The 66944-nt window shown below is 37.2% G+C and overlaps 2 protein-coding genes across 2 annotated transcripts; both read right to left on the bottom strand.

Annotated features, from left to right (window-relative positions):
• Window positions 1-19153: 19153 nt before the first annotated feature.
• Window positions 19154-23429, bottom strand: LOC111886503 (E4 SUMO-protein ligase PIAL2; the record flags this gene model as incomplete). The annotated part of the gene is made up of 16 exons (XM_023882757.2): window positions 19154-19519; window positions 19609-19912; window positions 20007-20582; window positions 20666-20782; window positions 20874-20925; window positions 21024-21075; window positions 21210-21311; window positions 21398-21482; window positions 21575-21623; window positions 21706-21773; window positions 21857-21928; window positions 22011-22163; window positions 22266-22331; window positions 22428-22493; window positions 22606-22678; window positions 23164-23429. Coding segments are annotated over 16 exons (2364 nt in total), but the record flags the coding sequence as incomplete, so codon positions are not given.
• A 15148-nt stretch (window positions 23430-38577) lies between these two features.
• LOC111886465 (serine/threonine-protein phosphatase PP1) lies at window positions 38578-40765 on the bottom strand. The gene is made up of 3 exons (XM_023882706.3): window positions 39904-40765; window positions 39244-39803; window positions 38578-39007 (listed from the first exon to the last, which is right to left on the bottom strand). Exons 1-3 carry the CDS (start codon window positions 40079-40081, stop codon window positions 38777-38779), a joined length of 969 nt encoding a protein of 322 aa, XP_023738474.1. The 5' UTR covers window positions 40082-40765; the 3' UTR covers window positions 38578-38776.
• Between the last annotated feature and the right edge of the window lie 26179 nt (window positions 40766-66944).

The following is a 66944-nucleotide window of genomic DNA, read 5'->3' on the forward strand; positions in this document are numbered from 1 at the left end:
ATACAAACATTCATACATAAATCATTCATATTTAACATAAATTTTATAATAATTCACATCTTAATACAGACAATTCACAGTTAAGTACATAAAATTCACAGCTTAATATATAAAATTCACAGTTTAATGCAAAAATTATACATTCACAACCATATTTTTTAACTTCAAATTACACGTATACCTTTAGATTTATATGTTAGTGCTTCTTTCAAAGTTTATTTAAGCAAATATTCACAATTTAAGTTTTACATACTTTATTCAAAATTAGATAAAATGATATATGTGTATAGTGTTTCTTCAAACTTATATTTCAGAGGCAAACAAAAAATTTATAAAAAATCACAGTATAATACCAGTCATTTCAAATGTTAATACAGTCAATTCACAACTTAATACAATAAATTCACAGGTTAATTTAGTCAACTCATGTTTTAAACAGAAAATTCATAGCTTAATACAGTCAAATCATAAATAACAACTTAATATAAGAAATTCACAACTTAATGCAATCGATCCATAGTTTAAACCATAAAATAAACAAGTTAATACAGAAAATTCACTGTTTAATACAAAAAAAAGTATGCATTCAAAATCATATGATCAACTTAAAAATTTTAATACAATCAATTCACAATGAAACACAATTAATTCATAGTTAAATATACAAAACTCACAGCTTAATATAGTCAATTTACAATTTAAACAACAAATTCACAGCTTAATGCATTCAATTCATAGCATTAAGCACAAATATCACAGCTAAATACACAAACTTCATAGTTTAATACACAAAAAATATGCATTCACAACTAAATTCACAGCTTAATAACTTACCAAATTTCATTGAGGCATTTCATCAAACACCTTGTGTGCATCTTTTTTTCAGAACTTCCTTTCGTAAACACCATCAATGTAAACACCATACACACACCAGATCTAACCTGAAAATGGTCAAACATATCAGATATGATGTCTATTTGGTGGTTTCTTGACCAAAGATAAGAGAGATAGAGACAGAAACGAGTTATAGATGAGAAGGAGGCAACACATAATATATCTGGTACAAATTCGACAAACATTTCGCTGGTGATGGAACATATCAGAGAAAAAGATAAGTTCCAGAGTTTTGGAACAAAATGAGATCAAGATTAGCACCTATAGGTTGAGATGATGACTGTAATTTGTGATTTTTGATGCTCCGACAACGACACCAACGGTAGGGGAACAGATCTGATGTAGATCCAATGATGGAATGATGAATAGAAAGAAAAACATTTGTATAACAACACCAAATTCTCATATCTACATTAGATCTGAATAGATATGGTGTAAATGAAGATAAAGGCAATCTCCATTTGTTGTATGAATAAAGAAGTAGATCTGGAGATGGTCGGACATCTGGAGGTGACAAAAAACTTCATACTCCATCACATCTGTTATTCCGGCGAAGTAGATCGAAGAATTTTTCTCATGCTTCATCAGATTTAAAACGTTGGAGATCTGGAGAAGAAACATATTCAGTGGTGATGGCAGATCTAAAGTCATGAATTCTAGATCTAAAGTCGAATACACCACATGTGAAGGTGAATGCTTCAGATCTGAAGGCGGCAGCTCCAGATTTGAGATCGTTGTATTTCGGCGACGGTGACGGTGCCAGTGGTGGTGTCGGCGATGGTGGTGGTGGTCGGCAACGGTAGGAGGTGCGAGAGAGAAAGAGCGAGAGAGAGAGAGAGAGAGATCAGAGAAAAGTTGTCTTGTGAGATAAGATTGATCAAATATGTATGATGATTTAAGTTATAAGGTAAAAAGAGTGGTTCTTATGGTTCTTAACTTTTTATGGTTCACATTTGAACCTTTACATATATATATATATATATATATATATATATATATATATATATATATATATATATATATATATATTTGTTCATAACAAAACATACATGTTAATCTATGAAAATATGTATATGCAGTTAATAACTTACAAAATGTTCAGAAATAAACATAGTAGTTTTTATGTGGCTCTATGAGTTTTACTTGGTTATATATATATATATATATATATATATATATATATATATATATATATATATATATATATATATATATATATATATATATAATATATATATATAATGATTGGTCCAGAATCAATCATACATGCATACAATAAATAGTACAAACATTTGAACCTAACTCTCTCTCTCTCTCTCTCTCTCTATATATATATATATATATATATATATATATATATATATATATATATATATAAAGAATCAATATAAAACCAAGTAAAACTCATAGAACCACATAAAATTATTATGTTTATTTCTGAACTTTTTGTATGTTAATAACTAGATATACATATCTTCGTAGATGAAGTTATGAACATTAGTTATTTTCTTGTGGTTCTATGATTCAATGAGTTATTTTGGATCTATGTTGAACTCATATATATATATATATATATATATATATATATATATATATATATATGAACTTATAAAGATTTTAAGCCAAATTCACAGTTATTCAACAGTGTATACTGACAACTGGACTGGAAATAGACACGATTGCATAACAATAAATCAATAAGATATTTTCACGGTTTAATAACTTCAATAATTTGGGGTAGGAGTTGAATTATGGACGCGAGCTTAATGGCCTACGCATGGCGTAGGTAATGTTACACATGGTGTAACCGTTGTTGACCAAAACCCCAACCCAAAGGTTTTGAGCCCTATTTAAGGGCTCTCACTTCTTGGAATCTTTCCCATTAGCAACCTCCATCACCTCATATCGTTCCTTTGAAACCGAAGCCGCCAATGATGAGTTTTTGAAGCTTTCAGAGAGTTTTGTGTACTCTTTTAAGGTAAATAGTGTTTGAAGAATCAAGTGGGAAGCTTCAAGGTATGTAGATCTGAGATTTGCAAGCTAACATCTATATTTGGAAGGTATAAAGCTTTCATCTTGATGCTTGTAGATGTTAGATCTTGTATGATTAAGAGTTTTATGTTTTTGTCCTTATAATCTTGGTCCTTGTGAGTATGGGTTACTCCAGACTACCTGAGTGCCCCTTCTGTTTTTTTTTTTTGACGTTATAGAGTCATAAAAATGAGAACTTAGGCACTCTTATCCATCCATGCATGAGCTCTTGGGCAAAAGGTATCAATATGGAATTAGAATGTGGTTTTGTGAATATCTTGGCTATTCAAGGGGATAAAGTCAAAAAATTTATCCATTAAGACATTCATTTAGATCAGATTTGGGAGTTTCAGAGTTTGGCTTGTTGTATTAAGAGTTTAATAGAACATTTTGGGATCAGGTGCTTAAGTTGGGCATAGCCTCTATACGTAGGTCGTAGCTCTACACTGGGTGTAGACTTTTGTACAATGGGCGTGGGTTATGCTATGATGATCGTACATCAACTGAGGGTTGACCGTTGACTTTTTTACTAGTTTGACTTTTGGTCAACCATGTTGGGACTTAGTATTGGAAGGACAAAATAGTATTTTTGCCAAAAGGAGGTTTAATTGTAAGGCTAGACCTTTTGTGAGATAGTCGATTCCTTAATTATTAATTAGGGTTTTATTATGGATATGTTTAGCAAGAGGAGACTTGATATCGTTGGCTCGAGTAGGTGGTTTATCATGTCTTCAGGGTTAAGATGATTCTTCTCACTATACTGTGTAGGATGTTAACTGTCTTTGTGACTTTTTCATTGTGTTTTGGGCGGGGCTCGTTTGTATGTTGGGTTGGGCCCATTATGTATGTTGGGAGGGGCCTATTTGTACGTTGGCCGGACCCCATTACGTATGTTAAGCGAGGCCCATTTGTATGTTCGGTGGGGCCCGTTTGTATGTTGGGAGGGGCCCGTTATGATGGTCGGGGCCCGATCTGTGGGTAGGGCCCGAGGTTATGTATGGTATGTGGTATTTTTAGGAACTCACTAGCTTCGTGCTTATGGTTTTTAGTTTAACATTTTTCAGGTTTTTCCGGTTCCAAAGGGAAAGGTCTGGCTTGACTGCATAACATCCCCTGACGGTTTTTCCGCATAATTTATATTTGTTTACTATCATGTTTGGAAAATGAAATTCACTTTGATTGGATTTGGAATAAATAGTAGTATGGAATTAATGGTTTGAAAATCAAAAAAAAATTATCGGTATTTTTGGGATGTTACAAGTTGGTATCAGAGCCTTAGTTTGAGAGATTCGGGCACACTATCAGGTGTGTGAGAACTCAAACTGAGGAATTGATATTTAAAATAAAATAAAATAATTTTTTTTCCAAAAAGGTCTTTACAAAAGGAAGGGATGCGATGCATGCAATTTGCCAAGCTCAAGTAAGTGATTTTCATAATACACATACATGTTGATATGACTATATGTTATGGAATGTTTGTATGCTAGGATAAGGCTAAGGATACCTTCAAGAATTTCATGATAGAATGGCCTCATTCATGTTACCTTGTAGCCTAAAAGGAATTGGATGATATGCCTTATTTTGGAATCTATGTTGGTGGGATTATTTTCTAAGTGTATGTTTAAAAATTTTATACGGCTAGGATCATATAGCCCTAGAATGATCGATTTAGCCTTATTTCCTGTTACTCGCCTAGTTGTGGGCTTAGGGTAGAATCATTTATTCGACAGTCTATTTGATCTACTATTATGTATAATTTTCATGCATAAGGCAACCGGTAGTGTTCGTAGAAGTTCCAAGCATTGCAAAATTTGGTGAGTTAGGGGATGCTTTGTTAGCTTTTGTGGCCTATTGAGTGTTACTAATCGAATGTTGCTTGCTTTGTGCTTTGTGGGACTCATAATGATACGAGTTAACTATTAAATCAATATATTAAGTTACATGCTGCAAAGGTTAAATAATTTTAGAATTATTGATTTGGCCCTATTTCACAGCTCTCGTTTGAGTCTAACCGTTGTAGGGTTGGGTCTTTTAGCCAAAAGATTATTTACATTTTATTGCATGTAAATATATTCATGATGAAGTTAGTTGATATCAGTAGGAATTCTTTAGCAGCTGATGGCGGAGTGAGGTGGGGATCCTAAGAGAACCTATGAAGTGCTTTAGTGTGTTTAGTGCGCCATTTAGCGGGTTTTAAGAGTATCAGTATGAGGAGGCGACTTAGAGGATTTGGGATGCTTCTTGAGGAAAATATGGATTGGTGTGGAAGGTAGTATTAGGCCCATACTACTGAAAGCACAAGATCCATACTCGAATCAAGGAAAGTCAGAAGGATTCTACGAAGCCTGTAGAATGAGGAATTCTATGGGTATGTTTTGATCATTTGTATAGTTGCTTTTCAATATGGTGATGAGCACTCGTGGAGGAGGTTCTGGTTCTGGTTTAGGTTCAGGCTCTAGTGCCGAGCCGATTGATGAGAGGATTTGTGAGTTCATTACATCTAAGATCACATGCGGTATTTTGGATGCGGCTCCTGTGATGTTTGGTACCATCAAGGAGGGGATCATGGAGTTGTTGGATGAGCGGTTTGCAGCCTTTCGTGGCGAGATTCAGGGTAGATTTTGCATCGGCCATTGAGATGCAGCAGTTGGCGAGGGAGTTTCAGGACCTTTTCCAGACGATAGAGACCATGGCAGTGATCACCGCCAATTTCAGGGAGAGGGCTTTGTTGGTCCAACAATACGCTGCGGATGAGGAGATGAAGACGTGGTACCATGATATGTTGCGGGATGATATTCGGGAGTTTGGGAGCATGTCGAGCTGCAATACCTTGGATGAAATTATTTCTAAAGCTCGGGAGCGGGAGATTGAGTTGCAGTTAAAAATGAAGTGCGGGCCAGAACTGGGTTCATGTCGCAATGGTCCAGGAAAAGAGAACCAAGTGTACAATGACTCACGAGGGGTGTTATTGTGAGAAAGGAAGGGATTGTTTCAGTTGCGACCAGGATAGTCATTTTAGTAGGGATTGTCCTTGGGGTTCGGGTCAGATTTGTTTTTTTTCACTGCAACTAGGTGGGCCACAAGAAGGTCGATTGTCTGGAGGTGGCAAGTGGAGTAGTGAGGGAGCCTGCTCCAGCAACTTTGAGGATTACTGATGGTCGCGAGGGCAGAGTACAGGCTCCATTAGTGAGGAGTCGAGCTCTTCAACTACAGGCTGAAGAGATTTGAGTTCCATCTGATTGTGAAATGAGTTGACGCTTATGCAAGGAATAATGTTCATTGGGAAGTTGTAATTAGGGAAGTAAATGTTGAGGATCCAAGTTATCTCATCCAAGGACGTGAAGAATCGGTAGTGGCGCATTATGGGTTCGTGACTAGGTTTGGGTTGTGGGTTGTGTTAGAACCTCTCTGCATGTTCTTGTCTGATGAAGGATTTGGGGTTTGAAGTATGACCCCGAACGCTTGATTGGGGTTTAGCAAGTTTGGTTTTCGGCTCTTGTTGATTTTGGCTCTGTAGTGTGGATATGTAACACTACCGAAAATCAAAACAATTTTAAACCTTTTAAAAACACGTTGTAGTTATAAAATGTTTACAAACCAATGATTCCACAATATTTGTCCAATATCAGAGTACCCTAAAATCATAAAAACCCATAACAAGAAGATGTGTACGGTCACGCCTTCTCATTTCCACGATGATCATAACTACCTAAAACAATAAATTGAAATCGTAAGCCAAAGCTTAGTAAGTTCCCCTAAGGTACCAACACACAAGCAAATAACATATATAATCAAACATGTCGGGTCCAATCAACCATCGGGTTGGAATACCCTAGGCCCAGTCAATCATAGCGTCTAGCCATCCTCGGGATGGAATACCCTAGATTGGAATGCCAATATATATATATATATATATATATATATATATATATATATATATATATATCGGGTCTAGTCAAACATCAAGTTGGAATACCCCAGGCCCAGTCAACCATAGGGTCCAGTCATCCTCGAGATGGAATACCCTAGGTTGGAATGCCAATGTCGGGTCCAGTCATCCATCGAGATGGAATGCCCTTGGTTTGTTGGCTCATAAAACAGAGCAATAAAGCCTCAACTACCAACCAAATATTTGCACATATAACAAATAAGATATAAGTTGTTAGAAAATCAAACAGATCAAACAGATCACTACAGTACAATAACCTACTATCACATAAGAAGATGTCTAAACCAATGGGCCGGTCTTGGTTCCTTCGACTTATAGGTACACTAAAGAAGACTCACCTCACAGTTTAAAAGGTAGCTGATGAAGTCTCAACTCCGAATCTCAGCTCTAACCGTCACCTATCCAATCAAAGGACAAATTCTAAACCTCCATCCAAAATACCCGCAATACCCTTGAGTCAAACTTGGTCAAAGTCAACGTCAAACTGGTCAAAATCCATAAGTCAACTGAGTCATCCAGCCGAGTCGACCCAGTGAGCATATGCGGGCGTACTCCTCCATTGACCAGATCGGGGTTTTCGACTGCGTATATTGGGCGTACACCCAAGTACACTCAACATAACCCCAGACTTCTTCTTTTTCCCATTAAGTGCTTAATATAACAACTTAATATGTCCAATTGTAGATCCAAGGTCAAAATATCATTAGGAGTCATAAAGTTTCCAACTTTATAACTTTGCATGCTCAATAAGTGCTTAATCATAAAAACCCAACATCTTAATGCCTTAAGACTCTTAAAAACATGCATGAGAGAAAACCAACCATTAAGACTCCATTTTTATGACTTAAGTCCTCTACTAAGGTCTGAAATACAACTTAATGAATTAAGAACATGCCATGCTCAAGATCTAACATTTAAGGACCAAAAGCATCATTAAAACATCAATTTCTAGATCTATATGATGGAGGGGTAAAGTTGCAAGCTTTATACCTTCAAAAGGTTGCAAATAAGGTAGAAATCCTAGACCCAAAGTGCTTCACCCCTCCAAGATGAGCTTTACTTCCTTCCCTCTTCTTCAAAGCACAAAACACACACCCTCCTAATCTTGGAATAGCTTCAGTAGGTGAATTAGGGTTGCAAAAACGTTCTAAGAGGATGGTGGTTGATGAAGTGAGGGGAAATGAGGCTATAATGGGGTTTAAATATGATTTAAACCCTAAAAATTTAGGGTTTCCATCTCTGGCAAGTACGCCTCGCGTACGATATGTATGCCCAACGTACTAGGGCGCACCCTAGTACGCTCAGTGTACACACGCATGCATGGCGTACTCCCCCAAGGCTAAATTACGAAAATGTCACTAGGGCCCCTTTGCACTCATTCTTGAACTTAGGAACCAAAATGCAACATAATTAAATTATAGGGTTAAAATTAAAAGTACCTCACCATCAGGATGTTATAGGATAATTGGCAAGACCATGGGTTGGGCCCATGGCTATTATGGAAGTATTGCAAAACTACAAGTTGGCATCTAGTGCTAGGATAAGTTTGGCCATTGCAGGAAAGGTTGTAAGATTGTGGTTAAACCAACCTACGTTTGGGTTGATTTGGACTCGATATTGTTATTTATCCGCTCTATGGCAGGATGGTTGTTAGAGTTGTAGCGGTGATTAGACTAGTATAGCTTTCGATTGAGGGTGAGGCATGTATGGTTATGCTAGTTTGGGTGGGACCTATGGGTGAATCCCATTTAGTTATGCTAGCTTGCATGGTACCCGTAGGTGAGACTCGTTTAGTTATGTTATCTTGGGGAACAGACCATTCTTATGTTTGAGGATATGCTTAGGACATGTGGTGTTGGTCGTAAGTCTCCTTGGCATCGATGAAATGATGGCAAGATCAGTGCGTTTAGTGACCTTATGGCTCTAGTGGTTTATTTGGTGTCACAGTGTATCTTGAACCGGTGAGTGTATGACTCATGTGGGTGGGACTTGGTGGTCATATTATTGAGGCTCTTTGGTGTCATATCGATAGTATTTGGCATGGTTGGGTGTTAGAACATTTCGGGGGCCAGGGGGCTCAATGACCAGCTGGTTTGGATTATGCGAATAGTAAAATTTTGTTTTGGGATGGAAGTCCTAGTTATGCATCGGAGGTCATTTGCGGAACGTTAGCATTTGTGAACCTCCTGGTTTTCTTGTGGGCTGTTTATTAGGAGTTCGGTTGCCAATGTAGGGTATTGATTCTAAACTGTGAGTCATGAAGTTTATGGTAAATGCATGTAAGGATTTTCCAGGTGGTTGTACACCTGTGCTAACGATGGAGGTGGATGCAATGCGAGATTCTTGGATTGATCATTATTACACTTGTGGGATTGGTGGGTTAGTGACGACTTTTCAAGAGGTTGGGTGCATATTTGAGGTCATTTGGCCATGAATTCCATTGTTGAGATGGGTTAAAAACTCGTAAACAAGATGTTTTGGGTATTCAATAAGCCTAGTTTGGTGGTGCTCATAGTCATGGACTAGGGGTAATTATGACGTAAGGATGATCATATGTCTTAGAGTCTAGTTTCTATAGTTTAGACTGATGGGTTCCTGGTTTTTGCCTTTCAGGGGTATATTGTTGGAATTGGGTTGTAGTTCCAGTTTTGAGAATTTTCTCAGTTTGACTGGTTTTTGTTGTGAGTAAGGTCCTATAGTTAGGGAAAGGGAGATAGATGTGCAGTTGGGTGTTTTCAAGTTATTGGGTTGTTGTTGTAGTTATGGGGTTCTAGGTGGTCTCTCGAGTTTCTTCATGGATGCCTTGATTTCAAATTAGTTGGAAGGAGCTTATGGAACTTGTTGTTGTTGTTGTTTCCAAATATTCTGACCGAGATAGATTTCGAGGACGAAATCCAATTTAAATGGGGGAGAGTTGTAAAACCATGTTCTAGGACATTTCTTAATTCGGGATTGTGGACTGTAATTCGATCATGTAAAGGCTTTGGGATTTGAGGAAATAAAGTTTAGACCTTACTGAATGTTGAAACTATTGGTTATAAGATCTAAGCCTTTTATTTGTGTGTTGGAACCGAAGTGTAATATGGGAAAAGTTATATGTAGGGCTTCTTGCATGGATTATGGTTTTAGATAGACATGTGTTAAGCTAAAGATACCTAGATAGGATTGTAGGATTGTCAATACCTTTCCGTGCATATAAACAACGCCGAAAACGAAGTTGTAACAAAGAAGTTATGGTTGTTTAAAGTTGAATTCGAATTAGAGAATATTTCCCTACAATAGACGCAGGAGCTAAATTATGGATGCAAGCTTAATGACCTATGCATGGCATTGGTTATGCTACACAGGGCATAGTCGATGCTGACCAAAACCCTCACCCTAAGGTTTTGAGCCCTGTTTAAGGGCTCTAACTTCTTTGAATCCTTCCCATTAACAACCTCCATCTCCTCATATCATTCCTTTGAAACCCTAACTGCTAATTATGAGTTTCTAAAGCTTTTAGAGAGTTTTGTGTGCTCTTTGAAGGAAGATAATGTCCGAAGAATCAAGTGGGAAGCTTCAAGGTGTGTAGATCTAGGATTTTCAAGCCAACATTCATATTTGGAAGGTATAAAGCTTTCATCTTGATGCTTGTACATGTTATATCTAGTATGGTTATGTAACATTCCAAAAATATGATCCAAAAATTTCTTTTTAAATCATTTAAAAAACCATAATTCATCAAGCATCATAATAATAAAATCAAAAGTCATGTATCTCAAATCATCGTATCAAAAATATTGTATCAATCACGTGTCAAAATATCAGAGTCTAAACATCCCAGACTAAAAGTTATGGTGTGTGTCATGCAGTCATCTGAGCTCTTCCCCTTGCTAGCGGAAGTAACTGAAACCAAAATTGAAAATTATAAGCACGAAGCTTAGTGAGCCTCCCCAAACTACCACATACCATACACATAATCACATAATACCATACATTGGGCCTTGCCCACTACATTAGGCCCCGCCCGACATCGGATGAATCTGGCATCGGGCCCCGCCCGGCATCTGACCGAAGTCCAGGATCAGGCCCCGCTCGGCATTTGACCGAAGTCCAGCATACATATTGCATATAACATACACATATAACATAAACATATAAGCTAAATCCTTCGTTGGGCTTTCCCCGGCATCGGACCGAAGTTCGGAACATATAACACATAGCATATAACTAAACATTCCTCGGGCTTGCCCCAACATCGGACAAAAGTCTGGAACATATAGACAAACACATGCAAGAATCATGAAGACATAAAGCATACAAACATTCCTCGGGCTTGCCCCAGCATCGGACCGAAGTCTAAAAACATATAATCTACATCGGGCTAGCCCCGACATCGGACCTAAGTCCGTCATATTCTAACATACATAAATGGGTCGGCATTGGTGCCTTCGACCCGTTCCTTCTTGAGGAAAACTCACCTCTCAAGCTGGCTGCTGAAATCTCGAGTGAGGAATCTCTCATGGCTGCTCCAACGACTCCCCGGCTATCATTATCACAATAATCAATTAGTCAAAAACTGAGAATCCTTCTAAGGGTAAAACGGCCATTTTACCCCTGGTCAAAGTCAACATTCTGGTCAAAGTCAACATTTTCGGGATGACCAAACTCGCCGAGTTGCTCCATCAACTCGTCGAGTCCTAGAACCCTGAAATTGCAATCTAACTCATCGAGTCACCCCCTGACTTGCCGAGTTCCATGGCTACTCATCGTCGCGATTTGGCGGATCAACTCGTCAAGTCCCTTCACAGACTCGTCGAGTTCTACCTTAAGCTGAAACGGGACAACACGAATCAACTCGTCGAGTTCCTCTATGGACTCAATGAGTTCCTCTGTCTGTTTGGGCCATCTTAACAAATTAAGCCTCTACTCTCCATATCCAAAGTCCATACTTCATCTACACACTGGGAATGCCCTTTTAAGGGTAAAGGTGGAAACTTTACCCGCTAATAATCCTTCTTAGTGGGTTTAGCTAAAACCCTAGTTCCTTAGGACATGGATCTTTGTCCAAAAGCCTTATTACTCCAACCTAAAGCATGAAAATCGATATCTAGGTTCTAGACACCAAATGAACACGTAAAGTTTCAGACTTTACTTCCATGCATGGCCTTTTGGGGATTAAAAGGCCATAATAACGTCTTTAAGCTTGATGGGGATTCCATGGTCATAAAGTTTGCACCTTTATGCTATAAAAACCCTTCTAGATCCTAGATCTGAAAGGTAAGCCACTTGGGACGTCCATGTCCCAAAGATCAAGATTCTTGAACCAAAACCCTCATAAAATGGAACTAAGGAGATCTAATGAACTAATATCCAAGTTAGATACTTGATTACCAGAAAATGATGAGGATGGAAGGAAGTCTCTGGATCTACTATCTTCTCCTTGAACCTTCTAGCTCCTTCTTCTTCTTTAAGCTTCAAGAACACACAAATATTACTCAATAATGGCTCACACGCTCACAAAATGTTCTAGGGTTGCATGGATTAGGGTTTTGGACTTGGAGGCTAGAAATGAGGCCATAAGGTGGGGATTAAGATGCTTAAATAGGGTGCAAAACCCCAAAATTAGGGTTTCACTATGGCATACCTACTCGCCGAGTTAAGGGCTCTCAACTCGTCAAGTAGATTGCTTAAAACCCGCATCCAATCTCGTTCCTACTCGATGAGTCTAGGGCTCCCAACTCATCGAGTAGCTCTTCAAAATGAATAAATTATAAATAAATGCATACCAAGAATCAGGCGTTAGAATTCTCCCCCACTTGACTTAGACTTTGTCCTCGAAGTCTACCACGTCTGGAAACAACTCTGGGTAGTGCTCCCTCATCTCCTCCTCGGAACTACATCGAGCGACCGGTATCCATCCTCGGCGGGAAGACAAAGGATCTGAGGAAAAAGAGGGTAGAGTTGGTGAAGGTGCAGTGGCAGCACCGCAAGGGCTCAGAATAGACATAGGAGCCGAAGGATGAGATGAGGGAGCACTACCCAGAGTTATTCCCAGACGCAACAGAGTTCAAGGACGAAGTCTAAAATAAGTGGGGGAGATTTGTAACCCCTGGTTCCTGGTATGTATTTAATTAAAAATTTATTCACTTTTGTATAGAAACTTGACGAGTTGGAGGCCCCAAACTCATCGAGTAGGAATGGAATTGGACGCGGGTTGTAAAGTCTACTCGACGAGTTGAGAGCCTCAACTCGGCGAGTAGGACTGGCAGAGTGAAACCCTAATTTTCAGGGTTTTGCACCCTATTTAAACACCTAAACCTCCATAGTCTGGCCTCATTTATAGCCTCCAAGTCCCAAACCCTAATGCCTTGTGTGAGCTTGTGAGTCATTTTTTAGAGAAAACTTGTGTATTTGAAGCTTGGGGAAGAAAAAGAAGCTTAAGGGCCCAAGAGAAAGCTTTTAGATCTAGAAACTTCACTCTATTTGCAACATTTTCTGGTAAGCAAGTCTCAAACTTGCTTAATGGTTACTTAGATCTCTTCATTTTCACTTTTATTGGGTTTTGGTCCAAGTAGCATGGTCCTTGAGAAATGGACGTCCCAAGTGAGTATACTTCTAGATCTAGGACCTTGAATGGCTTTCATGGCATAAAGGTGAAAACTTTATGGACATTGAATCCCCATGCAAGCTTTAGGATGTCATTTTGGCTTTTTAAGCTCCAAAAGGCCATGCATGGAGAGAAGGTCATAGACTTTACGTGTTCATGTAGTGTCTAGGGTCTAGATCTCAGTTTGTATGTCTTAGCTTGAAGTATTAATGGCTTTTGGATCAAGATCTAGGTCTTAAAGAGTTAGGGTTTGAGTTAAATCTATTAAGGAAGGGTATTAACGGGTAAAGTTGGAAACTTTACCCTTAAAAGGACATTCTTAGTATGTATATGAAGTATGGAGCTTAGATCTAAAGAATAGGAGCTTAATCTATTAAGAAAGCTAAATAGACTGAAGAACTCGACGAGTTCATAGAGGAGCTCGACGAGTTGGGTTGAAGTGTCCCGATTCTGCAAAAAGGAAGAACTCGACGAGTTCAAGGATGACTCGACAAGTTGACTAAAGAAGTCATGATTCTGTTGATAGGAGGAACTCGACGAGTTGTGAAAGAACTCGACATGTTGGATCGTGATTTTAGGGTTTTCTGATTTATGGAACTTGGCGAGTTGAGTCAACCCGGGATGTTGACTTTGACCAGAATGTTGACTTTGACCAGGGTGTTGACTTTGACTTTATCCTTGACCAAAGTTGACCCTTAAGGGGTTATGAGTATGAAAGGGGTAATTAAAGGAGATCTTTTATATGTAGGAGTTTGAGTGGAGTTGATTTCAGAGTCGAGGACAGTTCAGCTACTTCACAACATTTGAGGTGAGTTACCTTCCAGTAGAAGTGGGTCGAAGGCACCAATGTCGGCCCACTAGTAGTTGATTATAGTTAAGATGATTGTCTTCGTGATAATTGTCTGGTATGCCACTATTTGTTATGCTTTATGTGCTAGTATGTTATGTTATTATGCGATAGTGGTAGGAAGGGTTGGATAGACCCTGTTACCAGTCGAAAGAACCGAAGAGGTAGGCCAGTACCCAGATATGCTACGTAGTATGTGACTTATATGTTTATGTACTAGGATGATATGTGGTAGTGGTAGGGGTGAAATAGTCCCCGTTACTGGTTGAAAGATATTGAATGGGTAGGTTAGCACCCAGATATGCTAGACGGTTACCAGTTGAAAGAGACTAAAGGGGTAAACCAGCACCCAGATATGCTAGGCAGTATGTTATTGTATGGTATGTGGTATGATGGGGGAAATCAATAAGCTTTGTGCTTACGGTTTTCAGTTTTGGTTTTAGGTACTTCCTCTTCGAAGGGAAAGGATCTGACATGATCGCAGCGCATCACACTACATTTTTTGCACAGGAGATATTTGGGATTTATACTATGATATTGTTTTTATCATGACATATTTTGACTATAGATACATTGATTTTGATATGATTTGATTCTATGATGTTTTCAGACAAATGGTTTTGTAATTGTTCAATTTAAAATGAAAATTTTGGTCGTAAATTTTAGGATGTTACAAGTCGATATCCCTTGCAACCATAGCCTCTCTTGAGCCCTTGGAAGGTTGAGTATGAGTTTGTGAGTGCTCCATAAGAAGAAGAAGGTGGTGATAAAGCTTGGAAGCTTGAAGCAAGGCTTGGATCTGAAATTTTTGCTCCTTTCTCCATCATCTCAAGGTATAAAGTTCATACCTTGATGGTTTCTTTGCTAGATCTCATTTTAGATGTTTTATGTTACTTTTTGGTCCCAAAAGTCCCATCTTGAGCATAGCATGTTCTGGATGTTTTGAGTTGTCATTTCAGACCCTAGGAGGGTTCCTTGGTCATAAAAATGAAGTCCCTTTGTTTAGAATTGCTCCATGCATCTTATAGAAGGTCTTAATGGATTAAGACCTTACGTTAAGCACTTTGTGGGCTTGTAAAGTCATAAAGTTGGAAACTTTATGACCCTAGGGTGCATTTGGACTGTAGATATGAAGTATGGGCTTAAGTGCTTAAGCCATTAAGCACTAAATGGAGATTGAAGGGTGCGAAGGTACGCCTCGCGTAGGTGGGAGTACACCCCGCGTAATCGGTCGGCCACCCCTTAAGTTGGTCAATGCAAGGCTTTGTGTATGCTAAGCGTACCTCTGGGTTACACCCCGCGTACTCGCATGAGTCATCCCTTGTTGAGTTGACTCGGCTGGATTAACTCAGTTGGTTTAGTGGGTTTGACCAGTTGACTTCGACTTTGACTTTGACCAAGTTTGACTCAGAGGGCGTTTTGGGTATTTTGGGATTTTGACGGAATTGGTCACTTGGTGGATATAGGTATTATGTAGAGAGCTGAGATTCGGAGTTGGGCCTCATCAGTTCTGTTCAGTTGCGATGTGAGTTTTTCTTCACTATACTTACAGGTCGAAGGCACCAAGGTCGGCTCATTGGTTTGATAACCTGATATTCGTTGATATGTTGAATATGGAATAGATATGCATGCTAGTTTTGATATGCTAGTCTGGTAGATCTGTAGGACTACCTGTGATACTGTTTGATTATTTGTGTATGTTATTATTTGTTATATGTCGACATACTGTGTGGGTTGGGTTGAGGTTGTACTGCTCTGTGCGGTAGCCAACAAACCCCATAGCAATCTAGATATGAGCTGAGGGTCGGGGAGGGCATGTCAGACTCATACTGAGGGCTCACAGGCATTCTAGATACGAGATGAGGGCAGGGAAGGGCATGTCAGACTCGTATTGAGGGCTTAGTGGTATTCAGTCTGAGGACTGATCTGGTCGAGAGCAAGCCAGACATAAGTTGTGGGCCTAGGGCAAGCCATACTTATGCTGTGGGCTCAGGGGTAATCCAGTTTGTTAGCTGTGGACCTATTGCATGTTGTTATTGTATATGTGTTATTTGTTGTGTGTTGGTATTTCGGGGGAACTCACTAAGCATTGGGCTTATAGTTTTGGGTTATGTTTCAGGTACCTCAGATGATCTCAGGAAGGCGAAGGCGTGACCATGCACCTCCTTGTGTTTTGACTTATGATTTTGGGAATACTTTGATATTAAACAAGTTTTGGAATTTATATTGTAAACAATTATGTCTTTTTGTTGGTTTTAAAAAGTTTAAATTTTTCATGATTTTTATGGATTTTACAGTTTAATCATTCCATATAACTGATCCAATACTGTAATGAATCCCATTGATCCATAACTCCAAAAACATCCCCATAGTCCCTTTTTATCCATCTAATAGATCAATCTTATTAATCTGTCCAATCGACCCATCCAATCAATGCACCAAATTAGTGAAAATTTTGTTGAGACGTAGGTCTCTTTTCCCAAAACTAGTTCATCTTCTTTAATACATCTAATTGATCAACCCAATCCATCTATCCACTGGAAATATCCTTTTGATCTACTGATTTGATTTAGCCATACAATATGTTCTTTAAATCCAGTCGATCCATCTAATAGAAACATCCACTTAATACATCTATCTGATCTACTCGATCTATCCATATAACTAATCCATCCATCCATGGATCCAATAGAAACATCCACTTAATACATCTATCTGATCTACTCGATCTATCCATATAACTAATCCATCCATCCATCTGATTTATCCATTTTGTCCATTAAGGCAATCAATTCATGTTATTGACCAATCTATCTTATTCATTTACTCTATGGATCTATCTAATTAATACATACATCTGATTCATCCATCTATTGCACTGAATTCATCCATCTAATTCACCCATCAATCAATTTAATACATCCAATATATTAATCTAATACATCTAAATAAGTTAATCTATTAATTTGGTCTATTCACTTGATCCATCCACTTTATATATGTAATCTATCCACCAGATCCACATAATACATCCATTAATACATCTATTCTTCCATCTACCATATCCATCAATCTTCATACATCCAACTAAGTAGCCCATCTTATTGATTTGTCCATCGTATTCATATAGCATGTGCATATATTCAATCCATTTATTCTATCTATTTGAGCTGTCCATCCTATTCATTTGTCATATACATGTATATGATCCGCCCATACATCCATCCATTTGTTCAATCCTACATATCCAACCGTCAGATTGATAAACTGATTTGTCCATCTAATCAATCTTATCCATCAGACTTATTTATCGATTTTATTCATCCAAACGATTCATTTGTCTAATAAATACCTCTATTCACCATCCACCAATCTAATTGATCCATTTATCATTGATTTAATTTATGTATACGGCCCACCTAAGGAAGGAAGGAGTCATTCCCTCCCAACCCACTGAACCCACTGCCACATCAGTTTTTCTCTTTCATTTTTCTTCATCTTTCCCAACCCACAACACACGGAAACCCTATCTTTTTCAACTGATTCAATTATAAAAAAAAATACAAAACAATCAAGATAAAATCTTAATTAGCAATAGAGTTAGCGTCGGTACCACTCCCTCTTCAGCGGATTGTTTATTTGGTTTCCCTAACCCACTTCATCCTCTCTCTCTCTCTACTTTCTCTCTGTCATTTTCTCTTGTACCATGTGTTTTAAAACTTGTACCTTAGTTGTTTTGTATTTTTTTTTTAATTGAGTGAGCTGAGAAATATAGGATTTCTGTATGTTGTGGATTGGAAAAAATGAAGAAAAATAAGAGACAAAAATGGATGTGACAGTGGGTTCAGTGGGTTGGAAGGAATGACTCCCTCCCCCTAATGGATCCATCTAATAAAACTATTTGTCTAGTCCATTTGTATGATCCACTCAATATATATTTCATGTTGATCCATCCATACGATCATGTCTAATCTATTCATCTGATTCATCTAATCAAACTATCCATCTTATCTACATAATCTATCCATTTGATCTATCAAGTTTATCCCTTTATCCGTCCAACCAAACCATCCCATCCTATCCCCACCTATTTTTTTACCATTCCATTCATTACATTCCTCCGACTTATCTACCTAATTTATCTGCTCGATGGATGCATATCTCTGTCTAATTGATCGGTTAGTTGATATGTTTGTCTATCCATCTACACAAACAATCCATGTGCATGATACACACATATGATCAATTTGGTCGATCCATGCATCATATCCTTTCATTGTACAAATAAAATTGATGGAAAGACCTTCACTTCACAGTCAAATTATTGCTAATAGGAAACCTTGAATGTATATAGTTTTATGAATAGACTGGCTTGGTGCCAATCAGGTTGAATTATATTAGGGAAAAAGATAATTTAAGTTCATTCACTACAAGGTGATGACATTATATATGGGAAGGACGTAAAAGTAATTTTAAAATCATCAAAACCACCCGTAAATGTCATTGAAAGGTTATTTTCATTTCTAATATCAAGAAATAAAATGGAATTTTGTGATCGACATTGTATAATTACATGTACATAAATGAAATGATGTCATTTAACTTAGGAGTTGTTGACAAATGGTTTTATAATAATGCCTAGCTATTCACGAAAAGTATGATAGGTCTGATGTGAATGTGTATCGACTAGCCAGAAGTAAACAAGGTCATTTTGATCATTTCAAGATCTGACCCTTCGAACACACCTCTAAATCTCTAACTAATGCATGGGTATCAAAATCAATGCCACCTAAGTCACCAAATTAAAATTCCTGTCTACATCTAAAACCTAAAAACAAAGCAATTACAAGGTCATCAAACTTTTTTATGTTTCAAGGTCATCAAAGAACAAAAGCAATTACAACAAGCAACAATAATATCACCAAATCATTACATAAACACCTAAATCACTTATCTGGCAAAACCCCACCATCTGAATCAGGACCACCACCTTCTCCATTTTGAGATCTCAAGTTATTCGCCATTAGAGCTTGCAGATGTGGCGGTATGAATGGTCTTGGAGTGTTCAAAACCGGTGGTCTAGCAGCTTGAACCGGTTGATTCGGTTGAATTATGTACTGGTTCAAAGCTTCCGAGTATGCCCGCCCTGATAAACTCCCTCTCATCCGTCCTGTTGGCCTCCAGTTAGCATCCCCTGAACTCCCTGGATCTGTACCAAGGGGGAGTTTGGGATTATTATGTAAACTCCAAGGGGGTGAAATGAAAATTGAAAAAAACAAAACTCATAATCATGCATACCTCTTTGGTCTGCGGTTGATGTCACTGGCATAGATGGTGCGGGTGTCTGGATTGAAACGGGTGTAGACGGTGTCCTCAAAACATTGGTGGCCCGTTGAATATCAGCCAATGAATAATGGGATTGACTAGTCATGGGATTGGGGCCCACACCACCGCCGCCAGGTGGACGAGCCGCCGGAGGTGTTGGAGCCGATGGTCGCATCGGAACCGGAACCGGAGTCCTCTGGTTAATAGACTGCGGTGGGTGTGACCAGAAACGGTCTGGTGGAAGAGGTGACATATTCCTTCCCTTTTGTTGTGGGATCTGATGATGACAAAAAAATAATAATAAAAATAAAAAGGTTGGAATTTTTACATTTTAAAAAAAAAAAAAAAAAAAAAAAACATCGTATTTATACCTGAGAACTCATACGTGCGGATTGAAGGTTAGTTAGAATTTGGGAAAAGTTTTGTTGTTGTCTGTCCACATCAGCTGATCTTGAACTTGTCTGAGCTGGCAGTGCTTGAATAGTATTAGGTGCTCTTGTTACATTCAACATGTGTGTTGGATACCTAGAGTGCACATTACTACCATTATTCGAGTTGTCATTTTGACTTTGACTTTGACTTTGACTTTGACCGGGAATGGAGTTGAAAATGGGTCTTCCAGGAATCAAGTCAGCAGCATCTGGTCTTGTATTAGCAATCCTAGTTGGAAGTGAAGGTGAATAAAACTCTCTCCAAAACCCGTCTTCCATATGTGGTGGAATATTTTTATTGACATTATTGACACTGGGTTTTTTATCATCCACTTCATTATTATCACCTTCAGTAAGGTCCATAATGTCATCTATATTTTGTATACTGGTGTCTTGATGGACAGGTGGCGCGTCATTTTGTTTGTCACTGTTTTCGTTACTTTCAGTGACAGCTTCCCATGAACCATCACTAGAGATTTTGACATGAGAAACATCTTCTCCTACCTCTTTAAGAACCTAAATAATCATTAATGATTTTCTTTTAATAAAACAAAATAGGAAGAAATGAAGAACAAGAGGAATATGAAACTTTGACTTGCCTTGACCATTCTTTGGTCGATTCGGATGTCATGAAAGCAGACAGATTGACTACAGTGAGGACAGCGCCATTGTGGTCTTCTTGTGTTTATGCCCACATAATTATTAAAATCAAAGCACTGCCAGGGGTAAAAGAGTAAATTATAAAACAAAATTAAAAAAGATTTTTTTTTTTGACAAGTGATGCAGCATGAATATAAAAGAACTTACCTGAAGATGTTTACATGTATGTCCTTTAACAGGGATCTTGATACGGCTAAAGCTGTATAATAAAATAAAACAAAAAGAATTTTGTTTCAGTTATAGAAATCCTTTTTTTTTGTTAAGAATATATTAAATTTAAACTGTGATTAGTATTACCTTATTGGACACTTTAGTGATATTCTTGAAGGCCCTTCAATTATCTCATTATCTATCATCAGAACAAAAAGAAATGAACCCAAAAAAGAACTTGACATTTATACATAAAATGGAAAAAAAGAACCCTAAAAATAAGTTTCAATTCCTTTCATATTTTAATATTAATTGTTTATAACATGGGTATACCTGAATCAGGTGCAGCAGCAGCTAGTGGAACATAATCTAGAATGGGAGGACAGGTGGGATTTGAGACCACACTCATGAAGGCAATGACTATAATATATCTCCCTAAATAGAATTATATAAAAGTTTAGACTTTAGAATGTAAATTGTACTAGGATAAAAATAAAAAAAATTATGTTTGTGTATTTTACCATTAAATTGGCCCACAACTTGAAGAAGATTACTTCCATATTTAAGCATATGTGTCACAGGTGTTGGAGCTTGTGGGCCCGGATCCTGATTAGAAATTTTTCAAAAAAAAAACATAAATAATTTAGTGTTCGCTAAAACCACATTATATAAAAAAGTCATGGAACAAATGTACAAACCCTAAAAATACAGGTCCTCCTTTCAACTCCTTCACCATTCAATAAAAAACTACAAATTTAAGAAAATTAAAACATGGGTTAGCATACTTTAGTGGGAAAGAAGGATTGAGATATTGAAATTAAGTACATACTTGACTTGTTGGGGACTTATGAGGCATGATGATGTCTCTATATTATCTATTTGAGCAACAAATAAATACTGCAGAAAAGTTAAATATCAATCAATAAAAAAAAAAGTAAAACATAACTGAATAAACATGATAGGAATTAAGAAATGCTTACTATCTTGTCATTAGTAGAAGCTCTTGCACTCTTTGAAATATGAAGATCGGTCACATATGAATCATAACCAGTCTATGATTTACAGATAGAACAATAATTAGATAACAGATTTGCATGATTAAAAAAAATTGAACATTATGATTGTTATGATTACCATGGCTTCAACAAGACAAAGTATTTCTCCCATTTTCATTCCTGGAAAGTATCTTGACATAATGGTGGAGAGGGTGGGATGCAAGTTGCTCTCCTTGTTCTTCATATTGGAATTCATATCTTTAACATTCACACTACAGAAACTGCTTTGCATCTATAATTTACAGAAAGAATTATTCAATTCATTTATAAGAGAATGTTCTAGAAAGATGAAAGAGAACGGGTGCTTAAAAGCCTAAAACCATTCATCACAAACCTCTTCTGAGAGAAGGTGAAGTTCTTCCTTCTCTTTCTCATTGAACCACCCACTAGTACATGCACTCTATCAATATATAAATAAAAAAGAAAGAAACATGATTACTGAAATAACAAAAAGTGAAAATTTATGCACTTGATGGTATTTGTATAACATTAGTACCTTTACAGAGATCATTAGCACCATAATAGCTGCTTGCAATTGTGGTTCATTTTTCCGCTGACATACCTAATCACATAGTAGTGTCATCAGAATTTGCTTCTGGAAGCATATTGAATTATGAACACTTAAAGAGAAGTTATCAGTTATCAACAATAGTGGAAGAAAAAAAAAAGGTAACCTGTTTTATCAAATAGGGAAGATCTGGAGCTCTTCCAGGGATTTCATTGTTAGCAACAGCATAGTCAATACCTCTGTAATTGTCAATATGTATCATACATAGTCAGTAATTAAGAGGCATATATGAGTTTTGATAGTTCATGTTTGGGTCCTAGTTTTATAGGTTTTCGTGCACCCTTTGGTGTATGCTATACCATGCACATGTGTTCCTTGAGATTTTCAGTTCCCCTTTTCAGTAAATTTTGCCTAAACATTGGGACCTGAGAATTCAATAGCTGACAATCCTACATAAACAAAGTGTAGCTCTTTCTTGAACAATTGAGTATGTTCTTTTTTCCCAAAGCACATGAACTTTTCAAAATCAGATTGTGTATGTATGTGAGAAAGAAATCGGGCTGAACTCGTCAATTAGGGCTTGAAGCACTTATAATCAGAGCTATTTCGTCATAATCGTAGACAAACAAAATACGCACATCATGCGTAAGAATAATTCACAGCTAATCGACTACAAAAAAATAGTAGTAACTGAAAAAAAAATATCGAAATAACAAAGGAACACCTGGCAAGAGAGAGGCAGAGGTTGAAGAACTCTGTATTTTCGGTATGGATATCGCCGCCAAGGTGGACAAGTAATCGGCTAGTGACGGCGGAGATGCGGAAAGAGTTGACGTAGGACGGTGATAGTGCCTGTGCAGTGGACGTGTCCACCGTTCCGGTCATTCTCGCAGGCCGACTCGGCAAAATGAAGAACGCAAGAAAAAATAGAAAGTAAATTTTAAACTTTATTCGAAGTATTGTTCCGATCTCTTGCCGTTTCGGATGCAATTAAAAATAATTTATTTATATTGATTTTGAGAGAGAAAAAGAAAGAGAATTGATAAAAGGAAACCAAATTAAAAAGGCAACTATATCTAAACAACCACCTAACATGAGTTTCATACAAAGTTAAGTTACAAGAAAAAAAATAACTTAACTCATATAAACGATTAAAAGGCCACAAAATTTAAAAAGTTAATAATTCATCTTCAAATGTTCATGAGTAAAAAAAACCTAATAAAAATCCTTTCTTGTAACTTGGTTTTTGTACAATATAATAGAAAAGACTCAAACCTTTTAACTTATTTGGGGTTAGAATAGGGTGAATATTTGGACCTCCAGCGCGGACCAATAACCGGACCCGGATAGCTTCAATAGATCCGATCAAAGATTCATCAATTTCTGCAAAACATATCTAGTTCGATTTGATCCAAATATTCACGTTTATGTCCAAAAAATGAAAACTAGACCTAGACCTGGTAACCTAGTAAGGCTCAACAGATTCAGTCCAAAATTCATCAATTTTTATAAAACCAATATGGTCCAAGAGTCAGTCTGATCGGTTCCAATCCAAATATTCACCATTTACAATGGTCAAGATTTTTATGTCGAATCAGAAGAAAATATATATTCGTAAATAAATTTGTCTTTTAATTTTTTAATTTAATATTAATTAATAAATTTCTTATAAATAAAACCATATTATAATTAAATGGATTTACTAAATATAATTCTTTGGTTTCAAATCTTAAAAGTCTTTGACTTTTATTTCGTAGAAACATATATAACTAGTTTTAAATTATATATATATATATATATATATATATATATATATATATATATATATATATATATATATATATAGATAGGGTTAGGTTATTTTGTTTCTTACATTTATTGTGTGCAAGAATATACCAATAGAAATTTAGTAAAATAACTAATTATTTAATTAAATAAATATAGATATTAAATGATTTCCATAATTATATGTATATTAAATGATATTCATAATTATAATTTTCTTTTTATGGAAACTAATTAATTTCGTCATTAATCTCAGCAATAACATTCTTTCATAATGAATTCGCATCTAGGTGTTTATATATGAGTTCGTATTTTGTTTCAGGACTCACTCGCTTAAACTACAATAAAGTTGCATTGAATATGAAGAACAAGAGTGTTATCTACTAGAATATACTCACATTCTGCTACAATACACTCTCATTCTTCTAGATATGAATTCATTTTGAAAGAATATTATTGTTGACATTAATAACGAATTTAATTAGTTTCCATAAAAATGAGTTATAAGTATGGATAGCATTTAATATACATATAATTAATACTAAATTCCTATTGGTGCATTCTAGCACACAACAGATGTGAAAAACATTTGAACCTACCTCTCTCTCTCTTTATATATATATATATATATATATATATATATATATATATATATATATATATATATATATATATACTAGTAATTTTCCACATCATCTTTTATTTATTCATCTGGATTTTTTCTCTTTTTTTCATCAAGATCATTTGTTTTTCATCAACATCATATGTTCATCAATATCATATGTTCTTCATCAACGTCATATGTTTTACTGCTTGTTCTTCATTTTAAAAAAATACATCGATACTTCATAAAAACACCAATTCTTTATCAAAAATCTTCATTTATTCATCAAAATATTGTGATTCATTTTTAGATTAATAAAAACAACAACTCAAAAAATTGTTATAAAACCAAGATTATCAAATGTATCAATACACCGTCGATATTAGAGTAAGTCACAAAGATGCGGAAAAGAATGGTGTGTGCTTTGCAATCATCTGGAGCTCTTCCATTTGAAACTAGAAGTAACTGAATAAGCATAAAGTTTAGTAAGTTCCCCAAGATGTCACATATCATACATGATAAACACATAATGGGCCCCGCCCAACATCGAGCCCCGCTCGGTATACAGATCTGTCAGTCATCGGGCCCCGTCCAGTATACATATAAAACATATAAACATATAAACGCATAACACATGCAATAATCACAAAGATACATAGCATACAGAATGGTTATCAGGCCCCGTCCGGTAAGCATACGAGCACATAACACGTGCAAGAGTCACGCAGAAATCTAGCATCCTAACATAACAAAACCATAGGCCGGTATTGGTGCCTTCAACCCACTAAACACAGTGAGGAAACTCACCTCGCACCGCCAAATCTTACAGAAAGAATCTATGGCTGCTAAAATCCATGCGTTATCAATACAAAATAATCATTCAATCAATAATTGGATCCCAATTCACACAAAGAGTCTAAACTAGGGTAAAAGACCTTTTTACCCTTTACCTAACTTGGCCCAAAGACTAGGCCCATACCAATTGTCCAAAAGCCCAAAATTCCAAAATAATCATTCCAAGCCCAATTATGGCCAAATTTTCCAAATTGGTCCCAAATCTCTTTCATGGGCCTTTTCTAAGCGAACCCAAAACAAGCATCAGCCCAAAAACCTGATGGCCCAACAAGGCCCTAAACATCTAAGTCTAAACATGGCCCAAACCAAAAGCCCAAGAGTCTGAAGCCCAACTTGTTGAGTACACGAGGCGTACTCAACATGTACGCGTAGCGTAGTCGCTTTAGGGATTGTACGCTGATTGCAGGGCCAAAACCTTTAAGGGGCAAGAGGGGGCCATGACTCCCTAGGTTTTCAGACTTATAATAATGGTTCCTATTTTTTTCAGAAGGTGGCGATACACATGGTAGTAAGGTTAAGAGGACTAAGACAACAAAGGTAAATAAAAATTCTTATTTCTTATTAAGTATGTTTCATTTAAGTGTTTATTATGTGTGTATAATAGGGTGAAAATGTGAAGAAAAAGACCACAGGTTGCAAGTGGAAGTATGACAAGAATGGAAGGTGGGGATATACAAGGTACTAGGGAGAGTGGGACCACACAAGTAACAAGGGATAGGGGTAATGTTGTAATTCCCTAGGTTAAGAGGAGGAAAAAGAGTAAAAGGATCATCAAAAAAAATTGACAACTCAAGTTACAGGAAAGAATGGAGAGGGGAACACTTCAGAAAAACCTATCAACTTATGTTGTTTTTGCATGGGAACTGCATGGGATGTGTCCTTTATTATGTAGTAAAATATTATGTAATAAAAACATGTTAGGATGTTTGCTTTTAAAGATTCTATGTCAGAATTGTTATCTAATGTTTTGCACTTACTTTGGTTATTAATATATTCGCTTGTAGGATCCAGTGTCCTTTGTGTCCTTTTTATGCATTAGATGGTCCTTTATTTCTTGTCCCTCCTGTAATTGTTATATAGACCATGCTACTTAAAAAATTATTTGTGGACCATATAACAACTCATGCATGATATTATATAAGGGTAGTGGACCGTATAACTTGCATTCTTTGGGGACAATATAACAGTTCATGCAATATACTATCAAGGAACCATAAAAAAGTTAAAATATAACATAATCCATGCTTTATATTATATAATTAGTCCATACAAAAGGTGTTACATGACCATACATAATGGGGCTAAAGTACATTTCCCATACTAAACTGTCAAAAGGATCATCATTATGTATACCACCATTACACCATTAAGCAACCCTATACACCCTGCATCATTCCAAATACCTAATCAACCAAAAGACCGTCCAAAAAGACCATCCCCATATGCACCATGATCCAAAAACCACTTATACACAATGACCCAACATCCTACGTCACCTAGACCATCTTAAAGTACATGACCACATAAAACAAGCATACTAGAGCAATCAAAACAACCTTTTTTTAAATCTTATTCAGACTTTCAATCTCAATGAGTAGTTCTTGGATCCTATCTTCAACAAGTTCCTTCTCAGCTTTCCTAAGAAGCTTGTGCTTCTCCACCTTCTTCTGCAACTCAACAACTTGATCATTCCTAACCAAAAGGTCTTCGATCCTAAGTTTCATGTTCCATAATGTATCCTTGTGGTGTTTTGGTAATGTTGGGTCAAGCCACTGGAAGAAGTTGCAACTATCGTTGGATATCTACAAAAGAAAGTCACAAAAAAAGGGTTTTACTGTTCCAAATTTAGAGTTTTCTTGTTGTAAATGGGGTTTTTTGTCAATCAAAATAGGGGGTTTGCAGTACAAAAATCAAAACTTTAGGTTTAAAGGTTATCGATTGTAACGAAGGATACCATACCATTGATTTTGCGCAATTATAGAAGCGGCGAGCTGGGTTGTTAGGCTTCCAAGCTTCTCTAAGCTTCAATACAGGCTGATCGCGACACAAGCAGGGAGGATTCGCTTTAATCCAATAAATGGCAACAATGTTATAGGATTCGAAGGAGGAAGACATGGTCGAAAGGTTGGTGTTCGTTAGAGGGTAAGGAAATAGTGAGAGTGGATCTATTGAACCCTTACGAAGCTTATGTAGTAAGTTGACTGGACACCACCTGGATACCATACACCACGTCACATTTGACTTTCGTTGACCAACCAGGTAACCGGTAATAAAATGAAGAAAACCTTATTTTGATAGGTAATTTGTCTCTTTAGTGGAGTCAGAGGTATGAAAATTAGTTGAAGGACCTTTTAAAGCCAAATAAAAAACATTATTGTGCTTCTATGTCAATAACCCCCTCTCTCTCTCTCTCTCTCTCTCTCTCTCTCTCTCTATATATATATATATATATATATATATATATATATATATATATATATATATATATATATATATATATATATATCCAAATGAAAAACCCATTTTTTCCACACAGAGCCCTCAAAATCTACAAGATATCATTAATATGTATAATTATTATGATTATTATATGCAGATCGTCCTTTAATTTATATATATTATATATAATTATGATTAATATATATAAACCGTCCTTTAGTCTTTAGTTTATATATGTTCCATTTTTCTCATAAGAGCCTTCTAAATCTATGGAATACCTATGTTAATATGTATATAATGAGTATCATATACAAACCGTTCTTTAATTTATGTATATTAATATACATTTATTTTTTCATTAATCCATTATTAATATATCATTTTTAACTATTCATCCCAATTAATTAATTGTCAATGTTTATGAATTACTTTTTCTACAAAAATTAATTTTCATTTCAACACATAACAGGTATGTGTATATAAACTAGCAATGAGACACCTTTTGTCTTCTTTTGGACATGTTTTTCTCAAAATTAAGGGAGGAGACCAAGCATGGTCTTCTTTTGCCATGCTTGGGACAAAGCTGTCTCTCCTTTTACTTTATGGTCTCCTTTCATTTTTTGGTCATTATATAAGAAAGAATATGGAAGGGTTTTTGAAACACTTCTTGCAAGTCTTGTTCTTCCTCCTCATAGAGCCAAATATAAGAGCTCCATGCTCTCTAGAGGATTGCCAAATTTTCGAGATTTGAAGGCTCTTCTTTTCCTCCATTCTCTTGCATTTTGATGCTAGACAAAGCCCCTTTGTTGCTTCACCTTTGAACATATATTTGGTATATATTTCATAGAGCTTATGAACAACAAATTACAAGTGAATACTAGCATGTTTTTATGGTTTTACTCTTGCTTGGTTGATACTTGTAGAGAATGCTTCCTTTAGAGTTTCATATCACACTTCATCAACTTCCAACCTCCCATGAGGATCAAAGTCTTCAAAGGTTGTTATGTTTTCCCTTCTATGGTTGTTTTAATCTTTCTAACTCTTGCAAAATGATCATTGGTGGGTAAAATATTTTTTGTTTTATTCATCATTTTTAAAGTTTTCGTTGTCATTTTTACCGGTTGTGAAACCGGATTTTTGAATAAAAACCCAACAAGCATTTGGAGTTCCTTCGTCGTGAAGCCGAGGAAGATCACATTGCGAGGGATTTAGCAATTCTTCAAACTATCGAGGAGAATATGCCACTGAGACGGTTGGAAGTGCTCCGAAAAATGAAGGCGAAGATCGAACAAAAATATTTAGGCGAAGAATAGTGTATCGGTTTTAAAATTTTAAATTTATTATGTTTTCGGTCAATATTTGTTTTCGTTATAATGTCGTTTTTATTTTTAAAATGGTATGTTTAATTAAGTATTTATTTTAATTATGTTTTATTTAATTTATATGGTTTTTAAAAAATATTATGACATAAATTAAAAAATAAAACAAAATAGAAAAATAGAAATTAAAAACATAAAAAAGTAAAAAATAAATAGAAAATGGTAGGTGTTATCAAATGTTATTTGGCGTTGCTCATTTCCACCTTGGGTGTTATAACACCAAAAGTATGATTATGATGATGATATGAACACTTTGGGTGTGATAACATGTAATAACATGTTGCCCACACCCAATAGCCTTAGTTTTAAATTAAAAAGATATCTGCATACATATAAAAAATGGAAAACTAAAATTAAAAGGGTAAATAGACTTTTCACTTTTATCAATGGACAAGAACCACAAAAAAATTCAATTTTAGACCAATGGTCCAATTCAGAAACTTTCTGGACTTCAACATTTTTTTTGTGAATCACATGGACCAAATTTGTATTTTATTCTATTTAAAAAATGTTTTAAAATATAAGCAAAACTGCAAAGATGGTCCTTATAGTATGTATTTTTTTCTGGGTTTTTAGTCCTTCGAAAGACTAAAAAGACTAAAATGCTCTTGTGATATATATATACATACACACACACACACACACACACACACATATATATATATATATATATATATATATATATTCTATTTAAATTGATATTTTATTAATAATAAACATGGGTCACCTCTCTCTCTCTCTCACTCGCTCTCTCTCCACAGATAAGAGCGAACTACTCCTAAATACTTTTCTTGTTGTGTACATGCTTTGGTGAAGAAATTGATCCCACCACCATCATCGAACCCACAACCCAACTGATTACTTAATAAAAAATCTTCATCCTTCAACAGTGTGTATACAATCGGATGCAAATTAGGACAAGTGCAACTTGGTACAACCCATTTATGCATAGAGAATCCACAGGTTCATATTGATTCTTGTTTTTCCTTTTTTGAAATCTCAAGTATGAATTGTGTTTTCAGATCAAATCATGAATTACTTAATTGATTAGGAGCGAAGGAACCCTAATTTAGGGATTTTAGATTTTCAGTTCATCTACTTGTTTCGTTGAGTTTTACTAGGTTCGGTGGCAGGTGGTGTCGCTGGTGTGATGTAAGGAAGAGGAAAGGTAGAACGATGGTGCAAGATGGGTGACGACAGATCCATGGCCAAAGGAGATGAAGAGGCGATGGGAAACAGAGGAGTGTGCCTACTCAGATGCAAATATGATTGTTTGTTTGGATAATCCAGTTTGATCTATTCTAATAAGTACAAATTGATTTTAGTATTTAGGGAACAAGATAATTGTCACTACCATTGGCATGCCAGTCGGGCCCTGAGCACAGTGGGGACGGGCTTCCCAAAAAGTCACCCGAAAAGTAAAATTTTAAATTTAAATCCAATCTGAATCAAACAAATTACAATTCGACTTGATTTAGTTTTTAAAACTCGACTTTTAAGAGCCGGGACATTTTAAATAGTATCCAACTTGAATATTAGTAAACTTTGTAAAATAAACAAAAACAAATTGCTTAGTTGTGAATTAAATTTATAAAACCATACTAAAAAAACTATATTAAAATTTAATATTTTACTTATACAAAACTTTTAGAAAAGAAATACATATTAAGGTTTTTTATTGGTGAGACTTGTCTAATCTAGTTATACAATTTAGTAAATTAATAAATGAGTAAAGATATGTGTTAAAATATAAAATATATAAATAAGAAATTTTTATTCGGTTTTTTCTGGACTATTTCGTTTTTATTTTATAAACCAAAATCTATAACAATAATTTGGTTTTACTAAAACTAATCATATATATATATATATATATATATATATATATATATATATATATATATATATATATATATATATATATATATACACACCAAATAGTTCAATCAAAATTGTTCAATTTAATAATTCACTTTTGTCCAAATTGTAAACGGCCCCACCTGAAAAAAAAATGATAGTTTCTATAAGTAACGTCTCACAAGGATGTCATTTGGTGTGAAAGTCAAAAATCGTGACACATAAGCAACTATAAATCAAACATCGTTCTCAGTACCATGATGTCGTAATCAAGGCTCACCGTCTTGTACATTCTTGCTTTTTATTTACTACTGTCTATAAAAGTTTATGGACATTTTAATAATTTTACACTCACCAAATATCATTATATGGAAATTCAATAATACCATGAGGCAAGAGTTGGTTAAGCGGTATGCGGAACTAAATCTAGTTTACTCTTTCAAGCACAGACATGGTCAATCGATCATGCTCAAAAACTAGGTTATAACTCGTGGTCACCACCACGGTTGACAAATTATATATATATATATATATATATATATATATATATATATATATATATATATATATATATATATATATATATTAATCATAAATTTACTAGCACATTTTGTATACAATATTCCATTAAAATATTCCATTGCTTCAAGATTTCTAAATATAAAATATTCTTTTACTAACTATTTTTCAACTACATACTTCTTTTCTACTCCTTCCCTGTTCAAAATATTAAAAAAAACATTTACCAAGTAGGATGGTATAAATGACAGTTTTCTAGAAAATAGAATGCTATAAAATATGATGTTTTAAAATTTTCCCTCCATGTTGTAAACACTATTTTAAAAAGTAGAATGCTATAAATGATAGTTTCCAAAAAATAGAATTTGATAAAATAAAAAGTTTTTGTTTTTATTTTTTTTATTTTTTGGTCTATGTTCGAAATTGAAAAAAGTACATTTACAAAAGAGAATGTTATTATGAAAGATTCCATAAATTATAAATTGTGAAAGTAGATGGTATTTCATGCATTTACGAGAAATACTAAAAAAAATCCATATTTGAAACCATGGTGCAAAAAAGACCATATTAAAAAAGTAGAATGCTATAAATGATATTAACATGAAAGTTGAATGATATAATTGAAAAGGAAATAAAAGTAAAACATTATAATCAACATTAAAAATGAAAAGTTGAATGTTATGAATCACATTAACATGAAACTAAAACACTATAATTCATATTAAAATAAAAACATAATTGACATATAAAGGCTATATCAACATTAACATGAAAATTAAAGGTTATAATTGTAAAAAAAAGTAAAATGATATAAACAACATTAACATTGATCTAGAAAATGCATTGATTATTTGATTTTATAAGTTTGAGAATTGAAACCACATAAAAAAAATCGATATATGATACAAAAAATGGAATAATCTTACCGACATCATGCATTAATTTCACTGTCCAACCAAAATCACATTCCTATTATCTTACAAAAATATTGACTTTTTAACATCAAATATATTTTACGGTATAAATGCAGGAGAGGGTAAGACAATTTATCTATAACTCCTTACACATATAACAAACCTAAAATAATATAGTTTTAGAATAGCCAAAAATATCAAGTATAATGTGTTAGAAAATTGGGGTATGGAAAGACTTGGAAATCCTGAGAATCATGTTAAACACTTTCAGATTAAAGTATTTGGGTGGTACTCCCAACCTTTAATCGGATAAGACTCAGAAGAGTTTCTAGAATAGAGAATATGAAGTTATGATTTCGTGATTGTTCTTGTACCAGGAAAATAATGACCAAAGAATGATTATGTATATCATTTGTCTGAAAACTGTCAAGGCAGATTTCTTTGTCCAAAAACTACTCCAACTGTCAAAATGGTTTATAACAGTCACAAACTATCACTAAAACCAGATCATTAAAAAGGGTTAAAACGAAGTCAAAAAACCGGGTTTATTTATAGAAAATTCAGATTTCTAAGGCATTTTTTATATAGCAATATAACTCATCCTAGCCAGGGGCTCTGCCCCTTGGACCCCGCCAGGGGTTGCCACCCCTTGGACCCCGCTCCCAGGGGTGTTGCCCCCAGACCCCCGTTCATTTAGGGGCTTCTCCCTTAAATGACAGTCTACTTTGAATCTTGAATAAACTCAAACAAGTGTGCACTCCGCACCTTCCTTATTTGTTTAATATTCATCAAGATTGATTTTTGGTCAACAAGTCAATCCATTACACTTAAATACACATTGATGATGCAAAATCACCAACATAATGAAAAAAAATAGTACATATTAATAAAGAAGGGAAATATACGAAAGATACCTCAAGTTTGATCACGTCCAACTCTTACATCATGTCATAACGGTAGTTAAGTGACACTCATATGACGCAATGATAAAATTTAACATGTATTCAATATTTGAAGTAAGAAATTTTAGTGATTGAATGGCTTGGTTCATCGAATTGTCCCTCGTAAATTCATAATATTTATAACTTGTGTAAGATACTACATATATTTGAGGTTTTATTGGTACACAATACTTAAATGACTCATATATTTATAACTTTAAACATATTATTTCTAGGGACTAAACATTTGTATAAATTTCATAATTAGTCATATAAATTACATTACGGTTATGAGTTGTCAAATGCCATCAGTTGTTGTTGTGGCCCCGTACGGTCGCATGGGCTGCGGGATGGGCCTGTAAAAACATACCTGAAATAGTCAATTTATCGTTTATATGTAAAATGAAAAATAAAGTAAATTCATATATATTTTATTTACTACAAATTAAATGACAGTCACCCTAAATGTAAAAGTATCCCTTACATGATAATTTCACTGTTTTTATGCAAGTCAAACTTAAGTACATTGCTACAAATGATAAAGCGGCCCTTTAATGGTGATTAATGAATTTTTACAAAATAAATTTCAGAGCAAGTGAAAGTGTGTTGATGTAATTAACAAACTTCTTTCATGAACGGAGGTTTGTAATATAATTTGTAATGAACGTACATGTAGAAACACATTCAATTTACCTTTGGAAGATGATTTGTTGATGGATTGCTTCTTAAAATCCAACACGATGCTCGGTTCAATGGTTTGTAGTTCATATCAAACCTTTACATTACATCAAAAAGAACGAAGAAGCTTAAGATTCACTCAATTGTGTTAGCGGACTTAGGCTGCTTGAGAAACTTTAAATTATAAGAATGTGAAAGTAAAGCATGTGCGATTAAATTTTCATGGACAATGTCAACAACATGTTGTTATGCATCCCTTCTAGCCAATACCCATCCCAACACTCACTTTCTCACCTTTCAACATCACGTGCATCATTCACACATATAAAGAAAAATTAACAAAAAGAATAATAAAAAAACCACTAAAACCTAAAAAACACCCAATTTATAAAACACAATAATATATATATCAAAAGATAATGTAAGCAAAATAACAAGAAGACTTTCAACATAAGATACCTTAATAATAACACAATGAGTTTTCCAAAAAATGGTCAAAGTATTATTGGTTTTTCATAAAACTGGACATTTGGTAAACCGACCTATTACCTTTTATTCACCATCCAAAATCATATAGTCCATTTCTTGTGTGGCTTTCTGCAGCAACAAAGAAAAAAAAATATTAAAGAAAAGATACTTCATTTGAAGGTCACAACATCAAGAAAAATAAACTCCATGCATTTCAGAAGAAAATCAATGTGCTTATAGTAAGGAATAAGCTTGGAATCTCTATCTAGAATATAAGAATCCTTCTCCTCACCAATCTTTCCAATTACCTAAAAAATCCAGTTTAAAATAAATTTCCCAAACCAAATTAATATAATAAGTGTCAAAATAAGCATAAATAAGAGTATTGGACAAATATATAATAATATAATACCACATATATAATTACTTACAGTTCCAAGGGTTAGAAGACTTTTGTTTATCGATCAATACCCATTTTGTGTCTCCACTCACATATATGATAAAACAAAGATATATGATATTGTGCCATAAAACTTTTTATCTGTTGCTCCACATATCTTTATGACTGGCTGCATCAATTTTATGAATCCACACACCTGCATCGGATTTTACTCATATTACATACACATGACACACATCATATTTTACATACACATTACATGCATAAGATTTTACACAAACACGACTTACAAATTTGATGATTAACACCAAAACATAACATAAAATAATAATTTCAATTGTTAAAATATGAAAGTGAGCTCTAGTTCTATAAGGGATCGAGTGAGACAGAGAGTAGAGTTCATCATCAAGGACCGTCTGTCGAGTGAAGGAGAGAGAAAGAATAGAAATTAAATGGAATCACAAAGATTTTTAAGCATTTTACTCTTTAATCGACTGACTGTTCAAACAATAAAATCATTATATCATTACATAAAAGCATTAGAATCCGATGAATTAGTTCACTATTCCAAACCAACTATTCGTCAATTAAAAAAACCCAAGAATTCAATGGTGTCTACGTTGATCTAAGATGGAGAACAAAGATGAATGTGAGAAATAGGAACATCAGTGGTATTAGTCACTGCTCAATTGATGATTTTTGAAAATGAAACCCTAAGCGATGATACGAGTAAAGAACAGGTTACCTTTTAATTGAAATTTCGGATGAAAAAATTGTCCCACGAAAAGATGAAATCGTTTTCTGTAGAAAGCAATGAAGAAAATCGATTTCAATTGTGAAACTATAGACATGGAAGCCGTAAAGAAATCAAAGAATATATGAAGCCGATAAGATTCAAAATTGCATAAGATTTGTTCCTGATTTTATGAGATTATGATGAAGACTAATTTGAAAATCTTTGTGGGATAAAAGGAAACTGAATAAGGAGAAAAATTATGCCAAATAAACTGAAAAAGCGGGGATAAACAAGGTATTGGTTCATGATTGGGGATAACCGGTGAAACAACAAATAGTGCCCGATTAAAAGGGATAATTAAGGAAACTTTTTTAATGTAACCAAATTATCCAAAAAATTTGAATTTCAATTAATAATACATTATCAATATCAATAATTAATTGTCAAATTTATCTTTCAAAATTTTCTTGGGCGGAAAAATGAAGATACGGTGGTCTAAGAAGGTGCCACGTGGAATGACAAATGTCTATAAGATGGATACATGGCATGTAAGAGAGGTTTTTATTAAAACTAGGCGAATGCCCGCGTGTTGCGCAGAAACAGCTATATAGTTGAAGTCTTTACAAATATATGTTTTTTTAAATATAACGATAAAACTGTTAAATTTGATATAATAATTTGCATACTAAATTGATATAATATATTAATTATTATGAATTTTATGACAATATATATATATCTATTATAACTTCATAATCTCAATCGTTTTAATAACTTCTACCCGCAAGTTACACATGAATAAAATTTAGTATAATATATGGTTTAATGTTATTTGTAGTTGTTGTTATTGTTAATTAATTTTTTTAAAATTTATTTACTTAATGTTTTAAACATCAAACATTATTTTTTGATTTTAAAGGTAACAATCTAATCATTCATATAGAGTTATTTTTAACTGTTCTTATTTTAATTTATTTTAAGCTATTTATTTGGAAACTTTTGACGATTATAAAATATATTTAGGAAATATTTTAGTAAAATTGAGATTACTATTTAGTTTTTGGATTTATCACTTTTAACTTTTTACAAAATATTCTTTGGTTTTTTAAGTAGAACAAAAATTTATATTTAAGTTGACATTGTGATGCGTAGAAACACATATATAGTTGAAGTCTTTACAAATATATGTTTTTTTAAAATATAACAATAACTTTGTTATTACATGTGATATAATAAGTCGTATACTAAATTGATATAATATATTAAATATTATGAATTATATGATAATATATACATATATTATAACTTCATAATCTTAATCATTTAAATGAATTCCACCCGCGAGTTACATATGAATAAAATTAAATATAATATATGGTTTAATGTTATTTATAGTTGTTATTGTTAATTAAGTTTTTTTTTAATTTATTTTCATAATGTTTTAATTTCTATCATTAAAATTATTTAAAACATCAAACATTACTTTTTGATTTTAAAGGTAACAATATAATCATTTATATTTAGTTATTTTTAACTATTGTTATTATAAGTCAGTTTAAGCTACTTATTTGAAAACTTTTAATGATTATAAAAAATAATTTATAGAAATATTTTAGTTAAATTAAGACTACAATTTAGTTTTTGTAATTCACTACAATTTATCACTTTTAACTATTTACAGAATATTCTTTGCTTTTTTAAGTGGAACTGAAATTTATATTTATGTTGATATTGTAATGTTATATTTAAGTTAGCAATTTAAGTATTTTGTCCAAACTTTTTAAAAGTTGTAGCTTTAAATTGATAATTGTTTACATATAACAACATATTAAATCCAATAAATTATGTATAATATATTAAAAGTTAAAGACATAGCTTTATAAGTAGTAGTAAAGATACTATTTTAAAATTGAAATTTAGTTTATTTATGATTACAGTTATGGTTTGATATGTATTTACCCTTATTAACCACTTTATAATCATTATTAGAAAGACACTAAGATCTATCACTTTTAACTATTTACAAAATATTATTTAGGTTGTTTAAGTTAAACTAAAAGTACTTATATTTAAGTTGATCATGTAATGTTATATTAAAATCAATAATTTAAGTATTTTATACAAATTATCTTCCAAAATTTTATCTTTAAAATGATAATGGGTTACATCCAAGAATACATTAAAACTAATAAAAGTATAATATGTTAACAGTTAAAAAAACATAACTTTATAAGTAGAAGTAATCATATTATTTTAATATTGAAATTTAGTTTATATATGATTACACTTTTGGTTTGATATTTATTTAACCTAATTATCCAAATTATGATTATTATTAGAAAGAAATTGAAAAGTCAAGGGAGTTTCAAATGAATGTGGTGAAAGGAAAAATGCATGGGAGTTTCAAATGAATGTGATGAAAGAAAAAATCTTCCTTTATAAGTATATATATAATGAATAGAGATTAAATACAATTAGGTGAGCAATTTATGGTATTTAATATACTAATAATAGTACATTGAACCAAAACTACGAAAAAAAATAGAAATAAAGCATATTATCAAACACACAATATTATTATTATAACCATTAAACATGAACAGTGCATATGGCAAATGTTCAAATTTATTGCGACACAAACATACATTCACACTACAACATAATTCTGGGAATTAAGTTGTTAAACATAAACATAACTTATATAGATTATTATTGCACAGGCTCCAAAGGGATTGTGCCTGGCTCTTTTTCACCACTAAGGACTAAGGAGCCGTCTTTACTTTGTGTGGGGGTGTTGCTGGTGGTAACTTAAATTTTCCAAAACCAACCCTCCCTTTCTTCAAAGAAGCCTTTATAATCTGAAACGAACAAGTTAACTTTTCATCGACATTCATCATCGCACCATCATTATCAAACTCATTACAGTAATTTGGTGCGGAAAACAAGGTTACTAGCTGCCTGTCCGCAAAAAACTCATACCCATCTTCAACAACCTGAAAATCATTAACAAAATAGGAAAATATGTCCCAATTTGTTATGTCTGCCAAAAGACATGCCAAAGGTCTGTAAAAAAATAAGTTGTACTGTATTTGATGTCCAAGCGACTTGAACAGGACCCATCGACAAAAATTTCAATCTTTTGTCGCACCTAAAAAAGTAAAAATTTTCCTGTCAATTGGGACAATGCCCAATGGACGTCAAATACAGTACAACTTGTCTGTTTATGTACCTGATGAGCACGGCAGACAAGGTCGAGATCGTGCTTGTGGAGAAATTCTGTAAGTTTATCAGCACCAAAAGTATACGACACACCCCTTTCATTCGGCCCCCATCCTTTCACATCTTTATCAGGATCAGCCCACAGTAAATCACATAGCAGCCCTTGTTCGGGGACATCAATGGGGCGAGGTATGCCCCGAATCTGATCCAACTTCTTCAGCTCCGGAGACAATCCTCCATGCATGCAAAGTATCTTTTCTTCAACAACCGCAGCAACAGGTAGACACTTGAAGCACTCAGAAAACATCTTCCAAACACGGACGTTGATTCTCCTCTTGCATTCATCATAGAAACCATATATACGATTGATGGAAGCACATTCATGGTTTCCCCGGAGAAGAAAGACGTTGTCCTTGTATTTTATCTTGTATGCAAGCAGAAGGCAGATTGTTTCAAGGCTATGCTTACCACGATCAACATAGTCACCCAGAAATAAGTAATTTGAGTTGGGTGGGTGCCCTCCATGGTCAAACAGCTGGAGGAGATCGGCATATTGTCCATGGATGTCACCTGAAAAAAAAGTAATTATTAATCAGAAAAGCTACTCATATTTGACAATTTAATTAGTTAAAAATTAATGTTCAATACGGAAAGAAATCAATTTGGTCACCACAGATCTTAATCGGGGCTTTAAGTTCGAGCAAATTAGGCTGGCTAAGGAAAACCTCTCTCGAAGCCAAACAAAGCTTACGAATCTCCGATTCCGAGAAGGGAAACTGCTTCGGAACGGATCCAACCTTAGCCGCTAACAGCTTCTTGATAAACTTGTCGAGGACTGCTTCCTCCATTTCCGCTCAACTCTCAAAACTCCGGGTCTCTTTCTCTCACTCTCTCTTTCTCACAGATGAAAGTGAGTATTAGAGTATGATTCATTGTATGTGTAGATATAGATAAACCTAGGGGCTAGTGCACCGATTGAGTTAGCTGTTTTTCCGGTCTTCAGTACAAAGATGACGATAGCTATGTCTTTTTTTTTTTTCTTCTCACTCACACTTCAAGTTCAAAACCTAACTCTTTAATTACTAAACGCGTGTATGTTTGGCGTACTCCACCGAATGATTACTTGAACCGAAGAGCACTTAAGAACAGTCGGTGCCTTTAGCTGTTTTCCGGTATCAGGCGATGAACGACGGTGACGGTATAATTTTGTTGCTCTCTCTTCGTTTGTATGACAAGTGGAGTTGTACAAGTGCAAAGACAACATTTACACGGCACGGCATCTACCGATCAAAAGCCACGATATCCATTACTGGCGAGGAGTGAAGTGAATCGCCGGAAGATGACGTTTCTGGTTTTGAATTTACATACGTTCTAAAAATAGAGAGTCCTCAAAAACCCAACTATCAAAGAAGGGCGTTTTAGTCAATTCAACTTTTAGATAACATTTCTAATTAATATGTAATTTTCTTGAATCATTTCGCTGTTTTTAGAGTTTTTATATGAATTCATGTGATCTATAAATCAACCAATCATAAAAATGTAATTAATCACCTTGAAGTGAGGTTTTTATGGGTATATTCTATAAATCAAGCAATCATAAAATGTAATTAATCATCTTGAAGTGAGGTTTTTATGGGTATACTCAATAAGAGATTGTAAATGCTTTTAAATTACATACTAAGAATAAAGGGAACTATTGTTATGATAAGAGATGCATTCAATGGCAATGTAGATAAACTCTATAACAACACAAGCATTTAATGGCAATCTAGAGTAGAAAGTGAGCAGGATCGTTGGCAATACTTAATGAAAATGTCATGTGATTTTTTTCCACACAATTCAATGTACAATTGACTTTTAAATACCTTATATATTTATTTTGGTAGTGTTAGTTTGTTCCTACCGTCCAAATTGTTAGAAAATATATTAAATATTTAATCTCTCATCAATGATAATTGCTCTAAGTGTTACTTGGAGTTTAGATGTAGTTTAGTTGTCTTTTATTGAATAGGCTGAGGTTTCAAGTCTTTATTGGGATAAATATGTAATTTAGTAGTGGATTGACGGGTGTATGAGTTGGTCGTTAAAAAAACAATCTTTCATTTAATCATACCTTTATGTTATAGCACATATAATTTAAGGATCACAAGACCCTTGTTGAAACTTTCATTTTGAATCATATTTAAGTTGTCATTAGTGACTTAATCATTAAAGAAAACGAATCTATCATTCAATCATACATTTACATGTAACGCACTACATACTTGTTGAAACTTTCATTTTGAATCACACAATCTCTTCTCCAGTTATACTTTTAAGTTGTAGCATATATAACCTAAGGATCGGTAGACATAGATTGTGTGTTTAGGATGTAACACATTCATTCTTATCGTACAAATAATTATAACTTAAATTATTGATTTTTCATTTATGTCATTTGAAGTTGGGCAGAAAAATAGACAAAAATGGTTTACGTATTTTAAGCCATATCTATTGTTTTGTTTTGTAAAATTTATGTACGTTATGTTGGCAAATTTATAATCTGGATTTTTTTTCTACATAAAGTGTTGATTTTGTAACCGTACAAAATTCTTGAATTACGGATCAAGATCCCTGTGCCAACTAGAGATGACGATATGCATAAATTTATATTTTCGAGATCGGGTGTGAATAAGAGAGGTGATTTAGGAAATGTATGATATACCTATAACCTAATATATTTAGGGTTGGATTTTTATTGGACAGATGACGTGATAGAATCTTTTTAGATTAATGAATAATAGTTTTAGATGACGTGATAGAATCTTTTTAGATTAATGAATAACAGTTTTAGTTGTCAGACAATACGTTATCAAATGATTTGTGTTTTTTACGTCATTCGTCGGTCAAAAGTGCTTAATTGTCGGGTAGTTGGTGCTTAATTGTCCGATAGTCGTCACCAAGCATCGCCGCAACGTACATACGTAAACACATGAAAGCATGTAGTACCCTACTCACGAACCTAACATTCGCATATGCAGAAAAAGTGGGAGAAAATATTTTGTTAAGAAGCTCAAAATAACCGAAAGTTTTATGGTTAGTATTTCGCGCATGAACAATCAGGCCCACATGAACAATCAGGCCCGTCTCAAGCTAATTTGAGGCCTCTGGCAAAATAAAAAAAATTAGGCCCTTTTTTGCCTCTACCTATGACTACTTAATACCAAAAACTTTTTTATTTCTAAAATAATATAAGTAGATACATAAAATGGGCCCTGAAAATTTGAAGAATTTGGAGGCCCTGAGTCATCGTCCATGCTGCCCTACTCTCTGATACGACCTTATGCATTAGGGATGAACATTGGAACAGACTTAGGAACCGAACTTGGTGGAAAATAGGAACCGAACCAGACTGTCGGTTCTACCGGTTCTTGTCGTGTCTTCAATGTTGGAACCAGTCCTCGAGAAATAGCAACATACGGTTCCAGTTTTTGCCGGTTCCCGGTTTCAAAAATCCACAAGAATATCGTCCTAGTCCCAGCCTGATCATTCTATTCGGTTCCCCGGTTGTAACGTCCCAAAATTCAAGACTAAAAATTTCTTTTAATATCACATTACTTAAAGCAAAATTACCGATTCAAAACATAATCAGAGTATTAGTTTCCAAGACACATGTTCGTTATCAGAGTAAAACATTCCCAGGTTGTCTATTCTATGGTGTGTGCCATGCGATCACCCCGAGCTCTTCCCTCCGCTACCGGAGTACCTGAAACCAAAACTGAAAACCGTAAGCACGAAGCTTAGTGAGTTCCCCACCCTACCACATACCATGCATATCCACATACTACACATATTGGGCCACACCCGCTATTCTGGGCCTCGCCCCTACCTCGGGTCTCGCCCGCTACAACGGCCCCGCCTAGCTTCGAGCCCCGCTCGGATACAGATATGTTTCACTTAGGCCTCGCCTGCCACAGGGCCTCGCCCGCTAACATATAATAGCACATAAACATTTCACAACACATAAGCTAAACACATACTAACGTATCATGTCCAAAGGCCTCGACTGTCCTGGGCCTCGCCCTTGTCCTGCTACTGATGAGTCATGGAACCCCGTCCATGCTCCTACTGATAGTGAGATACGGGCCCGACCCACACTCACTCTTTCCCTAACTTGGGCCTCGCCCCTAATATGCTACTAATGAGATGTGGAGCACCATCCACACTCTGCTATTAGTGAGATACGGGACCTCGCCCACACTCACCTCCCTACCAGGCACATACAAGTATCACACAGACAACAAGTATAAACTATCACATAAATCATTCCTTGGGCACCCGCCCGCTATCATTGGACCTAGTCCTGAATATCATACTAGCATACTGTGCCTAGGGCTAACCCCCGGGTCTTCTACTCATAACTACATGGGCCGGCATTGTGGCCGTAGACCCATTCACACGAAAGGGAAACTCACCTGCACTGGCTGAACGCACTGATGATCCCACTAGCTGCTGCCCGGCAACTCTCTGAACTCTTGCTCCACTAGCTCCCCGAGCTATCAATATCAATGCAACACTTAGTCTGACTGACCCCCGAAAGACAACCAAGTCAACTCTGGTCATAGTCAAAGTCCTGGTCAAAGTCAACCTCTCAGGTCAACCCTACTCGCCGAGTCAACCTACTGACTCGTCGAGTTCATAAGTTCAGAGTCCTTCCAATCGCGACTTGACTCGCCGAGTCAGTCCATGACTCGCCGAGTCTATCGATTTCCGAGTCCTGACCTGTCCGACTCACCGAGTCTCCACTCGACTCACTGATTCGAGTCTCAACTCGATGGGTTTGGGGTTTCGCGACCTGACTCGCCAAGTCCAAGAACAGACTCGCCGAGTCCAAGAAAATCTTCAACAGACTCGCCGAGTTGTTCTTCAAACTCGCTGAGTTCCTGCCCAACTTCATCCGACTCGACGAGTTGTTCATCCCACTCGTCGAGTTCCTCCTCATCTTCATGCTACCCGTCGAGTCCACTCAAAGGACTCGCTGAGTCCATTCATATCTACATACATGTAGAGGACTTTTGAGTCATGCATGGACTCCAAACTGTAGATCTACCCTTCCCAAGCCAATTCCTCACATAAAGTTGCAAACTTTACGTGTAGAGAAGGAGATCTAGGCTAAAAACACACTAGGGTTTGGTTAAAGGACAAAAGGGCTTCACCAACTACTCATCTTCTGATGCTTTATGACATATTGGACCATCCCAACAATAGATCTGAAGTGGCAACAACATATCTAAGCCCCCGAACTCAAATTGGGTCTCAATCAACCATAAAACCCCCAAATCTCATAACAAAATAGATCTAGATGCCAAGGAGGGAAAATGGCAGCTTATTACCTCCAAGATGAACACAAACTGAAGTAGATCTCGGATCTACACCTCTGCTTTGAAGCAACCTTCTTGATCTTCAAGTTCCTTTCCAAAATTTCCTTCCTCCAAAGCTATTTCTCTCAAATGATGGAAGCTCACACGAAATCTAGGGTTTACAGGTTCTCTAGGATGATATGGAGGCTGAGGGAGGGACATAACACCCTTTATATAGGATACAACCCCCGGAATTAGGGTTTTCCTTGTTCAGAACAGACTCGCCGAGTCTCCTTGGCCGACTCACTGAGTCGGTCACTTACTCCTCGACCCGGATCCTGCTCGGACTCGCCGAGTCGCCTCTTAAACTTAGGGTTTCCTTTCCTTTCTTGGCCTTTCTGACTTTGGGTGTTACAACTCTCCCCCACTTAAACTAAACTTCGTCCTTGAAGTTTGCTATGGCCCACCGCCTGCGATCTGCTTTCAATACCAACTAATCATTCCAACACCAGCTGCCTACCTTCGCTGGTCTTCCGCCCGGTCATTCTGACTAACATCAATCCTTGCGGATAATAGTCTCGGGTCACCCTGACCCTGAACATCCTGGAAACACAACTTACTCAACCGACAATCCTTCTGGTACTCACCGAGTACTATACTGAACCTATAGGGGTTCACCCCTTCTTTCCTTGCGCGATTCCCTTGCCTTCCCAAGGCGATGCTCCATAACCAGCTATTTTCTCTGTCACTATAAAGACCCTATCTTCACCAAATCCATTATTCCCGTTACTTCCAGTACGGGTCATTATCGACAGCATCAACTGGGCATTTCTTTCTACTATAATTTGGTGTTGAGCACCCCACGATCAACTAACTGAACTCCACCATAGACTGCTTACTCGCACTGCTACAGACTGAAAATTCTGCTATTCCTTATCTGCCTTCCGAATGAACTGAGACCACCCTGGTCCCTACCGTCCTACCAATGTCTGGATTACCGGCTCCCACCGGTCACTTGTCCCAACACAACTCCTAGTCGCTCCCAGCGACTTTCGAAGAAACTTCGACCACCTAATACTGCTTGATCTATTCTGCCATTCAGGCACTACAATCCTGGGGTTCTCGATCCCTTATCTTGACACTAAGGTCCCTATCAGGTCCCACCTATGCTGCTAAAACTCACGGGCCTCGCCCACGGGTCCCACCCGCCTCTAATCCTCTAGTCCCACTAGTCTAACCACTCTCGCTCGGGACTCGCCCACGGGTCTCACCCAACCATACTACTGAGCAACCCTGCTCTCAGGTCTCACCTACACTGCTAATCTCATACAGGCCTCACCCACGGGTCTCACCCAACTATATCCTGGAGCGGCCTCTCCCACGGTCTTCACCTCTCTAGGGCTATACAGGCAAACTCCCTATCATTCTCATCCACTACCCATTCCTGATCCTTATCTAATCACTAGGAGATAAGGGCCTCGCCCCAACTCCGCCAACGAAGCTACTATGGAACACTACGACTTACCCACAGTCTTACATCACCTTCCACCACTGACTTCTAGTGAATGCTATGACTACCCCGTAGTCTTACAACACCTTCTATCACTAACTGCTAGTACGAAATCACCCCATGCTATCAGCTCTCAAGATCCACCTTCTGGCCCACTCGATTCCTACAGGCGATCCTCCAACCTGAATTCCCAACACATACTAACCATCACCAATACACACACTAGCTGAGGAGGAGTTTCTCAAACTCCCAACCTTGAACTCCTCAACCCATCATACGCTATGCTACTTCTTTTCCCTCTCAGAGATCGTGCACTCATTCTGGATCTGCGTGCTCTTACCCTTGTACACTCGGAGGATTCTCCCCCACTTCGATCCTGCTTACCCCTTGCTGCTCAACACTCAAAAAGAAATCCCAATCCTTGCTACCATTTCTTAATCAATATGCTAAGCAACCCAAACTTACCATATCTAGGGATCTAACCAATCCATCTCTAAAACTATACAACTCTGATCTAGCAAGACATACCAAGTCTCTCCCAAGCATGCTACAGTTACTGCATCCTATGAAACCTTCTCCAATAGAGCATGTCTCCTAACTACCATTCAAATATCCAATGTATGCAGATGGCATATAACTCGATCACAATCAACCACTCAAAAATAAAATACTCAAACTGATAATGATGCAGAACAAAACAATATAATCATGCACAAATAAAAGAACTGAAAACAGAAATCGCATACCTGCAATGTCCGGTGCTGGTCGCGCCTCCAAGGTAGTCATCTGAAAAGCCCTGCCTCTTACCGCAGGCGCCTCTGCACGGCCCTGACGGCCATCTGCGATCCTCAAAGTTGCAGGGGCAGGTGCTATCACCCGTCCCGCTGAAAACAAACTGGGGCACTGGGCCTTCTTGTGGTCCCGCTGATTGCAATGAAAACACATCAAATCTGATCCCTGAGTGGTGGTAATAGTACAATCCCTGCTAAAATGACCAGTGCGACCGCACTTGAAACAGCTAGACTCACCACCGCTACCACTCCAGCACGCGCCCCCGTGCGCCCTGCCACACTTCCCGCATCGGCTGCGGTCCTGATAATCCCTCGATCTCGAATCCGATCCCTTGGGCCTTTTGCCCGAACCTGCAGCTACCTGAACCTCATCCGGCTTCCTTTTTCGGATCTGCTCCAAATCAATTTCCCTCTCTCTGGCCCGAGAAATCATATCTTCCAGCGTCTTACAGCCGGACCTGCTCATGAATTCCCTGATGTCAGCCCTCAACATCTCGTGATATCGGGCCTTCTTCATTCCCTCATCCGCGACATACTGAGGTACAAGAAGAGCCATCTCCCTGAACTTGGCGGTGATCTTCGCCACAGTCTCAGTGGTCTGCGTCAAATCCTGAAACTCCCGTGCCAACTGCTCTACCTCAATAATTGGTGAAAACTCTGCCCTGAACCTGGCCGAGAAATCGCTCCAAGTCATTGCGTCCAACGCGGCATCATCCCCCAAAGCATGACCAATCTCCTCCCACCAATCCCTCGCTTTGTCCTTCAGAAGACAGGAAGCGAGTCTGACCTTGTCCCCCTTAGGACACCAGCTCTTACAGAATGCGTTGGCAACATCAGCCAACAATCTGCTACTAGCGATGGGGTCCCTAGCCCCATGATAATCTGGTGCCCTGCGAGCCCTGAACTCTCTAAATGTCAAGGTACGCGCTCCCACCAAGGCCATCATCTCGGTACGGAAGGCTCCCAGCCTCTCATCCAAAATCTCCAGTATACCCTCCTTGACCGTGCCAAAGATCACAGGAGTCTGGTCTAGAATACTGCACGTAACCTCGGCTGATATCAATTCCCTCATTCGCTCCTCGAGCTGCTCGGCTCCTGAACCCGAGCCTGATCCCTCTCCGGCGCCTGATCCGCCCCCTGGTCTCTCTCTCAACGTCACCATGCTGAAAATATAATACATCCACTATCAGAATACGCATCACTACGGCGAGACCAAACACACACCCTACCAGGTTCCCGGTCTTGTCTCGGCCTTTCTTGAATCGAGTACGGATCCTCTGCTTTCAGTAGTACGGGCCCATACTACCTTCCACACCTATCCGTACTTTCCTCAGGAATTGCTTCGACTCCACCAGGTCCCTTATCCACTACTACTGCTCCCAACACTATCTCATCCTAGGCTTACCCTAGGGAAACCTCTGACTCAACTCAAACCAGTCCTCAACTGCTGAAGGTCTCCTTGTGATGCCAATTAGCCATTACCTGGATATCATCACATGTGACGAGGCTCAGATAATCCTTCGAGTAAAAGACTCGTCCCCTACAACGGTTGGACTCAAACAAGAGCTGCGAAATAGGGCCAAATCCAGCACTCTGAGATTATTCAACCCTGATCACATATGACGTGACGTATCGACCTAATGACTAACTCCCATCACTCGGAATCCCATATTGCACGAAGCAAGTAGCATTCAGACAAGGGGAAAATCTAGCCACAACAAACTCAAGCAATCATATCCACATAGCAAGAATCTGTACTAGCATGGAACACAAGCTCATAAAATCAGGCATAACCTAAACAGGCTATCTTACTACTGTCTAACCAATACTATCATGCAGCTCCAAAAGCACAAATAATAGGCACATAAGGCATCCTCCCTAGATCCTTAGTCCTAATCTAGCATGATGTTCTACTAACTGATAATCATAACATAAACTTGTATGGGTATTTTGGGGTACTTACTTGAGCCCGGCTGATTGCATGCACCACACCCTTTTTCTCTTTTCAAAGTTCTTTTATTTTTGAATTCTTTTTGCTTTTCTAAAACTGTTTTCTTTCTCAAAACTCTCTTTTTACAAAACTATCTTTTCATTTTGAAAACTTTTATACTAATTCCTCAGTTTGAGTTCAAACACACCCGAGAGCATGTCCGAATCCCTATAAACTAAGGCTTTGATACCAACTTGTAACGTCCCAAAATTCAAGACTAAAAATTTCTTTTAATATGACATTACTTAAAGCAAAATTACCGATTCAAAACATAATCAGAGTATTAGTTTCCAAGACACATGTTCGTTATCAGGGTAAAACATTCCCATGCTGTCTAATCTATGGTGTGTGCCATGCGATCACCCCGAGCTCTTCCCTCCGCTACCGGAGTACTTGAAACCAAAACTGAAAACCGTAAGCACGAAGCTTAGTGAGTTCCCCACCCTACCACATACCATGCATATCCACATACTACACATACTGGGCCACGCCCGCTATTCTGGGCCTCGCCCCTACCTCGGGTCTCGCCCGCTACAACGGCCCCGCCTAGCTTCGAGCCCCGCTCGGATACAGATATGTTTCACTTAGGCCTCGCCTGCCACAGGGCCTCGCCCGCTAACATATAATAGCACATAAACATTTCACAACACATAAGCTAAACACATACTAACGTATCATGTCCAAAGGCCTCGCCTGTCCTGGGCCTCGCCCTTGTCCTGCTACTGATGAGTCATGGAACCCCGTCCATGCTCCTACTGATAGTGAGATACGGGCCCGGCCCATACTCACTCTTTCCCTTAACTTGGGCCTCGCCCCTAATATGCTACTAATGAGATGTGGAGCACCATCCACACTCTGCTATTAGTGAGATACGGGACCTCGCCCACACTCACCTCCCTACCAGGCACATACAAGTATCACACAGACAAGAAGTATAAACTATCACATAAATCATTCCTTGGGCACCCACCCGCTATCATTGGACCTCGTCCTGAATATCATACTAGCATACTGTGCCTAGGGCTAACCCCCGGGTCTTCTACTCATAACTACATGGGTCGGCATTGTGGCCGTAGACCCATTCACACAAAAGGGAAACTCACCTACACTGGCTGAACGCACTGATGATGCCACTAGCTGCTGCCCAGCAACTCTCTGAACTCTTGCTCTACTAGCTCCCCGAGCTATCAATATCAATGCAACACTTAGTCTGACTGACCCCCGAAAGACAACCAAGTCAACTCTGCTCATAGTCAAAGTCCTGGTCAAAGTCAACCTCTCAGGTCAACCCTACTCACCGATTTAACCTACTGACTCACCGAGTTCATAAGTTCAGGGTCCTTCCAATCGCAACTTGACTCGCCGAGTCAATCCATGACTCGTCGAGTCTACCGATTTTCGAGTCCTGACCTGTCCGACTCACCGAGTCTCAACTCGAAGGGTTTGGGGTTTCGCGACCTGACTCGCCGAGTCCAAGAATAGACTCGCCGAGTCCAAGACAACCTTCAACAGACTCGCCGAGTTGTTCTTCAAACTCACCGAGTTCCTGCCCAACTTCATCCGACTCGACGAGTTGTTCATCCCACTCGTCGAGTTCCTCCTCATCTTCCTGCTACCCGCCGAGTCCACTCAAAGGACTCTCCGAGTCCATTCAGATCTACATACATGTAGAGGACTTTTGATTCATGCATGGACTCCAAACTGTAGATCTACCCTTCCCAAGCCTATTCCTCACGTAAAGTTGCAAACTTTACGTGTAGAGAAGGAGATCTAGGCTAAAAACACACTAGGGTTTGGTTAAAGGACAAAAGGGCTTCACCAACTACTCATCTTCTGATGCTTTATGACATATTGGACCATCCCAACACTAGATCTGAAGTGGCAACAACATATCTAAGCCCCCAAACTCGAATTGGGTCTCAATCAACCATAAAACCCCCAAATCTCATAACAAAATATATCTAGATGCAAAGGAGGGAAAATGGCAGCTTATTACCTCCAAGATGAACACAAACCGAAGTAGATCTCGGATCTACACCTCTCCTTTGAAGCAACCGTCTTGATCTTCAAGTTCCTTTCCCAAATTTCCTTCCTCCAAAGCTATTCTCTCAAATGATGGAAGCTCACACGAAATCTAGGGTTTACAGGTTCTCTAGGATGATATGGAGGCTGAGGGAGGGACATAACACCCTTTATATAGGATACAACCCCTGGAATTAGGGTTTTCCTCGTTCAGACTAGACTCGCCGAGTCTCTTTGGCCGACTCGCCGAGTCGGTCACTTACTCCTCGACCCAGATCCCGCTCGGACTCGCCGAGTTCCTCCTCGGACTCCCCGAGTCGCCTCTTAAACTTAGGGTTTCCTTTCCTTTCTTGGCCTTTCTGACTTTGGGTGTTACACCGGTCCAAATGTTCATCCCAATTTTATGAACGATATACTCATCACCTAGTCACGTAAATTAACCATTAATAGATGGAAAATGTGTCTAAACATTATTTCACCTTTTTATAAAGGATATCTATCATAACGTACTCTCTTGACTATTTAATATTCTAAATCAAAAATAAGTATCTTTAAGTTCATCTCTTCAATATCCTCTCTAATAAATAAATAACTTTTTTGCCACATGACATGCTCTTCTTCAATTTGACAAATGTCAATTTATGGTAATTTTGAATTAATTTTATTTTCACATGCATGCAAAAAAGTCAAAACTTTTTCTGGAATACAAACACACGCCCACTCTCACGTCACTCTTATGTCACCCTTCCACAGTTCCACCTCCACCCTTACCTCTACCCATCCATCCACTCCCAAGCCCTAACGCCCTTACACCCTCACCCCCACCCCCACCCCCACAAACACACACACCACCACTACTACTGCAATCACCATCACCATAACCACAACCCTATCATCGTCACCACCACCAACACCACCATCGCAGTCATCACCACCAGCACCACCGTTGTCATCACCACTACCACCTATATCTACATCACCACCACCACCCCACGCTACCCCATCACTATCTAGTTATCTGCAAAACAGCTTGCCCAAAACCGATTATTGTAAAGTCACAAGTTAACGAAAGTCGTTAATGAGTGGCTACTGGTGGAGGTGTATAGTATGAGGAACGATTACTAAAGGTTAATCATTCAAAGGATCCCATCACACTTCTCGATGACTTTAAATGAAATTGAAGTTTATGTGGATATATATAGTAGCCATCTTCATTGGCTTAATGATGCTTTTGAGAAAAGGATACGAGCACTTAATTTGGATTCAAAGACATTAAGTGAGATATGTTTTCCAGATTATATATGAGCGAACCCAGACGACATGCCGTATTGGGACTCAAACCATGAATTAAGCCTTATATCTCTCTTAAGTGGTCACCAACTCATTCGTGGGTGAGTCCTAACCTTCAAGATGTGATTTTATGACTTTATGCACCCCTAAGAGTTCAAAAGGACCTCTTAAATGGTCTGGAGTAACCCATAAACTAAAACATCAATCTATGGGACCAAATATGATAAGTCTTTCCTTAAACCTAGATCTAAACTTAGAATGAACAAGTTTCAGACTTTATACCTCCAATAAGCTAGAAATGATGCACAAACTCAGGATCTACAAGATTCTTTTTCTCCTTTGCTACTCCTTGATGCTTCCTTCTTCTTCGACACCACATAAGAACACCCAAAAACTCTATGTAAGCAAAAAAAATGCACTCAAGATAGCTAGGGTTTTGAGATTAGCACTAAAAGGTAATGGGGGTTAAAAGGGTGATGAACTTGAAGGACTTAAGGACCTTAAATAGGGTGCAAACCCTAAAAATAAGGGTTTGCCCCTGGCTTGAATACACCTAGCGTATGCATGGGTACGCCTAATGTACGCCAGGATCACCTCGATAATGCGCATGCAAGGAGTTCACCGTGCGTACCTAATGTACGCCAAGCGTACTCATGGAAACTTCAAGACTTATAAATGAATTAAGGAATAATCTTTATACCTAGCGACTCAGGCATTACAATTCTCCCCCATTTGAATCAAACTTCGTCCTCGAAGTCCACTGCCGAAAATAACTTTGGGTAATGCTCCCTCATCTCGTCCTCCGGCTCCCACGTCCATTCTGAACCCTTGTGGTGTTGCTGCTATACCTTTACCAACTCAACAACCTTGTTCCTCAAGGTTTTTGTTTTCCTGTCGAGGATCACTACCGGTCTCTCAATGTAGTTCAGTTAGTCATCCACCTAAATATCCTCCCACAAAACCATTGTGGAATCATCAACCAAACACTTCCGCAGCTGAGAGATATGAAAAGTACTATGGATATGACGAAGTTCCTCCAGAAGATCTAATCGATACGCTACCGTACCCACCCAGGATACAACCCTGAAAGGACCGATATACCTGGGGGCCAGCTTGCCCCGATTCCTTAATCGGATGACACCATTCGAAGGTGATACCTTCAGGAGAACTATTACCCAACTTGAAACTCCAGGCCTGATCGGTGCTTGTCAGCGTAGCTCTTCTGCCGACTCTGAGCTATTTGAAGTCTACTTCGAACCTGTTGAATCAACTCAGTGGTCTTGAGTACCACCTCGGTACTCGCCATGACTCATTGACTAACCTCACCCCAGCATATCGGGGTCCTACACTTCCTCCCATAGAGCATCTCCAAAGAGGTCGATCGATGATGACGTGATAACTATTGTTATATGAATATTATGCTAACGGAAGATACGTATCCCAACTACCATCGAAATCCAGAACACATGCCTATAGCATACCCTCTAATGTTTGGATGGTCTTCTGCCGACTATGAGATATTTGAAGTCTACTTCGAACCTGTTGAATCAACTCGGTGGTCTTGAGTACCACCTCAGTACTCGCCATGACTCGCTGACTAACCTCACCCCATCATATCGGGGTCCTACACTTCCTCCCATAGAGCATCTCAAAATGAGGTCGATTGATGATGGCATGATAACTATTATTATACGAATATTACGCTAACGGAAGATACTTATCCCAGCTACCACCAAAATCCAGAACACATGCCTACAGCATACCCTCTAATGTTTGGATGGTCCACTCGCTCTGACCATCCGTCTGCAGGTAAAAGGCCATGCTGAAATGTAGACAAGTACCCGGCTCCTCATGGAACCTCTACCAAAACCTGAAAGTAAACCTGACATCCTTGTCTGAAACCACTAAAATCGGCACCCCATCTCGTGCCACAACCTCCCTGATCTAAATATCAGCCAACTTCTCCGCAGAGATACTCTCCTGAATCAGAATAAAGTGCATGCTCTTGGTTCATCGGTCCACAATGACCCAAATCGAATCCACTCAGCACGCTGTCCGAGGCAACTTCGTAATGAAACCCATTTCTAAACGAGAATTTCTAACGGTTGCATCTTGCGTGAGGCCACTAATGTTCGACCTTCACTTTCCTGCAAGTCAAGCACCTCTACACATACCAAGCTACGCCATGCTTCATATAAGACCACCAATAATCAGGACGAAGATCTCTATACATCTTCGTCGCCCCGTGGTGAATGGAAAATCTCGATTTGTGCGCCTCCTCCATTAGAACTTGACGCGCAACACCCCAATAAGGGACGTACACCCTCCGATGGAGAGTCAATAAAGCTCGACTATCATAATCGAAGGAAGCCACTTAACCCACCATGCGCTTACTCTTATTGTGCTCTTCCTTCATAGCTTCGACCTAAGCCTCTCAAATCTGCTCCAAGAGTGGAGTAATCACTGTCATCCTCATACAGATATCCCTGATCGGAGTTGCGACCGCTTTGCGGTTGAGAGCATCAGTCACCACATTGGTCTTCCTCGGATGGTAAAGGATCTCACAATCATAATCCTTCACCACATCTATCACACCCCGCTAAAGCGGAAACATGAGGCGTGGCAGTATAAAGGGTTTCATAGAAAAAGTTAAAGTACAACACCAACCATAGTATTAAAAATCATTACAATTTTACAATGGGTTTGAAAAACTTTTAAAAGAAATTACAATGTAAATTGAAATACAACACATGCGAATGCTACTAAAAATGATGTATCCCTATGTGCCACTTACTCGATGATTCCTGAAAAAGCATGTAAAACGAGTGTCAACTATAAAAATAGTTGGTGAGTACTCACAGGTAAAAAAAATATCGGTTTCATGAATTGAAATCAAAGTTTTGATAAAATTTTCCATAAATAAAAGTATATTGTTAAAATGAGTAAATAAGTTTTCATAAACAGAGTTCGTTGTCATCATGAGAGATAAAGCATGTTGCCCAAATGAGATGCAACGTTCATATTCTCATGGGAAATAAATTTCGTTACTCAAACGAGTAACCAAGTTTCATTGCTAAAATGAGCAATCTAGTTCGTTGCTACAAGGAGAATAAAAATTCATTCCTAAAACAAGTATATAAGTTTCCAGTAATAAAAGTTCATTGTTGTAATGAGAAAAAGTTCATTGCTATAATGAGAAACAAAGTTCATTGCTATAATGAGAAACAAAGTTCATTGCTATAATTAATAAACGAGTTTGTATGTGTGTGAGCAAACAATGAGTTCACAACCAAGCATATGACTGACGCCCTATCAAGATCTATGCTTATGGTTCCATAGGTTATATGGTATCATGCACTCAAGCAATCGGACGAGTGAGGAGTTGTCAATTCCTAATAGCGTTATCCACAATGACCACTGACTCAAAGAGTTAATAGTTGGAGTAAAGTATAAGGGAAGGGGCTTAAGACGATAAGGCCTAATGTTTCGTGTTGCATAGACATACATAGCAAAATATAGCAATCAAGACTGATACAAATCAATTTAATAAAACGAACAATAAACAATTTTTTGGACATGCTTTTCCACCCCAAAACATAATAACCAAAAATAGGGGGTCGTGAATACTTACAATGCTTGAGATGATACATATGATGCCTTAAACTACATTCCACTTGTACCACTATCGATTCCTACACGATGTTACACACTACCAAGTCTCTAATAAAAAGCTAATACTAGTATATTTGCTACTACAATAGAATTATGTCAATATTGTGTCAAAATTTAATATTGTTAAGTTTCAAAAAAATTCTGAAATGGAGAAATTTTATAACTCATGTGATTAAGTTAATTTTGGATATTATTTTCCAGATTTTTGTAATATTAATTGAGGGTATTTAATTACATTTAAAGGTGTTTTAAACTCCTAAAAATCCGAAATATTATCAAACAGTTTCCAAAAATTCTCAAACTTTTCATTTTCATTCTAATTATAGTAAAGGTCTTCCATAAATTTTCTCTTGAATTTTTTATGTGATTAATTATTTTTCCCAATTTTTAAGTCTTCATAACAATATAAATTCGTGAAAAATAGTATCCAGATGATAAAAACTCTAAAACATTTATAATACTACCATTAAACATATTTAAGCTGGGAAAATATATAAAAATGGGTTTCTAAATAGTTTAACCCGATTTTATGATTTTTGTGCATTTATTCTAACAAAAATGGAAGTAACTAGAAGACCGTTTCCAAAATTACCCAAACTTTTTGTAACACTGTTATTATACATATAGAAGCTGTGAAAAATATAAAAGATATTTTTTAATTAGTTTTTCTATTTTTCTTTGTTTTATTCTCTTGAATAATCATTAATTGGTGAATAATTAACAAACAGTTAGATAAAATTACCAAAAAAAATTCAAACTTCATTTACAGTGTACATAATCCGAGAAAAATACCAATGATGATTTTTATATGGTGTAATCCGATTTTGTGGATTTAAGTGTATTTAATCTTAGAAAATAGAAGAAAAATAGTATATTGAATATAAAAATCATCCAAATTTTTATTTAGAGTTATAATATATTATAAGGTCTTCTGGTAAATTTTCATGAATTTTGGATGAGAAGAACTATTTTTACTATTATTAGTCCATTATAAATACAAAAATCGGAGAAAAATAGGTATGGATTATGAAAAATCCTTCAAATATTTTTTATGAGTATTCCACATGAGTTAGGATCTGGAAAAAATCTCAGATAACCTTTTCACATTCCCTAAATTGGTTTTATGATTTATTTTAATTAAACAAAAAGGAAATTCAAAACCATACTAGACAGTAACCAAAATCAATGAAACTCACTGAGATGTCGTCATTTACTTTTGGAGTTATCCAAGAATTTACCTAGGATTTATAGACCTTAGATATTATTTTATATGAATTATTGACCTATTTTCTTGCATTAATTATAATAATTCGAGAAAAATGAATTATTTTCTGAAAATTTGTAGAACTTCTCATTTTGTTTGTGGAATTCTAGAAAAAATCGAATTTGATCAGAAAAGAAGTTTTAGGGATTTATTTTGGATTAAATCCTTTATTAACATATTTGAAAGCTTTTAACAACAAACATTGATCATCAAGCATGTTGGATTTTGGGTGAAATAATATCACCATCATCATAAAAATCGTGGTTATGAACATGCATGTGAATAATCTCAAAGAAAAGTGTTTATGGAGAAGAAGAAATAGTAAAACTTGAAGGAATAGTGAAGTAGAAATCGATTTTACCTTCAAGATCACGACAAGATGATGAAGATTTTGAGTTTGAGGTGTGTTCTTGGACATTTTTTCTGGAAAATTTCGTGGGTATAGAGACAGGAAGAGAGAGTTTGAGAGAAAAACTTGTTATTGAAGGATGTAAAGAGGTGGAGTGAAGAGTGAGTGAAAATGAGTAGCGTATGCCTTTTGAGTGTGAGAGAGAGATATAAGGAGAGAGGGATCCGAATTTTTGAGGTATAATACCCTCGATTTCTTTTTTTCTCTTTATAATATTTAAATCTTTTATAAAAAAAATTATCAAAGTTTTATAAAATATACAACTTAACCTAGTTTTTATCCATAAAACCTTGATTTTTTGCTTATAAATTAACGGTAAATGTTAATGACTTAATTTTTATTTTCCTTAATTATATTTTCCTAAATTTAGTCATTTTAAATTGATCTTATGATGTTCATAGCAGATTTTATGGAGTTTTAAGTGTTAAAGTTTATAAATTTGAGATTTTAGGACTTTTAGGGTTTCTCGGATTTTGCTAAAACTTTAGATATCAAGATAGATTGAATTTTCGAGGCATCAAATTATTTTTGTGTTTCCTAACTCTTATTCAAGTTAGAAATAATGTTTGTAATTTATTTTTATCGGTTTATTGACATTCTGTGTAGTGATTTCGAGATCCAAACGAAATTGAGGAATCAAGTATACTAGTCATAGTTTTGAACTTTAACTTAAGTTCCTACGAGACTCGGACCTAATTTATACTACTAGGTCAAGTGCATGATGTGTGTATATGATTCATAAAAAGATGTTCGAGTCAAAGAGTGACCCGAATATGGATATTCACTATAGTTAAGTAGTTGTAGAATTCACATATCAATGTGAAATCTAAGTACACTATCCATTGATTCTAATTGTTTCCAAGTTTCTAGTAGGTTATAACTTAGCTTCTAGTTACTAAGTCTAGTATGTGTCGTGCCTACACGTGCAACTAAGTTTATCAAATCTAGAACTAACTCGAATTTTAACGGTTGTCACATCATCCAACCATCGATGCTACCACATATTCAGATTTGGTTGATCCATCAAATACCTTAGGCTCTTATGATTTGTTTAAATAGTACAATGGACCCCATATAGGTAATGTCGCTAAATCTCGAGGGAGAAACCACAAACCCCAGCTCCAAATCGTGTGTTGGATAATTTGCCTTATGAGGCTTCAGCTGGCTCAAACCGTAAGCAATAACACGACCCCTCTGCATCAAAACCGCACCCAAACCCGTGATTGACGCATCACAATAAGTAAGAACACTTAACCCTAATCGTCATTTCATGTGAGAAACCCTAATTTTGGTTAGGCCTCGAGTTGGTCCTTTCTGTTGGGCTTTAGTGTTTGGGTTATTGATGGACCATCCAAGAACAAGTATATGGACTAGAATATTTGGATTGGGCTTTAGGATAAGGCCCATTAGAAAGGCTTGGGCCCAATTTGGAAAATTGGGCCATAACTGGGCCTTGATGATTATGAGATATTGGACCATTGGAATGCCAAGTGTTTGGACTAGAATAAATGGTTGGGCTTTAAGGTAAGACCATGTAGAGGTTTGGGCCCAATTTTGAAATTTGGACCATATTTTGGTTTTGGATCATTGTTTGGCTTTTAGGCCTTCAGAGTATGAGTTTGGGCCTTAATCTTGGACCAAGCTAGGTTAGGGGTAAAATGGTCCTTTTACCCCAAGTGGGGATTTTAGGGTTATGCATTGGAAACCCGAATCGTTAATTGGGTTTTGTTTTGATGTTGACAATTTGGGGATCTATCAGCCAACATCTGGAGATTTATTCGCAGGACTTCAGCAGTGCGAGGTGAGTTTCCTCCTATAGGAATGGGTTTTAGGCACCAATGTCTGCCCATTTATGTATGTTAGTGTGCTCCAGACTAAGGTCTGATGTCGGGCAATGCCTGATGTAAGTTTATATGTTTCCGGACTTCGGTCCGATGCCAGGGAAAGCCTAAGGAATGTTTGTATGCTTGATGTCTTCGTGATTCTTGCATGTGCTTGTTGTATATGTTTCCTGAATTCGTTCCGATGTCGGGGAAAGGCCGAGGAATGTTTGTATGCTTCTGGATTTCGGTCCGATGTCGGGCGGGGCCCGAGGAATGTTTTAGTGTTTATGTTATGTGATTGTTTATATATATATATATATATATATATATATATATATATATATATATATATATATATGTATATATGTTGATTTGTTTATATGTATACCGAGCTTTGCTTGATGTCGGGCGGGGACCGATCCCGGATCTCGGTCCGATGTCGGGCAGGGCCCGATGTAGCGGGCAAGGCCCAATGTAGCGGGCAAGGCCCAATGTTATGTTATTATGTCATTATGTGTATGGTATGTGGTAGTTTGGGGAGACTCACTAAGCTTCGTGCTTACAACTTTCATTTTTGGTTTCAGGTACTTCCGGTAGCAAGGGGAAGAGCTCGGGATGACTGCAGTGCACACACCATGATTTTAGCCTGGGATGTTTTTACTCTGATATGTTTTGACAGATGTTTATGGTGTTTTGAGAGACAATAACTTATGATTTTCATGTGATGTTTTATAGCTATGGTTTTATTAATAATTAATAATGAACTTTTTGGACTGAATTTTTAGGATGTTTCATGAAAACCACCACGAGGTGGCAAATCATCAGAAACTGATATTACGTTTTTTTTATACGACACCACGACGTGGTGAAGTTTTTAACTCGGTCAAATTAGGGTTTACTTCGCAGTCAAAACACTTCTTACTTTTTACTTCCCACCTTTCTCTCTCGTCGTGCTAGCCTCCCCCATGAAGAACATCCTCCTCTACCTTTGATTTCTTCACGTTTTCAACAAAAGGTATGATTTCGACGTGATTTCCTTGCTAATAATCGAATATATACTAGTATATGGTGTACATTTGCTGATTAGAACGAATTTAGGACCGATTTTTAGAACCTAGGGTTCGGATTTTTTCAAAAATCAGACCCGATTATTGATGCTTTCCCTTTGAGTTTGTTGCTATTCTACTCATTTTCATTCCTAGAACAAACCCTGAAGTTGATTTGAGTTGTTTATGTGCGGATTCGTGATCGACAGTACCTAGGGAAACCGACAGTTCGTCGACCACGACGACTCGTCGTGGTCCTCATCGTGGTGAAGAATTTTTGGACTTAATCTGTTTTTCTGATTTTAATCTTGCACATGGTTTCTTTATGTGTTGGTTTTGGTTCTTTTGCAGCCATGGCTAGTTGTTCACGACATAACCAACCTCGGAGTTGCCCCGATTTCCCGTGGTACACTTTTCCAAGGAATGTTGCTCCCGAAAATCTTGCAAGATGGAATAGAAAACTAGAATGGTTGAAACAAAGGAGAGTTCATGTGCCTGCAGTAGTGGATTGGCATTGGATTGGTCAAACTAGATTTATGGAAGGAATTGAGCCTTATCTAGACAAGTCATTTGATGGAGTTGGAGACATATTTTCCAAATTCAAGAAATCGTCTACAAGGAATTGGTTGTCGAGTTCTTATACACTGTGTCTTTCAAGAGGAAAGACGGTATTTATGATGAAGAACACCTGACCTTTTGTCTTTGCGGAGAAAGGCCCGCCATTAGCCTTGCTTATTTTGCTTTAAGGACGGAGATCTATCTTCCCTCCGAGGTCCATTCTGAAGCTTATCTTGAATATATCGTTGGTTGTGTGCGGATTACAAAGGGGTTTAAGGAGGAAGCACACTGGAATGAAATTGCAAATGGAGCTTACGAAAAAGGGACTGTGCAAGAGAGTGACATCCGCTCTCCTATTCATCGCCTATTGCACTGCATCATCATGAACACCATCAATCAGCACCAAGAGGGGGATAAGTGCCTGACAATGGACGTATTTTTCTTATGGGCTCTTATATCTCTCGATGCTTATGTGGACTTACCCTTCCTTTTGGTGGAATTTCTTGCGGAACAGGCGGGCAAGGGTAGGTGAGGGTATCCTTTCTATGATGGCGTGTTGATTACACGGCTTGCGTGTTTGTTTGGAGTTTTTGAAAAACATGATGTCGTGCTTTTGACTGTGGAGCCACATAAACCATTCTTTACTCTCCTTTATAAAAGGGCAACTATTATTGTAGATCATGGGATGAGTCATTTTGGTATTCTTATGACACTCCCCGAGACCGACCTCGGAGGAGGGTGAGGCAAAGAGGAAAGGGACCCAAAGGAGATGAGCCACCAGTGGTATCGACCCTTATAGTGTTGCACAAAGAAGATTTGAATACAATTTGGCAAGGAGTGACAACTACACCAATATGAGTTTGGATCATCTTATGGTGCAAATCTATGTCACATGACCCACTCATTTTGGAGAGTCATACACTTACGCACCAAGCTGGATAGAATTATGGAGATAACAACAAGGTGGTACTGGAGGTAGTGGAGGAGGAGATTGTGATGGAGATGATGAAGATTGAGAGTTTGTATCCTTTTGTTTAAGTGGATTAAAAACTTGTTTATTTTATTTTATTTTTATTTTTGTGTGTTTGGTTCTTTTAGTTTGTTGGATACTTATTTTTGGTTTTGGTTGTCTAACTATGTTTCCTAGTTTCATTACTTTTCTTTAGATTTAGGGAATTATTCGAGTCCAAGTGAAGGTATTTTTGGCAAAAGAATGTTCATTATAGAGAAAGATTATAAAATAGTGAGAGAGAAGAGACTAGAGTATTTTCGAGTGTTCATTTATGTCAAAAAGTGAAGATTCATGTCCAAGTAATATGTTTAGTAGTTGGTGCTCAAGACTAGTTCATGAATTTGATCATTTTTACATGGTTTTGGGCGATTTTTCAACCAACAGGATGTGGCAATAAACAACACGTCGTGTTATCGCAGTCAGAACACAAAAGCAATATTCTATTTAACCACCACATTTCACCATGAGTTGGTACCATTTTGAGTCTATTTTTCGAGTCTGATAACATACCTTCTAAAGTCCAAGTGTCCAAGTCTTTTTTACGTGGAGGAGGGTATATTTGGAAAGACTATTATCTCAACGAGTGGTGTTTCTAATTATCCATTTATTTCCATGGCATGGATGAGCTGTTCCCACACCATGAAATTTTATTTTGACATCATGATGAAGTATTATCTCGGTTGCCACGACATGGTTGACACTTTTTTATGTCGTGGGAGACTTTTTCATCACGAAAAGAGGCTGCCATTCTACAAACCACGTCCGTTTCCACACTTTCGAGCAAGCTGGCTTTCCTACACATATCCACACGATTCGAGATGCATCTTCTATCCCAGAGGAGTCTGTTCCTTTTTCTCCCTATTTTTAATTTTATGTTTTATTGCATAGCATGCAATGAGGACATTGCATGAAATAAGTGTGGGGTACGGGGTATATTGCATTAAGAGAAAAAGCATTTGATTTTTTTTTCAAAAATTGCATTCATATAAACTTAAAATAATAGTTTAAGTTAAGAAAACTTAGCTAATTACAATTATTGCTAGTATTGGATGGGATGATCCGAAGAGAGCCCAAATGTTTTGTAACACCCAAAAATTTCAGGCCAAATTTAAACTTTTTAACACATTTTAAAACCATTAAGTTATTACAAGTTGCTTTCAAAATAGTCTAGACATCAGAGTATTCCCAGAATCAATCATGAAAATATGAGGAGGTGCACGATCACGCCTTCGCCTTCCCGCAATCATCAGAAGTGCCTAAAACAAAATCAACAACTGTAAGCCCCGAAGCTTAGTGAGTTTCCCCAAAATACCAACCCCATACAAACATAACCATATCATATAACCAATACAAAACAACATGCACAATGAGTCATCAGCCTGACTGGACCGCCTCACAGGCCTTCAGTCTATCTGGACTGCTCTTCGAGCCTTCGGCACGTCTGGACCGCCACGCATGGCCTACAGCCTATCCGGACCACTCGCCGGGTATGTTGGCCTACAACACAAAGCAGGACCGCCTCCACCCAACCCCCAATAAAACAAACATGTGCACATAAATACCATACACTAACTCATATAATATAACAGTCAAATCGATCTACCAGATCACCAATCACAACAACATCCCAATAACCGGGATACAGACCTAACCGGCTACTAACATAGCATCATCCTATAACCAGGACAATCATGTGCACATAGACATCATATAACACTAGCATGTATATATATATACACACACAAACACACACACACACACACATATATATATATATATATATATATATATATATATATCAGTCAAACCGATCTAACAGATCACAAAGCAAAGCAACAATCCTATAACCAGGATATCGACCTAACATGTCACTAACATAGCATCATCTTATATACTAGGATACTGACCCAACCGGGTTACTAAAGCATAGTATATCACCATCCTAACTACCAGGATATAAATCAGTATGCACAACATGCAATAATCCGAATACAATCCATAAAGGGTCAGCCTTGGGCCCACACCCTCATATGGGCCTTACCATAAGCCCATCAACATATTCTAGTCCATATGATTATTCTTGGATGGCCCATTAATAATCCGATTACCAAACCCAAAGGAAAGACCCAACACAAAGCCCAAGTAAAATTAGGGTTTCACATAAAATGATGATTAGGGTTAAGTTTCCCACTTAACCCATTAAGGACTTAATCCACCAAGGACTTAATCCATTAAGTCCAATACTGCTTAGATTAATCTTTTCTAATGATTATTATTTAATAACTCACATTACTAAATAATTTCTGTGTGTCCCGATTAATTCCCCAAATTAGGGTTTCATGGCATTAGGGTTTTCCAAACCCTAATTAGGGTTTCCAACCCATCTTACCCCAATAGACCCATTAGCTGAGTCCTTTGATCCGTTAGGGTCCATTAAGCCTATTAGACACATGTTTGGACTTTAATGTCAATTAGGGCTTCTTTTGTCCCATTAGGGTTTATTAGGCCCATTAGGGTTTATGTCCCTTGTCCAAACATCGCCAACGAGTCACCATACAACGAGGCACACCGCCTCCCGACACGGCGGCCGGTGGCGGCAGCCATCACCCTAAGGTGGTGGTTTTCAATTTCTTTTCATTATACTTTAGATAATTAAACTTTACAATGCCTTAACCAAAAATAAACACACACTAACTACCTTAAACACACACAATGGTGGTTCATGGTGGCAGCCACCACCACCGAGGCCTTTTCTTAGTTTTCCGGTTGGACAAAGACACACACAACACATACTAACACCAAACAGCCGGTTGAACTAACACACACCTGCAAAGCACACCCCCAGTTGCAAAACTCGAACACAGTCGTCCCTCCCCGACGGCATGCGGCGACGACGGCGCTAGGCAGTAGCTCCCGGTGAAACAGCCGCGTGGCGGCGACCGTAGTGACGAGACCCAACAAAATCCATTTCAACCGATATTCCCACGAGCACAACATCGATCTCGACGGTCTTTTCTCGGCTACACAAGACGTCGGGCGACAGGGGCTGTTGAGGAGGTGCCGACAACAATCCATCAGGTGGAAGGATGGTGAATGCAGTGGGGAAGGTAGGTAGCGCCTCCACCGGAAAACGACCATAGTGGTCGTTAAACCCGCTTCATCCGGCCTTCACGGTGGTTGGCTTCGGTAGTCCTTGACGTCGGCGGCTGATCGGAAACAACATGGTGGTGGCGTCGGAAGTGGAAGGGAAGGGAGCATAAGGTGGTGATGGCGGCTGCAAGAAGGAGACATAAGGGGGGTGACGGCTGATGTTTCTTTAGGTTTAGGGTTCCGGAAGAGGGGATGGGTTATATACCCGATCCTTTAACTAATTTCCATAATGACACTATTAGCCCCTTCCATTCTCTTTTATTTCCAATTAAGTCCATATTTTACCTTTCCCACCCTGACTTTGGAATTCCTTTCAAGTCAAGTCCATAACTTTACCAATGGCCCATCCATAACGAATTCTTCTCAAAATAAGTCTAATAGTTAATCTTTAACCCCTAATTTCATAAATTCTTACAAAATAAATCCGAAACTTACAGTTTTAACCCCCAACTTCTAAAATTGTGACCATTAGCTCTTCAAAGCCATCCTTTGATATATTATTATTTATTTTAGGGCCACTATTTTTTTTATTAATTTATTTATTTATCTAATAAATAAATGGGGTGTTACGACTCTCCCCCACTTAATTAGATTTCGTCCTCGAAATCATTCCTTACCATTTCTGATGTACCAAACCACTCAAGTATCATGGTCACTATCTTGGGCACACCCTAGCCTTCCTAGGGTAGCCATGACCAATCCTCGTAAGGCCATAAATTTTGCAAGTAACGAATTCCTTGCAACAACAAGACCACATGTATTGTGTCCGGAATCTGCTGTCTCGCGATGGTCTGAATCCCTGACAAACCACTCTTATTAAATCATTATTGTTGAATCTAGTCTATTTATCCCTCAGCTAACTACTTAACTTCTGATACCTCGAGTTTCCCACTGTAAAACAGGATCACGGACCTAATTATCTTTGCAGATCACTTGTACCTGGCCAAGGCTCAGATACTCCTGCTGTGAGTGACTAGTCACTCCTCGAATCATCTAGCTATTCCGTCCGTACTCGCAACCTGAAGCACAAATGTTAACACTGCCCAGACGCTGAAACTGCTCGAACACTGAACTGCCTGAAGCAGTATGCTGCTACATATTGCTTCCTAACATCTACCGAGACCTACCTGGTCTCAATTTCTTCGCCAATCATCTGAAATACCGGGTTCTGGCCCGGCTGCGAAGCCAAGGAACTCCCACTTAGTTGTTTCATATGACTTCCGAACGAAATCCTTCCATGGAACTAATTACCACTAGTTATCATGCCACTGTGGCTCCAACAGGCTCCTGATCCACCCGATCAGATCCATGTGTCGAATCTTTTCGCTACCAACCTATGGCTAAATGTGATTGCTACATGACCAATGGTAGCCTTACATCACACGGAACCTTAAGCAATCCATTGCTTCTTTGGCCTAATAACTGTAATGGCGTTCCTACAATCTTATCACTAGCTTAACCAGGTCTAATCCGGTTCCCAGAACCTGAACGATAGAACATTCTAATCCCAAGCCTTCCTAAAACTGACGGATACCCATTCAGATCTACTCCTGATCAGCTAACTGGAGTATTACCAGATCCAAGCAAATTAATCCCATGAGACACTCTAAACTGATGAGATCACCAAGATCCACTGTACTCTATCTGATTTCTAATAACAACTTCTGATCAACCCAAAATATATCGGAGTCTTCAGCCTACTCCAGCAACACATTCAACACTTGGGAACAGACCTACTGATTGATATAGCATAGCAGCATACTCAATACCCGCACATACATCTACAAACACATACAGAGTCTTCAATATGACTGGACCGCCTCACTAGGCCTTCA

This window comes from Lactuca sativa, chromosome 3, assembly GCF_002870075.4.
Source record: "Lactuca sativa cultivar Salinas chromosome 3, Lsat_Salinas_v11, whole genome shotgun sequence".
Taxonomy (NCBI): Eukaryota; Viridiplantae; Streptophyta; class Magnoliopsida; order Asterales; family Asteraceae; genus Lactuca; species Lactuca sativa.

Bases quoted from the DNA above. Each gene is read 5' to 3' on its own strand.
- LOC111886465 (XM_023882706.3), bottom strand. From the start codon at position 40,081: ATGGAGGAAGCAGTCCTCGACAAGTTTATCAAGAAGCTGTTAGCGGCT. The intron at 39,804-39,903 runs GTGACCAAATTG...CTTTTTTTTCAG, and splicing joins AGCCCCGATTAAGATCTGTG to GTGACATCCATGGACAATAT. The intron at 39,008-39,243 runs GTACATAAACAG...AATGATTTTCAG, and splicing joins TTGTCTGCCGTGCTCATCAG to GTTGTTGAAGATGGGTATGA.